General features: G+C 39.5%; 1 protein-coding gene across 1 annotated transcript; it reads right to left on the reverse strand.

Moving 5' to 3' along the window:
• Positions 1-16,632: 16,632 nt before the first annotated feature.
• On the reverse strand, positions 16,633-58,541 carry SLMAP (sarcolemma associated protein; the record flags this gene model as incomplete). The annotated part of the gene is made up of 21 exons (XM_009875161.1): positions 16,633-16,917; positions 21,441-21,566; positions 22,997-23,168; positions 24,272-24,389; positions 25,684-26,004; positions 29,014-29,076; positions 29,839-29,961; positions 36,061-36,120; positions 36,406-36,486; positions 39,702-39,758; positions 45,062-45,124; positions 49,135-49,185; positions 49,772-49,822; positions 49,908-50,076; positions 51,221-51,358; positions 52,837-52,977; positions 53,818-53,889; positions 54,180-54,275; positions 55,699-55,761; positions 57,298-57,334; positions 58,469-58,541. Coding segments are annotated over 21 exons (2,165 nt in total), but the record flags the coding sequence as incomplete, so codon positions are not given.
• Between the last annotated feature and the right edge of the window lie 1,871 nt (positions 58,542-60,412).

The raw sequence follows: 60,412 nt of genomic DNA on the forward strand, positions 1-60,412 counted from the left end.
TGCCGGGAGGGTCAAGGGCTCCCGCGAGGTCATTCCAGCCGAAAAAACCAAATAAATCTCAGATCCTGCCTGCATAACCGCCCTTACCAAGAAAGCCCCAAAACAACCCAAAAAGAAAAACCCCATGTCCTTCTCGATTTCATAATATATTTATATAAAACAGTTCTAATCTCTGGAGCAGACCAGCTGTGGCTCACTGAGTACACACAAATCAACCCTACACAACCACCTCGGAAACAAAAGGAACACAACGCTGGATTACACGTGGCCACACTGGCAGCGGTAGGGGCACTACGGTTTACAGTGTTTTCCAGAACAGACTAAGACTTGCGGGACAGGAACGGGTCCTGCCTGACTAATCTTGCTTTTCATCAGTGGAGGTACATCAACTCCTATCTCTGTCTGAAGTCTGGACGTGACGCACAACTGACAAAGGCAGTAAGCGCAATCTCAAATGCAAAACTTCTCTTCCAGAGAGGGCTATGTCTACGACTATAAAACATTTAAAGCCTAAGTAGGACTTTGGTGACTGTGTTACGGTCCCATTTGCTTAGCCTATCAGTCATCACTCTAGGCTCAGCTTAGGAGCAGCAACCAGTTCTCACACCACGGAAAGGAGGTTGTATCTTCCCTACAAGCAAGCAGAAGACCATTGCCTTTAACAACGGAAGCTTTGCCTGTGGAAAATATCATCATTTAAGTTTCCATACTGGTGGCATAACTGGAATTTCTAAGTAATTGTGTGAGTGCTTTCTTGGACTAGTTTTAAGGTTACTGCATAAAAGGAAGCACTTGGAAGTTCTGGCAAAACCAAGAACTGGAACTGGTGGCTTTATATCCTGCTGGGCCTTTAGAGCAGCAATTCAAGCTTTTCTCTTTTTTGCCAGAAATTTTCTGACATGGCTTAAGGGTTCTTCCTTAACATGACAGAAAAAGGAAGCAGCTCTCCCTCTTTTGCTCATGATTCGAAGATGGTGGCTTTACGTGATGCTCTGCAAATGCACGAGGATGGTCTGCAGGAGCACGTGTAGTCAGGGCCCGTACCTAAAAAGAAGCACACGCCAACAAACCTGGAAGCACTGCAGGCTTGAAGCGAGCCCATTGCTGTGGTCCACGTACAAGCAAGGACACCTTCCTGCCCTCTCCACCACGCAGGAATCTCCAGCCACAGGGAAGGTGTCCTGCAGACCTTGGCCAGGGAACATCTCTGAACCTCAGCCTGGGGTCTTTTGTTCTTGGAGGAAAACGGGTCACGATTCAAGGCAAGATCACCACACAGACCCTCCTAAACTTTCCTGATATAGCTGGCATTCTGTCAGACAACCTTAACTGCACACAGGATCAGTTCCTACCCGCCCTATCCTGCTGCCTCCACAAAGCACTTCGGACACACAGAGCTAACTTCATACACAAGTTATTTTGGCGAGTAAACAACAACTAGTGAACAAAACACACACACAAAAAAGGCAAAAAATTAAGAGTCTAAGAGCCTAGTATGGCACCGGTTAGCTCAGAATATTCTTTTTTGCTTTACCCTTCTTGCTTCAATTGGATCAGACCTTTTTAATATAATCTTTATCACATCTTACTGATGGAAGCATTACTTGATTCTGCTGTAGTAAAATAAGAGTGCATTGGAAAGTGTCATTTCCTAGAATTTCATACTTGTGGCACACTGTATTCCCGTTCTAGATGTGCAAACGGAGACGTGTTGAGTTTTGAAGGACGCAGAAGATGCTAGTAAACACCCACTAAATAGCCCTTCTTCAGAAAGTGCTACACGTAGATGTAAGGACCATTGAAATAATCCGGAAAACACAGACCCGTATCCTAAGGCAGTGATGCTTCAAACATGTGCTGAAGCCCATAAAAATAAGTTAAAGGCTGTGTTGACAGACAGGATGAAGGGAAAATCTGTTTCTGGGATTAGTACTTACAAAAGGTCTTCCAGATTCTAGAGTAATCACAGGATGAGATTTCCAGATGGCTAACCAGGATCTCACTAAGAGCACAGAAGAAACACACATAGATCAAGGGTATCTCAAGGGTATCTCAAGGGTACTCCTGAAGATTGTCACATGAAGGTGGCACTCAAAATCTCCAAATGAGGGCCAGCCCTGCCAAAACCACTCAAAATCTCCTCATCTTCCTGGAAGCAGGAAGAGTGAAAACTGCTTCAATGCCCTGCGCATCAGCCAGGACACCCAGCTGTAGCCCTGGTCAGACCCACGCCTGGGGGGCATGTTGAGCCCTTTGGGGAGGATTTGTCTGGGGAACGACAGACAATCCTGGACCCAGCAAAGAGCTGATGTATGCTTGTGAGATGCTCCAAAACATCTCACTTTTTGCCCCATGCCAGCTGGGCTCATCTGCTTTTATAAAAGCTGCTGGTTTGAGAGGAGGTTGAAGACTCAAAATAAGATATTAAGTACCATGAGGGTACTTAATGATATGGTCTTTCTCAGGTTTTGGTGTGAGACTTAGGCATTAAAGCAAGCAAAACAGGGCAGGAGCCATGAAAAGCAAATTGGCGTCCTCCAACCCACCTGATGGGTCAGTCCACGAGCTCTCCCCCTGCCCCGGCTGACAGCCTGGCAGCGCTGCAGGCGGCAATGGGAAAAGGCACCGACTGGATGAGAGAAGTCAGGAATTTGATGCAAAAGTTTGCTGAGCCAGCCCTGGCTTAAAGCCAGCGAGAAGCAGCAACAGCCGCTACACGAGAAAGGTTTGGGAAACACTTTTCTGCCCCTGGAATAATGCATTTACTGAGGAAGCAATTCAGAGAGGAGAGCAGGTACACAGGCTGAGCACACAGCCGGAGGACATTCGGACCAGGGCACCCCCCATTTGTGTGCCCGCACAGTGACGCTGCACAGCTCATCCAGCAGGCAGGGCTCCTGCTCCTCAGTAACAGCATCGAGCAAAGCCCTGTGTCAGGAGGGAAGGGCCTCCAGGCTGCTGGGCCAGGCAGAAGAGCTGTCTCCTAAGGAGAAAGGAAAAGGCAGGGGCTTAAGGATGAATAAGCCTCACTTCAGGCTCTCCTGGCTCTGTCCTCCCCAGGAGCCCTTTAACACTGACACAGTATGAGGTTACATTTGAAAACAAACTCACTGAAAACAATCACTAATGCTTGCTAAACACTTTTCCGTTTTGGGGTTTGTTTTTTTTAAAAAACAAACAAACAAACCCAGACAACTTTCAATCTTGCGTGGCGAGCACAGATGAAGTTGCTTACTGCAATCACATCCCTGCACAAAGTCAGGTGCTAGGAAACAGGGAGCACGTGTCTAATTTCCTCACGGCAATTCACAACAGGACCAATATTTTTTGGTAAATATGGCACGGAGAATCCAGGTGAGGAGAAAACAGGGGTTTCTCTGTCCAGCAGACGGATCAATGTGTCGCTGCCAAGTGGAGCCTGCCAGCCTGCGGCGTTCCCCTTCAGCGAGAGTTGTCTCCCACTCGGGTACAAAAGGAGAACCCAGCCAGCCCAGCGCTCTCGGCTGCTCACAGGACAGCTTTCAAAGCTGAATGACGAGCTGTAGAGCAGATGTTCACCCTTGGCAGCAACTACAGCCATACCGTGGTGTATCGTTTTGTTTTTTCAGCTCTGGCCAAAAAGGAGGCACATTTCCTCCACGCTGTGTTATGCAGAAGACACTGAACCTGAAAGTGGTGATATTTTCTATTCGACATCAGCAAACTCCTCCAGTAGGAAACCAAGCGCGTTCCTGGCAGCTCATCAGTGCCCTGAACACCACTGGTCAATGACTAACACATTGAATCCCAGAAATGAGACAGCGGTTACCGTTACTTTATGGCTCAGGCATCAGTTACAAAAGGCTCTTGGACGAGTGCAAAAGCAGATTTCTGGAGGAAGCTGGAAGAGGACAAAAGAGCTGCCTGTGCTTTGCCTAGCACTCGCCTGCAGGCTACAAGCACCAATTTTCACACAGCTTAAAAGAAGAAAGTAATTTTTGCTAATAAATTACAGCTGGAAATGCAGTAAAATCAGACACACAAAGCAGATTTGGCCCAGGATACAGCATCTTTCTTAAATATGAACACTTGAAGATGAATCATATACACCTCATAAGGACACTCTTCCTAAAATTTGCTCTCCCATAACCATTTAAGGGTCCCATTCTGCAATAAAAGATGGTATCAATTATTTATATTAATAAAGGTAATAGTGCTCAGATCAGATCTAGGAAACCTTCCCTCTAGGAACCTCTTCCCTCTTAAAGTTTAGTAAAGTTTAGGTCAGAGAGTGTGAGAACTGGCCAGGGTATAAATAGAAACACAGAAAGATGAAAAATGTGCAGAAGTGACCCCAAACACACACTTGACACGTTACTTCTGTTCTTAGAAAACTGGCTACGTTAAAAGTGATGTAGTTCTCATTGCTCTCACTCTGTCCATATTAGGGAGATTAAACTTGCTCACAGGAGAGCTGCAACCGAAAAATATTGCCATCACACTGCGCACAAACAGCTTTGTCTTGAACACCAAGCATGCACGTGGCCTCCCCTCTCCCCCCCAGCTTACATTTTGTGAGATTTTTGGACAGACGAAGAAAACTCTCCTTCCATATGTTCAGGATGTTAAGATTTCAACCTCCCTGCAGCAGGAAAATAGAGTCATCTTCTTTGTAATGGCACAGCACTGAGCACACACAGAGCACTTAAACAGGAAAGCATGAACTGATCTCTGCCATTGCTGAGAACTGCAGGGATCCCGTAGCAGGTCTTGTTCCTGTCATGTCTGCAGATGCTCTGTTAAGGACTCCAGGGACACAGAGCAATTACTAGGGTTTGTTTCTGCTTTCCAGGAGCAGTTCTGTTTAGGAGAGAATAGAAAGGGATTATTTTTACCTTATAGTTTGGACTTACAGGGTGTGAACTGAATTTTTCTTCCCACAGAGATACATCGGTGCAACAACCAAGTATTTTAGTGCCTTGTAAGAGGGAGGCTCCTCCCGAGCAGCGTACACAGCCCCAAGGGCTAAGGAGGACAAGGGGCAGGGCTCAGTGAGCAGCGCCATGGGGGCTGCCCAGCCCATAGGATTGCTGCTCTTGGGCCACACACTGAGGGTTGCCTACAGGTTTTGGGGTTTTTTCTTTCGTTTTGGGGGGCTGTGTTGGTTTGTGGGGTTTTTCGCTTTGAGTCTGCTATACTTGACATCTGCTTCTGGTAAAATTAACAAGCTCGTTTTATTTAACATCAAATGTAGATTGAAACAGTACTGTGAACTGCATTGTCTGAATCTGCGGGACTGTAGGAAGTATCTGCGAAGCATTTTCCACTTGCACGTGCGTAGACAACAAAACATTTAAGTGAAGATAATTTTTTCCATATCTATTATGTACATTATTATATACAACAGAGTGTTAGACAAAACAAAGCTAGAACAAAGATCCTTTGAAGTTTCAAGAGATCTTTGTCTGTCTCAGCCATAGGGATGGCTTAAGCAAAGCGCCACGGATGAGGCAACGAATGAGGCAACAGATGCGTCAAAGGCATCTCACTCGTAACACACGATTTAGCCAAAGCAGTACTAAGACCACGCAGAGGATGTGCTGACACCAACATGACTCTTCCTACTGCAGAAGAGGCCCACAGATCTCACCTTACCTCCTCCTGCCGCAGAGAGGCACAGGTCCCCCCTTCACCGTGCCCTACGCACGTCCTGGCACTCGGAGCAGCGGAGCTGCTGTTACCAGGGCTGTGCTCACACCTGCGACGGCACCGCGCCACCTCAGCACTTCACGCATCTCTGCTCTGCAAGGTGATCTCCACCAAATCTTGCCCCACGACGTTTCCTGCAGCAGTGTTTGCTGGGAGGTGCTGGCCTCACACGGGTGAGAGGAAGCCTCGGGTCACAGGGGTCCCACAGGTCAATGCCAGGAAGGGGCAAAGAATGGAGCAGGCTTCCCATGAGGCACATGGGAAGGAAGGCAGACACTGCCTCTAAGGCTCCTCTCTCGCACCTTCCACCTCGCGGCACTCAAAGCCATGCAAGGCCAGCTCCTCCCGACCCAGGGCAGCTGGAGGCTATCCCACCGCCACGCTGAGGCTGGGAGGCAGTAGACAGGAACAGAGAAGATGGGGATGCTCTCCCAAGGTCTGGAGAGTACATTTGTCCTCTAAAATAAAACCCCAGAACACCCCCATCCTCCCAAGATCTGCTCACTTTGCCCCTCCCTTCCCAATGCCTCTCCTTTGTATGGTGTGGGAACTTTCCCCAAAACACTTTTGCCCTCATTTCCTTCCTCTCGAGGCACCTGGAACTTCCTCCTGCAGGCTCCTGTTGTCCCCCAGGGTGACACAGGCCAAGCCACACTTCCCAGGGCAGCAGCTTATTGTCCGTGAAACCAAAACAATCACACACACAGCACAGTGCTACGGCTACAAGGGCTTTTACATACTAAAGATGACAAGTCACTTATTTCAGCAAATAGCTGGACATATGTGAGGAAAAACAGAAGCAGCACTCTCTCTCTCAAAGGCTGCAGGGGAAGGATTTACCATCCTGAAACGAGTCATGAAACGTATATGAAATCTGTGCTTTGACATCTCAAGGTGTTAGCTGAAGCTCCTTGCTTAAAGAAGTCAGTTTTGCATGCAGTGCAGCACAGAAACAAAGAAAAAAAGTCCTTTCCAGCTCCAATGTCAGTTTAAAAGTTAGTGGAAGGCAGACAATGTATTTGGGGAAGTTTTTTTAAACTCTCTCTTGCAAACTGAGAGATGCCCGAGCAGAATTCTGTGCACACAGCAAACATCACACAACTCCTACTTCACCCTTCCAACAAGCTGAATTTTAAAAGGTTGAAATAGTTTTATGTAAACCAACCCTACCAAACCCGTATTTAGAAGCACAAAGCTTCACCCCACCATGGCAGGCTGCATAGATAAATGCATTTTATGCAACGCTCTTCTACATTAACCTGTTTCTGCTGCAGTGTTGACTTGACTGGAGAAGCCATGCAAACACACGACGCAGCTGGCTCACGGAACGCGTACTGGTAAGACAGAAGTCGCATAAATACACTTAATGCAAATGCTGGTCTCCAGCTGAAAGCCAACCTCACAAAACAGACCAGAGGATACTGAGATGCAAGAGCAAGACAGCGCTTTTCACTGAAAGGCAAGCGTTCAAAGCGTGGTGACACAGGTCCTGCTAAATACTGGGGTCCAGCTCTCCCATGCTGGAGCAGCTGTTACTACGTTTAATGAAATCAACCCTAGATCCCACTTCTCCAAATCCACCAGAACCCACATCACAGCAAATGATCCCAGCCTGTGTGACTGCAGAAAAAAACAGAGTTAGAAGCTGGACACAAAAAAGGCCCCTGTGTCTGCCCGAGTCTGAAGAGAGCTGCCACTCAGCCATGGGGCAGCAAGAGCTGGAAGCCACGGGAAGCGATCCACAGGACTCCAAGAGCACAGACCTGAGCCTGAGCTGCTTTTGAACAGGTAAGCTACTAGTGTATGAGAACTGGATAGCCACAGATATACTTCATATTTCAAGGAAGGGTCTTCTTTTTACCTTCAGTAGTCAGAACCAGGAAGGGTGAAGCGGTGGTGTCCCTAATCAGCACTAGCTGGACGTGACTCTGCCCCGAGTCATCCTCCTCCTTCTCCTCCCCTGGAGATGGCTGCTTGCACCTGGATCACTGGGCACCTACGGTAACGTTCCTGAAGACAAACAGATGTCTTTCCAAGTTTAGTCTTCAGAGGGTGCAAGAAGCAACCTTCGCATTTAACAGTTGTAATTTTACAGTTTCACAGTATCTTCATGTCCAAAAGGACTGAAGACCTCCATGTGCCCAAAATCTAAAGAATGATATAGCAGTTTTCTGATGAAGTAACTGAGTCAGCAGGACCCAAGCAAAGCCCCACTTACAGTCCAAGTTAACTCACAGAGCTGCAGAATACGACTAAATATCCAATTACTGTTCTTTATTTTAGAATAAAAAAAACCCGACCAAACTTACCATATGTTGGAAGGTATTTACATTAAACGAACCAAATTGACACCACTGCTACATGAGTCCGTGTGCGTATGAGTGGAACTGAGGAGCCTCAGCTGGGAAAGATCTGTCAGTACAGCAGTCTCACCTTCCATCTTGACACAGGTTACATCAAGGGCTTCACCGAGGGATCTCCTCGCCCATCTCAGGGCAGTCAGCAGCAGAGCCGCCCAGCAGACCCACATTCCAAGTAGATGCAACATCCCACACATCTGACAAAGCAATTCAGTTCTCCCTAAATAAATATCCCAGAAGTACTTCACGCTGCTGGAATTATTCCAGTATTTGTTTCTTAATTACTGTGGGAAGCATCAGGTCAGGGCAAATAATTTTTTTGCCTCTCTAGACTTGAAACAAGAAACTCCATGTGAGTCACCAGAGATCTTTTTTGCTATTTGTCTACTAAGTTTCCCCCTGAGCAGGGGCATGGATTTGCTAAGGAACACCCTTGCTCACTGCAAAAGTAGTCTTACACATAAAGTAGTAGTGAGGGAGATTGTTAATAATTGGTTATTGTCTGGGATGTAATTAAAGGAATGTATATGCATGATACTACACTGCTGCAGGTGCGCCATGGCAGCAACTTCAAATTTACTGTCTGAACAGATGGATAACAGTCCTTCCAATCTGAAAGTATTGGAAATTAAGGAAGAATTAGAATTCAGAGAAGTCTGCAGAGGAAGGACACACAAACTGCTGCAACACGGAGTGCAGAGACACCAACGCCTGCACAATCCAACTCTGTAAGTGCAAATTAAAAAAATTACCGCGAAGTTGCTGCAGGCTACATTTTCACTTACATGCCACTACAATGACTATGAAGTGGAAACAATTGTGCAATAAATGTCTATTACAAGGCCCAGCTACAGCTGGATTACAGTCAAATTCTGCAACATAAAAACTGCCAATCGGCTGTGACTGCTACAACAGAAAAGCTGGACATCTTTAACATCCCACTTAATGAGCCTATAGTATTGATATCGAATCTTTAAAAATGAGCAAACCTTATAACCACTTTCCAGCTATAGTACTCCTCAAAAATCAACTAATTCAGTGTTTGTCTCCTTGGTCTAAGGAAGAGCCCTCTGCGCTGGTATTTAAGAGACACGAATGTGAGACGAAGTTACTGGTAGACGTCAAGTGCTACCCACAGCATCTCATGCAGAGCTGCTGGACACACAGATACAACACTTGTTTTAGGCTATCTTTTTTCCTCTCCTCCAAAAAACCACAAACATCTAATGCATCTGGTGGAACATTTTAATTGCAATTCTAACTTTTTAAACAGAGAAATAAAGAGAGGCAAGTTACCCAGCTCCTTCACCAGGACTTACTGCAGCCTGAATTGGAACCCTGCTTACTTAAAACTACACCCTGGGGCGGATCCAAACCACAGAAAATAGGGCGGAAACTTTTCCTTCCTCAAACTGCTCAGACTTGCTGAAAGCTAAGTGACTCCGTAAATGTCCTTGTCCTGAGTCAGCACCAAAGTAGAGCTCCAGAACTGCACCCGAGTGCTGCAGGTTAGAGACTGTGGGGCTGCTGGATTTCCTAAAGGATGATCCGTGAGTGACAGCCGGCGGGGGACGGGTCACTGCAACCCACGCTGGCAGCCTCTCCCCGGGTTTGCAGGCAGAGCTGCTGGCTGGAGCCCTGCTGTGCCGCCTCACACGCAGGAGGCAGGAGGAAAGGCCATGTGGCTGTGAACCCCATTTGTGCAAAGTAAACAGGTAAACTGATTCCAATTTTAAAATGTTTGAATTGATTTCATTCAATAGTAACTTGTCTTCTATTACTGTAAGGCAGAGGTGAGCACTGGGAAGTTGTGGAGTGCTGAAATTAGGAGTTAGGCTGAATGAAAGACTATGTACAATACAAGTCAGCTTTCTGTTGTGTTGGAAATTTATTCTCGTAATTTTAACCATTTATTCATCCCAAAAGACATACTGCATATTTGGAACAGTTTTAAATACGAGCCACTATATTATTCAAGACAAGTAGTTCTGTCACATCAAACCTGATGACATACCCCGTAGAAGTACTTTCCAGAGCAAGAACTCCTTATAAGAAATCTAAACAGAATATAAGCTTCATAAATGATCTAGCATGAAAAGATTAAAAGAGCAAATCCATTCCATACTGAAGGCAGTACTGTACCACTCATTGTATGTGTGTGGCATTTCTAAAAAAATTCAAAAATAATTTTAAAAAATCAATTTCCTAACAGAAGATACTGAAACAAATACAGGCTAGCTTTTGGAAAAAAACTTTATTCCAATAGAACAAAATGAATCGATCGCTTAACCCTTTTCTCTCAAGTTAGTGATTAATATGATCAGGCAAGAAAAAGTTACTTGTAGTCTAATCCAAGTTTTGGATTTGTCTTCATCAGATATGATGACGAAGAGGCGACATGCTAGGAAGCACATCTGCATTTTCAACGTATCACCTCACATAACAGAAGAACGACATCTCCATACTAACATCTCCATCCCCACAGTCGAAAATTATTTAAGTGAGAATCTCAATTACATCTCCATTCTCATGGTTGCTAAATGCAAGTACGCATGAGCTATTTCACCGCATGCAAGCGCAGTTTCAGGACAGCAATGTATACACATGCACACCCGCTCTCAGTGCGTTAGAACTGTTACATTTCCAGCATTGAGAATAATCCTGAGCCAAATTAAGCAGACTGAAAAATTTAAACAGAAGCACATCAATATTTCAGAATTAGAAATACCTTACAGAGGGAAGCAGCAGTAACGGGCAACAACACAATGAGGCTGAGGCGAGAGCCTAAAACATATGATCTTGGGAAAAGGACTGGGTTTGGTTCATGTTAAGATCCACACAAATCACAGAGTGATCTATGGGAAGCAATCAATACAAAATTCAAGGATGTAGAATAATACATGCCTTTCACAGCATTTAAAAATAAAACTGTTTAAAAAAACCCCTTACTTTTATTTGCTTTATTAAACCAAGACCTCTGTGAATCATTTGACAAGCCAATAAAAATGCTCACAATGCTACTATCACTGTAACTAATATTCCAGATTAAAACCCATCTGATTATAAATACTAAATGGAGGAATTATTCTGTGAATGTTTTCCCTACTGTCCTGCAGGGGTCCGGTTTTGGCTCACTACTATTCAACATGACCACTAATCTAAAAAAGCTTCAGCAGTCAACCCTGTGAAAATCCAAAGGGGGAAAAAACTCAACCATCGACCAAGTGCTGAAGAGTACTGGGAACAGGCTGTTGCCTCGGAGTGCTTGCCTGCAGTGGTTCTTACTGAACACTATTGCAAAGTCAGATACCGCAGGGCTGGTATGATGCAAGGAATGCACAGATTTGATGCACAAGATGTAAATCCAGATGCTAGAAGCCAGCGAATCCCAAAAAGGGTTCTGGTAGACAGCCAAATAAGAATACCAGAGCAGGATATAAAGCTTATTATCTATTTATATGATGTTAGCATGGTAATTCCTGTAAGGACATTTTCTGTTCTGGCATTTACTCTTCAAAAAAAGAACATTCAGAAAATTAAAAATAGTTTAAAAAGCTGGCAACAAAAACTAGAGGGATGAAGGAAAAAAATAGGAAATTCAATCCATTCATATAAAGTAAGACTGGAAGGTATTCTGATCATGCTATGTCAAATCCCTGGATCAGGACAACATTTGCAGTAGAACATCATCCAAGAGAGATACATTGAAATGCTGCAGCTGAGAGCCAAAGCAAGATGAACTCAAACACAGGGCTGGGGTTTGGTTTGGTTGGTTGGTTTGAGTTGCTTTTTTCTGAGAGGACAGTAGTTGCTCAAGTAACTTACCTACAGAGGTGACTGATTCTTTTTCAGAAGTTCTTAAAGCAAGATTTTTTTTTTCTCTAAAACGTATGCTTAACCTCTTGACATTAGGCTTCTGATGAATCAGTCAGTGAAGTTTTTATGACTGATATCCAGAAGACATTGAGGTGCAGGAGTGGGTCCAGAGAAGAGCAACAAAGCTGGTGAAGGGTCTAGGGAACAGGTCTTATGAGGAACAGCTGAGGGAGCTGGGATTGTTTAGTCTGTAGGAGGCTGAGAAGAGACCTCATTGCTCTCTACAACTGCTTGAAAGGAGGTTGTACTGAGGTGGGTGTTGGTCTCTTCTCTCAAGTTACTAATGATAGAACAGGAGGAAACGGCCTCCAGTTGCACGAGGGGAGCTTTAGATTAGATATCAGGAAACATTTCTTTACCAAATGAGCAGGGAGGCACTGGAAGAGGCTGCCCAGGGAAGTGGTGGAGTCTCCACTCCTGGAAGATTCAAAACACACACAGATGTGGCACTTTGGGACACGGTTTAGTGGTCTTAGTAGCGTTGGGCAGACGGTTGGACTACACGATCTTAGATCTCTTTTTCACTCTAATGATTCTAAGAGTGATCACATATGACTTTACCAACAAATGGGAATTTGAGCCTGTAATGGCCATTACCAATGAAACCTTTGCCTCAGCTGCTGATTTGCCTTCTATTTTGGGAGCCTTTAGTCAAATACTGGCAGTACCCACTGTTTTAAAACAGCAGTAGGTGCAAACCTCTCTCAAGCAGAAGAACTTGGCTCTGCGGGCAAACTTTTGCTCACTAATTTGAACTAATTGGCACAATCTAAAAAACCCAGAAAGGCAGGAAGAACTGGGAGACTCATACTACAGCCCAATTCCCTACCAGAAAAGAAAGGAATTCTGTGTCCAGAAGCACATGCAAAGAGGGACTGGGATGAATAAATCAGCTGGATCTGGGGAATTCAATGCAGCTGTTTTCTGGAAGTAATCACCCTTCAAACAAATCCAGAGGCGTACACAAGAGAGAGAGAGTGAGAATATGGCTTTAATTCATTTGCCTGATAATTTCTATATTAATGGATACTAAAAAATCTTGATATAGTTGCCAACGAAATACTAACGGTGGATGAAAAGCCAGAGGGGGAAAAAGATCCTGCTGGAAACCAGCCGGCCCCACTTGCAGAGTTAGTGCAAACTACAGTGGCTTCCCAAAAGCCATTGTGGTGACCTGGTTTTAAAGCACTCAGATGCTGCTGGTGGAATGAATCTCAGCAGTGGATTTGTCATGGAGAAGATTCAAGCTGAAGAAATGATTCCGACAAGTGGTAGAACCCTACAGATTAAGGCAGGAGACATTCAAAATCTTATGTAAAGCACATAAAGTTCAAACAGTTAACATACTTCAGAAGACTTGATTGGAAAAAGGAAAATAACTTCAGAATATACCTTCAAAACACATGCACAGATGATCACCTTTGCTTTAGCCATCAGTCTTTTGATACTAAGTCTCAGACTGTTTTACGAGAAAACTTTGCCAAATATTGTGCAGGTTCACAATTCTCCATTTAGCACCAAAAAAATACAGAGACGTTGCAAAAAGGATCAGGCTAAGACTCTGGAAGAATGCATCTAAATCAGCTATACGGAACAGGAAAATTACACTACATATTTTTAATACTGTTTATTTATACTTTTAAATAAAAAGCTTGCTGATTTAGTCTCTACATAGGGAGAATTCTTTTAGAATTTTACGAAGGTGCCTCAGTCAAGACACCAGGACAAAACTGACTGAGTGTTCAGATACTTTACTGTATTAAATCTTGCAAATTGACAATACAACTCACTAGTATGAGAAACCTTTTCAAAACTTCAAACTTCAGTGAAAGCTCAGAGCACTTATTTTACAAGTAGAGCATCTTACACATTTGTCAATAGCTGCTCGTTACAGTAACTCCAAGGCTTAGCTAAGCAAGCCTTACAACTACACAGAAAGAACCTGAATATGTAAAAGAGCACACACGTTTACCATAAACAAATACAACCAGAAAACAGAAAGGTTTGTGCAGAGTGCTTGCAAAATAACTCCTGATTTAGTACCAAAGCACTGAAGAACAGCAGCTTCCCAGTTACCCAAACCTCCAACAAGAAAGTGAACTGTGCATTTTAGTTCATTCCTAATAATTTTGAACATGCAAATGCCAAGAACTCCTGGGAGAGGCATTGTATTAGGGAACCACAGGTATACTCGTAAGCACAAACCCTCATGCAGTGTGTACTGTGCACCTGCGTAGAGAATACAAATATCCACACATGCACGTAATTAAGAATCTTTCTCCTTCAATTCAACCACACTGGGTTTCAAATTTCAGCTCTCTGATGCTCTAAAGATTTCTGAAAAAACAGCCCTTGTCGTTAATACAGGAATGACCTCAGGTCCCTGGGGCATGGACTGGCAGTGCCCACCGCCCGCAGCTGGTCCCGGGGAACTCGGCACCTTCCCCGTCGCTGCCAGCCAGGAGGGACCACTGCTACCCCCAGCTCCGCTCCACCTCCTCACACCACGGCTACGTGCTACTGGCAGGGGGGGGGGGATCCACTGGGAAAGAAAAAGGAGCTGGAAGAGGGAGAGGGGGGGAGAAAATCCACTGGAAAAGAAACAGGAGCTGAAAGAGGGACAAACAGGGAGTTCAAGAGGCTGAAGAGAGGAGGCAGCATCAGGCTCCCTTGCCCCACGACGGGCTTTCCGCTACGGCCCCACTATCTGCAGCCCCTGCTCCGCCAGGCTCACAACCCCCTGCGCCACAGGCACATCCACCCTTCAGCTGTGAACACCTTGGCTTTTCCCCCATGGCAAGAGCTCCCAAGCCTTCCGTGGCGCTCTTCTCCCCTCCTTCTCTCTGAAAACCATAGACAGGAGACGTATCAGCTAGACAAAAATCTTATACCAGTGCACATGTGAAATACAAGGTAAAGAAAGAAAAAAAAAAGTCTTTTGCTATTACTGGACATGCTGCAGACATTGTGCCTAGTAACTGTGGCAACATCTAGAGCAAAAGAAACTTAGCATGAATCTTTTTTTCAAATGACATTCAACTCAAACATGCATAGGGAGAGTAAAGTTATTTTATTAAATCATGCACATCACGTGTGTTAGTGCAAATAGTTTAATCTGTACTCCAGAAATTCTACTGTATTTTTATATCTTTACAAAATAGATTTAAAACAATTATTTACTTTAAAAAATGTAATTCTGAAGTTAAGCATTTCAGAACAATATTTGCAATAACCTATATACAAGAGGTACTAAGTACCACTGGCATACGAGCGTTCTGTGGTTGGTTGCGTGGCTTCCTGCAACTGAAAAGGATGAAATAAATGAACTAAATGACAGAATGTATTTTCTACAAGTCACTTGTGGACTATTTCTTCCAACTAATAATCCTCCCATTAGCAAATCCCACGTAACTTAAGACAGAACCTTTAATTAAAGGACAATGACCCTTAAAAACTTACAAAGTAAATTATACGCTAAATTTCTATTTAAATATTTCAACTATCTGTCGATTGCCGTAACATTCTTTAAAGCCAATTCAATTGCTGAGATGATCTCCCTATTTTGAAGTTTCCTTTAGTGGAGCCATTTTACTTTACCATTCTTTAGCATATTATTTAAGTCTTGATAAACTTTTTTGACAGAACTGTTGAGCTGAACAAGACAACTACAGTCTACATTTAATTCAGCTCTAATTACAACGATTCCCACCAAAAATCAGCAAATAGCACTTAGACAAGGAAAATAAACTTTGTAATGGGGACCACTGCATCATACTTACAGCAATGTGATGAGGATGCATAAAATTTTACTACCAAATTAAAATCATCTTCACCTGACAATACTTCATCAGGTATATGATTCCAATTTTGTAGTATTTTATGTATCGTAGATATTTTTTTCAGCTAATCACAGACATACTGTAGCAGTTCTCTTAACAAAGTTACATCAACAAAAGCTTATCTAAAGAGCTTCTCCAGGTCAAGTCGGAAAGTATCAAATGACTGAAAAAATAAATTGATAATAATGTGATATGTGAGAAAGTATTCATACTTTTAAAGAATGTATCTCTTTAAATATATGAAATTTAATAAATTACATTCAAACTAAAGTTAATGTAAGTTGAATCACTGCACTATATCCATCAAATGACCAAGTACTTGCTCCCAGAAACACCTTAGTTCACTCAAGAACACACACATGCTTACACTCGCACACGCACACACCATATATTTTAGACTGGTCTTCACCATCAATAGCTCTATCTCTTTAAGGCTGGACATGAATTGTGTTTATTCCCAAAGATCAGTAATAAAGCAATCCTTATTAAAGAAAAATACGTTTCCTTCAAAAGGCATGGCGAGAGAAATTTTCTTATGTCTTGTTCCCAACAGCTCAGTGACTAACAGCAAGTAAAATGGTATACTAGTTTAAAAAAAAAAAAAAGTTATACTGAAAGGCACTGAGCACACTGTATCTGTTTTCCAAGTATCTGCAGGGTTACTTGGCTTGGGTGTCCAAATCAGAAATTGGTTTTTCCTTTTAAATCTGGCAATCAGATTCTAAAGTAAGTGTCCACAACCCCAGCCATTAGAAATAATTTGGTACCAAGAAGCCTACTTTAGGCCACCATTATAGTATTCAGAATCCCAACAGGCTAATTTTAAAACTTGCATGAAATTGTAAGCAAAAATATTGCTCACAGTATGGTGAATCACAATTTTATTCCCTCTTTATAGACAGATACATTTTATACAGTTTAAAGCAAATGACCCTACTGCTGTTCTCACGCAGAGCTGTGCTGTATTAAGAGGTAAAAAGGAAGAGAATTAATCTGTTTTCCCTCAGTATATGAATGTTGCCAGCTTCTAAAGGGAGGACGGTGTATGGATTCAACAACAGTTCTCATGGAGAAGCTCTGGTTAGGCCTGAGTACAGCACCACGGCTGTTACAGCAACCAAAGCTGCCATCACAGGCATCCAAGGCCATTGTCTCTGTGTGGAGAGAAAACAAAGAATCAATATCGTATTTGTTCTAATTCATACTAATCCGTTTACCCCGTGGTTCCTGAAAGTCCTGAGCACCTCTTGATAGGCATCACTAAAATGCTACCCATGAGCGGTACTGCAGGCTAGTCCCGACTCAGAGCATCCCAGCAAACCCTGTTTCTCTAGCAATGGGAACTCCACAACTCTTCGTGACTGAGGATCATCAGGAGAACTTTTGGCAGTTCCATACTTCCAGCTTCATTACTGTGTGCACCTCAAAGAATTCTGCTGTTAAACACGTGAGTGAGGGCTTAAGATGTTTAAAACATCGTTTGTGCCAAGGAATCGCTAGACACAGGTTTACGCAGTACTGGTATCTTTAACTCAGCTTTTGAACGTTTAAATCACGATCTATGAAGTTAGTTCGTATCAATCTTAACAACATAATTTCTAACAAACTGTCACATCATTTCATGACAATAGCATTTTAAGAGGACACACTGAGAGACGTTAGAGAAAATGCAAGCTGAGAGTTCAGAATACAAACCAACCACCTATTTCTCATCTTGTCTTTTTTTCCATCTTCTTCATATCAATAGTGAGGAAAATTGAAGTGTTTAGAGCCAGAGAGGAATTTCTTAGTCCATAAATAGGAACCAAAGCTTGTCGGTTTTTATTATTAGAGGCAAACTCTTCCTTTTTCATCGTTAATTAAGCAATTAAGTTTTCTTACAGGCCCTAGCATCACAGCATTGTGCAGAAGGTAGCCCATTTGCTAAAGACCAACTGAGACCGAGTTAGCAAAGGCACAGTTAGAACAGAACTGGTTGTTAGAAGTAAAGAAATCACACAGATGTGAAATGATCAGCTGATTGCTCAGCTCGTCAGTGTCAACAGAACGGCGTATCAAATGAAGGGTTTGCTTCAGGTAAAGAAGTACCTGTGAGCATTTCACCATGCACTATTTTATACAGAAATGGCACAAACAGGTGAGAGGGACAAACATACATTGACTGAACAGTAGTGCTTGTACCTTTCGCTACCACAATGGGCCGTAACACCAATACAGGAAAGCCAGGATTAGGCCGATGACTACGGCTGGGACGGGTTGTAATATGGAAGGCTAAAGAAGGGAAGGGATATTAAAAATCACTTTGTGCTACAAATCAATCAGGTAAAGATGATTTAGAGAGGGGAAAATAAGGCAGTGAGTTTTGTTTAATTGAAATGGATTAAAGACATCTAACACAATACAGCATTATCTAACGTGGTATACGAAGTTAGTACACCATTCTACTCAAATGAAAAGGGATGTTTAAAAATAACGGGAAGTAAGCAGAAAATGTTCTAAGACACCTCTTGTCACAACTTGGAATTCAGCACTTAAAATCAATCCAAATCTCAATGGATTTGCCTGTATCTTATTTAGAGTTGGGTTTAGTCCTTCTGAGTGACAGGAAATCCCACCAGGATTTCTTGAAGGAGAAAGACTCACACCAGATATTGAATTTTTCAGCTACTGCTTTATTCCTTCCTAGTTGGCTTTTCCCATTTTCCATCACCAGCTTCCAAGAAAAACAAGAATCTTCCTCCATTACTGAATCAATTATGTTCACAGGCAAACCCAGTAGTTCAGACACTTCTGTGAGATTGTAGCATGACCGTACAATCCACACCAAGGTACTGTAACACAGGGCAGCACACTGCAGTAAGAGATACCGTGAAGATCGGCATCTCTGGCAGGTCAGCAGCCTTGTGACCAAATGCCAATTCCAAACACTGATCAAACACTGCAGCTGCGCAAAACCACCAGCTGGCAAGATTGCAGGATTTCTTTAGCTTATGGTCTCCTTAGAACCATCTAAGCATTTTCTCAGCTACATTCAATTGGCTGTAAATGACCTTACTTGACATTCTGGATGGACAGCATCTATCCCTGGTATAATTAATTAAATGCAGAAATGGACCTAAATTCTTTTTAAGCTGTCCTGGCAAGACATCAGCTTTCTCTGTATCCCAGCTTATATATTCGTGCACACACAAAGACACACAGAGGTTAAATTCAAACCATGCTAAATGTTTTAACAACTTTTTTCTGTGCTGAAGCCACCTTGATTTTGTTCAGTCAAATAAATCAATAAATTATATTTGAAGACTTTCTCAAACATTGTGATTCATAAATAAAATCTCATCCTGTTATGAATTTATAGAAGTCACTTAATCACAGAACCTCCAGCATAGCTCGAAACACAGGAATCTTGGAAGGTATTCTAGTCTTTGCCATTCAATTCAAATTTGCTTTAATCAAGGTCAACATTTAATAGAAAAAACGTGTGTAACTAATGATGTCACTATCATGCAGGATTATTTTTGCATCATTGGTGCCACAAATCAGAGTGCCACCTTCCCACAGAAAGCATATTGGCAGAAATAAGTCACAGCAGTGTTCAAAAGAGCGCCAGAAGCTTGAGTCAACCAGAGCAGCTAATGTTCTCAATCCATTCACATCAATAGATCTGTCATATAAAGTGCATCAGGAAATAAACCAGTGACTACAAGCATGCAAGCACAAGTAGTGCACCTCACTGCTAAGCATTTCAGAACATAACACTGCAGGTTTTTTAGAATTAAACTTAAGTATAAAACCTTAATATTTAAATCTCCCAAACAAAGCACAGAGGCCTTGCCTTTTCTAACATTTGTTAGTTCAATGACAATTCTATGGATTTTTTTAAAAATTATTTTTTAAAGTTATACGCATTCATGGCTGTTGCATCTTGGCAAAGGAAACGAATGATAAACATCCATGAGATGAAATGAAATTGCCTCCAAACGATTAAACTGTCCCCTTCACAAACTTATCAAGGTGCAACAAATCTCTTTCTTGTCAAGGAGCATTTAAGTACTTTTTCAAAACGTGTATCTTGTATTAGAATGTGGAGATATAGAAATGCAGATACAGATGGGCTGCAAAAAGAACCCAGTCCCACAGTGAGTCACTTTCTGGGTGACGCTGCCCTCAGAAATGAAGTAGCAGCTAATGATTGCGGCCTAAAGGGACAATGGGGCTTGAAATACTCGACCTTGGAACTTAGCCCAGTATCCGTGATGCTTCAAATAATCCACAGAACAGACGTGTTTTACATTACTGATTGTGAAAAAAGCTTGCTTGAACAGCAAGCTTGTCCTGCAACTCCTGATATAGCTGGATGCTCTTCATCACAGCCTGACCTCCAGGTTCCAACTGTCTTAACTGACGACTACTCTAGAAGCAGATTTTGGCAACTGTTGTGGTTCTTTATTTTACTAAAATACTCACCTCAAATTCTTCCTAAAATTTTCCTTACATTGCAAGCTTTTCCACCTTCATCAGGTATTCCGATTCCCTTCACAGTATTTCTTCCCTCTACTATCTCCCCTTTTTCCACTGATTATTTTAATCCTGAGGTTAATGGTTTTAACAGAGAAAAAACCCCTCACATTCACATCTATATATTCAGTGCGATCTCTTCTATAGAACAGGATCTTTCTGGTTCTCTTTGAATTCTGCCTACTTTAGTAACTCAATATTTTATGAGCATTGAAAAAGAATTCTAAGCAGGAAGCAGGTTCCAAAAGATTATAATGTCATATTCCTGAAAATACGGCTGAACAAAGTAAGAAGGGCCTTGAGTTCTTCAACAGCTCTACTATGTTAAAGGTTTACATTCAATAACTGGCTCCGGCAAGAACATTCACACAAACTGTGGGCATCCAGTAGCCAGTTCATTTTGGAGGATGGGACATGGAACATTTGTAAGTTAGAGAAACAGTTTTCTAAAAGGCTATTACAGAGCATCCATTATTCTCCTGTTTTGTACCGTCCACTACAGGAGTTGTTCAGCCTGCACTGGCCGTAGAGGCAGCAGTACATCAGGTTATGACCTCCTTGAAACATGTCTGCAGCACCGTGAACGTTTGGCGGATTTCAGAAGTCTCAGTTAAAAAATAAAAATAAAAAATTGTCCCGTTGTCCCTAGTTGTCAAGTCAATTTTAAGGATATTTCTCAAATTAATTGGAATGGAAAAGAGTATTTTCATTAGTAAACAGAAAGGACAGTTTAACTGCACTGTTTAAAGCATGAGCCTATCAGGGACAACCACTGTTAAGAAGCATGAGCAAGAGTAAAGAGGGAACATCCATTGTAATAAATACTAATAAAACAAATGCATCCTGAAAAAGATTGCTTAATTCATTTGGATACAGATTCCTCAAGCTTTTAGTCACGTATCATTGTCTGAAATGAAGTTTTACTTAGTTTTGATTCACTAGCATTTAAGCCAGACGTTTTTAAAAGAGCAGGTATCTAAGGCCATACTAAAAACTGTCACACAACTGCAAATTTAAATGGCCTGCATAACAGTGTAATGGCCTGCAAATACTACCAGGATGGAATTTTGCATACACTATGGGACACTTACATATTCCCTCAATCAACAGAATTGCCAGTGTCATAACCCGACTTCCCCACTACTTTGTGTAGACTTACATTGTTTCCTTTCTCTTGTAGCAGCTTCAGGTTCTCCTTACACTGTTGGAGCTCTTCTGTGAGCGACTGGTTTTCTTGCTCAAACTTCGCCTTCAGCTCTGAGAGCACAGTCTGTGTTCGTTCGTACTACAGACAAAGAGAAAAGAGTCTGCAGACCCTGGAGACCCAACACATGCTGACAGTTGCTTAGTGCACAGCTTCCCTTACCGTCATCTGCCCAGAGTAACCCTCCTTGCATCGGTACACTCTCTTTTCATAAAAGCAGGGTAGGAAAAAAACAACTTAGTTTAGACTTTCTTTTTCTCTAAATGAAGATTTTGTCCCTGACTTTGATGGGCTAGGATTTCTAAAACCAGGGCAATATAAAGCAAATGCAAGGTCTTAGTTAGACACCTCTCATACAAACCAATTCCTCTTCTCATATTGGAAAGGGCTGTACATTCTATGAAGACAAAGCAACAAACAGAAGAACTCAGAATCATTTATGTTTAAATAGTGGACTTACCTCTAGACTGTAATTTAAATAGCTACACCACATAGGTGCAAACCCCAACATTCTCTATGAAGTAAATTAATCCCTCTTCCCTCACAGCAGAATCAAGCATAAGATTTAGGCAGGCATTAAAAAACTATTGTGCCTCATTACTACCACGTCACAACCCTCAGCGTGTCAAATCAAACAAAAAACAGTTGGGGAATGTGCCTTGTTCCTACATTATGGACAATTTCTTCTTCTAACTCACACTCAATTTTTTCAATACATCACAAGCTTTCCAGCGTCCTCATGAGAAGGATAAGTAAGGACAGAACCAATGACTTTCAGGCATCTTTAAAGACACATGTGATTACAAAACCAGACTAACAAGACTGGGTTTTTCAAGTTCTGAAAACAGCAAGTAATATAACATGGACGGAATAATGACAAAACAAAGGACTGCAAAAGAAACCAAAAGCAGTGACTGGGGGAAACCTCACTCAAAATGCCCCTAAGAGAAAGCAAGTAATTGTTGGAGTCTATCGCCTTCTTCCAGACAATGTTTAGAGGCTCGGCAGATGAAACATGTGCTTCAAACGCCAGCTTTTCCTTAGGCACTTGCGAATCATCTTCAGCAGCCCAGGCATTCGGTAAGATCAAAGCAGACCTTTGTCAAGAATGTGCAGTCCCACTGTCAAATAGAAGAGCTTAAATCTAACTAAAAAGATCATACTGACTGAAAACAATTACTTTTGACTCGTAACAGCAAAGGAAACTCTATACACCACGATGTTCAGGACAACTCTGTACAAGGGTTCCCCTGGCTGAACAGTAAATTCACAGGCAAATTACTAGAAGTAAATTCACTAAAGATAATGCACAAAAGTAAACTTGACAAAGTTCCCAAAAGTCATTCACCGAAAATCTTCCCTTTTAGATTTAACGCCCTGTTTATATAGTTAGCAACCATAAAAGTACAAAGAAGTTCCATTACTAGAAATCTTTTCCTTCTCTTTTAGCTTAAAAGTCAAAATCACTGGGCATTGTACTCTCTCAAAACAGAAATTATGTTTCATGTTACCTCCTTCTGAATATCTTTTGCTTGATTTTCAGCTTCACTGAGTTGGCTTTTTAGACTAGCGGCATCCCGCTGATGTTTTTCTCTCAAAGATCCGATCTGATTTTCGAGTTCCTTTCGAGACGTTTCAAGAACACTTATATCGCTGGTTAGCGCTAAACTCTGTTTCTGAGAGCTGAAAGGAAAAAATCCAATTGATTCCTCACATGTTTTAAATTTCAAGAAATGAGATTTTTAAAAAAAAAACGTTCAATCCTCCAAAAACTTCAAACATGACTTATTTAATATGCAAATAGCAGCTTAGAGCAATCACCGAAGTACAGATCACGTCCCTACGCCAAGTACTGTCACAAAAGGCTGGCCATAGTCTTGCTTTTAAATGTATGTACACAGCTTAGTGTGTATAATTAATTACAATCTATAAGTAAAATAAACTAAATATTATGAATGATAACTTATTATTTTTCTCTATTATTTCCTAAGTATCTGTTAGATAGTCCAAGGTATTTTGAAACAGATTAGTAACAAGAAGTCTATCCAAGGCTACTAGAAGTATTTCACTCATTTGCAAACGTTTCTGCTTACTCCAGTTGCATAAGCTAGTAGCTAGCGCATATTCCCCAAGTGTTTAGTACAATCATGTAATTGCACAAATCAAGCTATTATGAGCTTCACCGCAGTAACCACGTGCTATTACTTTTTGCCTGCGCAACACCAAGAAAAATAAGAGAGAGATTTTGCATATTAAGAAATACAGGAAATACAACACTCCTGCACTCTCAGATCCCTCCCAGAAGATACTGTGGGACTTGCGGTAAAAAGAATATTGTTTCTGCACATCTTTACTATTTATAATGTCACAGGCCTTCAGGAGACACCAGCTGAGCATCATTTTTCAACCCTGAAGGCCGAGAAAATTTTAGGTTAGGAAATATATGTAGTTTACTATCTTTTAATTGCAAAGACAACTGTTAGGACTAAATACTTCGACAAGCAATAGCTTCCGAGTCCCTGTTAAAAGCAGCAAAACAGGTCACGTTACCTTCTAACGATAAACATGACAAGCAATACAGAAGCGTTTCCAAAACAGAATCAAAACCGAGCTTGGTATAACAATTTGACAGGAAAGCATTTTCAGCCCAGTAGTATGATAGAAATATAATTTCAATACATTTATTGAAACACCATCAGACACTTAGTACCACTTCTGGCAAAAAAAACCAAACCCCCTCTTCAGCCCTCACGACACCTTCCTAGACAAATCCATCGTGCCCTTACCTAGAAAGCTCCTTCTCTTGTCGCTGAAATTCAGATTTCAGCAAAGTGTTTTCTTTGCTTAGCGTAACACGTTCAGCTTCCAGAGCACTCCATTCTGCCTTCAACTTTTCAACTTCACCTGCAGCAAATAAAATTTAACTGAACTGAGTAAAATTAGTTCATGATTTCTTCAAGTATCACCAGCTAATAAACAGAGGAAAAGCTGGTATCCATCAAAAATCTCAAATATATTTGATTATAATCATGTCACATGAATTCTCTCACAAGCACCTATAAAGCATTACAATATCTTCTACTGTCATTAGGTTTATGAACCATAAAACAAGATATTGTTTTTGAAGTAAGCACTTAGTAAGGCACAAAGGAGTAGAAAATGGTCTGCTTTTGAGTCTACTCTAGTATTTTAGAAACAGTGACAGAAAAGTATATTTGAAGAAAATAATTCCCAGACTTCAATATAGCAAACAACTAAATCCCTCGGTACTGTGACTCTGCTACAAGGAACAGAATTGTTTAAAGCAATAACTACAGAGTGAAAAGGAGATTTCTGAAATAAATCTGTTCCTGGTAAAATAGATAAAAATCAATGTTATGCATGTCTTAGGAATAAAATGACACAGACTGGGGTCTGAGCTGGAAAACAGCTTCTCTGACAACTTCACAGAGATTAACTGATTCAGAATTTAAAGCATATTTTACATGTGCCAGTTTCTCTGTGGCATGTACAAAGTTTCAGTGTGAGCTTTTGAAAGCTTTTGGCACATTCTCCAAGAGCTGAAGCTATAGGCGTGGAGCAGTGGCTCCCAACCAGCCCTCATGAGGTGTGGGTGCATTACAGGTCAAGTGGAACAAAGGAGCCTAACAGCAGCCCCGCGCTGGGTCACCACAACATATTTGTACACCTCTACATCGTGTATCCAGAACAAAGCCTTAAAATTAAATTTTTAGTTTAAAAATGAGATGGTATCACTTAAGCCATGAAACACAGCTATTTTTCTCGGCGAAGCTTCGCTAGAAAAATTAAAGGGTCAGAAGCTACCCATTTAATGGGCTTAAAGTACACAGAAGTTACACAAATCCTTTTGCAAATCTGTGGCTGTACCAATCTCTCCAACAGGGTGAGATTTCCATCTTCTCCAAGTGGAACTATACTTGATCTATTCTTGATATCAAAGGGCACCTAAGCTAATTTAACAGATTTGACAACTAATATTTAGTGAAGTATACAAAACAGCTTTTGTAACACTCCAAGCTTTCATACACATGTGTAAGTACATAGATGCATGTATAGAGAGAGAGACATTGTAAAAGGCTACAGAGACACAGATACGTAGTGATGTGAACAGCTGACACGCATCACGCTGAGAAGGATGCTACTGGCACTTGTCTGTGACATCCTTCTAAACAAGTACCTTTTAAGCGAGTAGCCTCTTCCTTCTGCTGCTCCTCCCACTGCTGGTATCTGAGGTGAAAACTGGTTTGCAGACTGACAATTTCTTTTTCATAATCGGAGGCATCTTTCCGGCACCGTTCGAGTTCTGCTCGCACCGTTTGCAGCTCATCTTGCAATGCAGAAATAGCTGCATCTCGTTCTGACGCTGTCTTTTCTGCTACTTTTTGAAGTGACAGAATCTCATTTTGAGCTCTGACTAGCTCATTTCGAGTGCTTGAAATTTCATTCTCCTTTTCTTCACGAAGATTCTCAATATCTTCTTGTAACCCTCGCAACTGAGCTGGAAAGTATAGTTCAATGTTAGTATTTTTTTAAGGCTGTTCTTACAGAAAATTTAAAAAAACATAACTGCCTTTCTCAACTTGTTTAATAGGACTGAAGAATTCTAATGCAATGGAAGAATACAAACCTTTAGACACATGTACGTGGGATCACGTATTATCAAACAAGAATTATGTTTGGATACAGTTTTCTTAGGCAGGGTTGTGGTATGTGTGTGATACTAAAAGCAACTCTCCAAAATGTAAACCCAAGATTTAGATCCAGTTTTGTTGTAAGCAAAACAAGTATTACAAGACAAGGACACGGGAGGGGTTCAGGAACAAGAGGACAAGCAAGAAGGCTTCTGTGACAAGCCAAACACTTGCAAAGCTATATTGGAAACATTTGCCTGTTCAGCAGTTAACTTGTGACACCCGCATTTGCGACACACAGTCTAATTTCTACTCCAGTCTCAACATGTAGTAAAGGAAACAAAAATTACTACTCTGCAAAAAGCATTTTGCAAAGTGCTAAATGAATTTTGAATAGAAAGGTGCGGTTGAACTGAATATGTTGAACTATAGGAAGTCCCTCAGCACGTAAGAGTTTACTGTAAAAAACAACAAAATTGCAGTTAAAATCCTCAGTGATGGAAGCAGTGTTTAATTTGCTTAGCGCTTTTGTCTTGCTTTTTGAAGAAGACATATCTGTTCACATGTATTTCATTGATTTTAACATGGGGAAAAAACAATTACTAAATTAATGAAGAATTGCTCTGAGAAGTGCAAAGTTCCTAACATCACTTGAAAACCTAACATAAGACACTGCAGAGGATCGGAATTACACATTTAAAGCTGTATGTTCCAGAAGCAAAGAGCAAAATGAGGGCAGTGGATAGCACAGGGAAGACAACCTTCCTTTAGAAGCCCTGAACCTAACAAACCACTGTGCTAGGAAACCACATTTCTACACCACCAGAAAATAGGACTTGCTAACACAGCAGGTGCCTACTAACGAGCAAAGGAATGATACTTTCAAACCATATGTTCCTGGTATTTTCTTAGCAAGCCAAGTGAAATTCCTGCTCCTTGGTGTTCGAAAGAAATTCCCGCTTCTTAGTGTTTGAAAGAAATTTGGTTTTTACTTGCTGTCTGCATTGTTCATGAACAGCTCTCCCTTGAAACGCTCAGGTGTGAAAACAAGCATGGTATGATTGAAAATCTAACACATATCCAAGCATTTCTAAAGTTTGGGAGAGCTGCAGAAATAACTTACACAGAAAAACTACTACCAAGAATACTGGAACGGTTTCTGAAGCACTGGATACAATTTGAAAGGGCAATTGAAAAGTGAACTTCCATTACGTCTCTTATTTACGTAAGCCATTACCTCCTCTAAACTGAATCTTTTGCCTTTTTTTTTTTAATAAGCAATGACAAGGTACTTTAATTTCTTTGTTTTACCTATCTCTTTATCTAAAGAACTTGACATGTAGAGACAGGATCTCAGTTGTTTCTGTGGCACCTTCTAGTCCCCGTGACAATGTTTAAAGCCATGCAGCACTGGCTGGCCTAAAACAGTGACTCCATGAAAACATTTCAGGAAATACTACTGAAGTTGCTGGGATTTTTTTCTCCACTGCAGTTCGTGAAGGCTGCCTAGAAGGTTCCTGACTTTTCCCAAGGTGTGAGGTGTGTCACACCCTAAAAGTCTGAGAAGTAGCAAGTGTACAACGAACATCAGAACACTCTGGACTTCAACAGAGAGAGGAGGAAACATCAGTAAGACCTCACTTGAGGAGGGATCAGGAAAAAAAAAAGGTACTGAACTGGCAAGAGGCATCCTGCACTTAAGTTTAGCTCTGCCAAGCTTCTACTTGATACTACTCCTCGGAGAGAAAAAAGTTTTCTTTTTGCTGCATAGGAATAGCTACTGAATTATATTTCTAACTTTCGCTGCAGCATTTTTTACTTGGAGAATTTTCATTATTTGCAGGATAAGATTCAAAATTAAATTGCTCCTCTTGTCCTGAAGACAAGTACTCTTTAAGCTGCTCTTTCCTACAGGAGCAATGGCAGAAAACGTAATTATTCTTTGCTGACATTCCTATAAAAGAGACGTATTACATAAGCTTCTCAGTGTAAGTGGCGTAGGACAAGGATCACATTCCACAACAAACTTCTGCCCATAAGGGAATTTGCTAAAGCTGGTTTTATTTCCTAAGTGAGAACCAGCAGTCCATCTGTGCGTCTGCTCATCCGCCTTCCAACCGTTTTCGGGTGCAACTCAATTGATAGGCTGACAAAGATCCCAAGGTATGAAACTCCTACAAATTTTTTAACAATCAATGGCTGAGTAGACGTTCAAAGCAATGCTTGCTCTAAGGAAGTCCTAACGCAACCCTCACTGCTTTCCAGGCTAGTCAGCCTCTTCACCACCGAGCTCGCTCACGTGGACAGGCTGACGAACTAACGTGACACAGAAGTTAGGTAAAAACCGCAATTCCTTTCTGCTAGAATTATTTGGGGCTGATAAGGGCATGACTGGTCACGCTGTTTTCTCAGAAAGTATAGACAGCGCCTCTGTTGCTGAAATTTCACTGCATGCTCCAAGGTTGGATGTAGATCTGGATTAAAAATTGCTTTAAGAGGACCATGAGTGAAGAGACTGAGTAGCACAAAAAAGAATAAACCTTCTAAGAGCTCTGAAGATAAAACAGCCACAGGAAGAATCCCGGGATCAGTCAAAGCTGAGAAAGACTGAAGACAGAGGAAAGAGAAGAGGTATCTGTTACAGAGTACATCTTTTGCATTTCGATTATGATTATTTTGATTATGATTTTGGTTATGATTCGAACCATAGGAACTCACAGGACACATTTCACAATAAAATTCAAAGATATGGTGAAAGAAACCAGATTTAAAACATACATTTAACTAACAGTTTCCTTTGTAAGTGTTTACAATGCCACAGAAACAGTCAAAGCTAGGTATTTTAGCTAAGGAGTGGAGTGGAAAAAAAATCCTACCTTGCAGAACATCTTTTTGCTTGTTAGATTCTTCAAGTTGCACTCGAAATGCTTCCACCAGCGCTATAAATGAAAGTGAAAACGCGCCCAAAAAGTTTTTCAGTTGTAAGTATATCAGCTTTACCATTAATTTTAGTCACAACTTTTCCTTTAAGATCAAAATGTTCATGTTATTTCAGTAAGTTATCAAAGCTAGTAACTCTGCAAGTAGTTTAATAAAAAGTTAATATTACAAGACACCATTCCATTATTGTGGTAGTATTACATTAATGTCAAATTAATATAATCTGTTGCCTGAGCCAAAAACTCCATGTGTGCTAAATGCAGACTGGTGTGGGAGGAAAAAAGAAAAGCTCTAAATACACCCCATAAAGAAGACAGAACAATAAGCAATTAAACTGGACTATAAGATTTCCTGTCAGAAACAACCCACATTTTTTCTGAGGATAACGATACAGGTACCTGTCTGAGAGGATCATCTAAACAAAGAACTACAACTGAAGACATTATATCCTGTACATTATTTGAAATACAGATTAATTACTACCTGCACATGAATATATTTTATAAGGATCAGTTCAAGTGTGTACTCAATAGTATGAAAAGATGTTGTTTTATCCTCAACCGGCATGTCAGGGCTCAGTCAGACTATATATAGCGTTTAGAAACAAAGCAGAAGTTTGTGACATTCTGTGCAGGAGACATGAATGCTATGAAACAAATTTACCTAACAAAGAGTCAGAAAAACTGGACCCCTTTTAAAGACTACTTGATAAATATGATTTTAATGGATACCCTACACAACCACGTTGATCAGGGTCTCACCTTCATGGTCAAAGCATTTTTGTGTACTTGTCCTAGTTAGCTCTTGGGCTTCAATGAACAACTTGTCCAGCTCCTGAATCTCTTGCTTTGCCTCAGTCTCTGACTGTGCACCCTGCAGTTCATCTGATAAAAGAACATTTTCTTTAAATCATAAATTTGTACAACAGTTTAATTTGCACTGACACACGATGACTGGTGACCTTTCACCGAAATCACCCGAAGTTAGTTGAAGAAAACTCAACAGTGGATTAGGTAAATATCAGCAAAAATATTAATATACTTTTTAAAAGAGAAAAACATAGGCAGACTTTGAGACATTCATTATATATAAACATGCAGCACACCCCAAAAGCAACAGACACGAATTACAGATATTTTTTTTAAAATGCTGTATAGATTAGTGAAGATTCCTAGATCAACAAAAATGAAGGAGCGACAAGACAGTCCTGGACCGTATTTACAACCTGCCTACTTTTAAAAGGAAGCTACCGTGCCCTCGACCCCAGCGCCCCCTTACCCGAAAGGACCAGCACCCCCAGGCCACCCGCCACGCCCTGCCCCAGCACACGGACCAGCCCCGGGGGGCAGCATCCCAGCGCCCCGCCAGACCCGCTGCACTGAGGCTGCCTAAGGCCAGTCAGCTGCAAGGGATCTGCTACTACATAACAGCAGGGACCTGCTCTGACACGGGTGCTCCTGCCAACCCTCCGCTTGCTACGGCCTCCCCCTCGCCCGCTGTGGACTGGAGCTACAGGGAAATGGAAAATTGAGGGACATTTTCTAAAGCAAAATTTTAAAAAATAAAACTGAAGAAGAGCCCACCTTCCTCTGATTTCATTCACTGGCCTAGTGAATACTAAACTCACATTTGCCCTCACGCTTTTTTCACCATGCCTCAGAATATGAGGTATATCTTTAACGTTCTCAGATATCCACGCATGTTATTTAAACTCCAGATAGCAAAAACTCTTGCTCTCCTCCACACGTATGCATTAGCTGAAATGCCTGTTAAATACCTCTTGGGCCTATACAAGATGACTTGCAAATTAAATACTTCTAAAGCTGAAGTTTCAGGGGAATTTGAAAGGAGAAGTAAGCGTTTGTGATCAACAGCAGTGTCCCTTAACGGGCACCCAGTAGAAACGAGGCGCAGGAAAGAGGAGGGAAGACACCGCTGTAGCCTGCCGGCGTCTGCAACGCCAGGATACGCTCAGTCACTAAATTTTCCGTGTGTGGTGTCTGTGGAAACGTATTTCAACAGGCTCGAACAGCACCAATAAAGTGTACAGGGCGAGAGCTGAAACTTCACAAAAAGCCTGTCAGCTGAGAACGGTGAAGGAGGGACATGAGCCACAGAAGCGTAGCTCTGCTTCACGGCAGAGAGCACAAAAAGGCAGATGTGGTACACAGCTAACTGCTTAACATACGACTAATGCTACACACAGAGAGATTTAAGATAAAGGCACGCTGCTTAGACCAAGAACTCCAAGAGACAAATCGCTATGTTTGCCTGGTCCTCTCAATAACAGAAAAAAAAGAAGCCATAGTTCATCATTATCCTTTTGACACTCCTATTTGACCGTATCTCACCCATAAAGCAGCTATATTTTTTTTTGCTGTCTTCATTAAAAATACTGTTTATCAAATCATGCTAAACTATTCATGGTGGTATCCCTCTAAGAAAAAAGGCTATGTTTTTCCTATTCTCACAGTAATGAATTGGTGGGATTGAGCAGAGCTGAGGACACACATGTGCTTTTACACTTTTGCAGAACAAAATTATGAGAGCAGAAAGGACAAAGAGGACTGCATATTTCATCCAAATACTTTCTTCTATAGTTTATTAGAGTTACAAATCCAAGTTACTCTTTACTGAACATGTTTTGTTCTTAGCCCCTCATGGATAAAGACCTGGGGCAATTAGACTTTCAACCCTCCTTAATGAGACTGTTCAGAAGAAATAGATGGGGAAGTGGGTAAATTATGCTCAAATCATGCCTGATAAAGAAGCAGTGTCCCAAATCCAACAACAGACACCCTAAATGAACTTTCTGGTGGACATGATTTTCCAATCAACGAAAGCACACATCATAAAAGATAATACTGCTTCAAAGAAGATAAGAAGCTCAACTTGCAGGACAACATAATCGGTTTAGCAAAGGCACAGTCAAGGTAGAAACTCTTTCTTACTCAAATGCAAAAGGGGAATTTCCATATGGCTGACGGACTTCTAAATCAAACCCCATGAAATATAAACTCAAGAAAATCACAGCTTTTCAGTTATATCTGACACACTAAACATGTCTTTGTCGTCTTCTAGTTCAAAGCAAATATTTTTCTGCTAACTCTAGTTTTCAAAGCTCCTAGGTAAGATCACTCTATTTATAAATAACGAAACAACTAAATATAATCAGGTTTAGAATTAGTTGTCCTCAAAAGCAAATTCACATTAAAAAAAAGTTTGACAACCAACTTTTAAAGGCTGTAATTACAAAAACAGTGTTTGAGCAATTCTCAGAAGTATTCAGCACTGGACTAACTGTTCTCAGACAAGTCTAAGGACTTTTATCATTAATTACAACAAGGTGCCAGGGGAAAAAAAAGTCAAATACAAAAGCTTGAAAATCCCCATCCATTTATTTTAGCTCATGGAAAATTTTAATCTGTGATCAGATTGTTTGCCATGTTACAAGAGATGTTCTTAATTAGCACCACTTTGTTTCCCACAAGCACACAACGAGGTTGCCCTTAACATCAACTCTACTGGTAGAATTGAAGCTGTTACAAAAATTAATGTGGTCTGTAATAAATCATTCCCAAAGCACAAGAAAATTTCTTCTCCTTCGACCTGGCTCAAGAAAAGGAGTCAAGTCCTTGGGCCAGTTTTGGGGAAAAATGACTATTTCCAAATCACTACAGAATATGACGGTGTGCAATGGAATATTCTGCAAGTTTAGGATCTATAAATTAAGTTTCAATAAAACAAAAAAAAACACCAAAGCTCAGAATAATATTTATGAACATAAAGATATTAACAGAACTCTGCTTCTATGGTTTGCCTTCACACTTGTATTTTTCTAAGTGCGATGACATAGATCCTCACGGAGGCTGTGGTCATAATTGATCCCTTCTCTGCATGTGCCTGGGAGCAGAACATCTCCCTTCTGAGGAAAGGTTGAGGGAGCTGGGTCCCTTTAGCTTGGAGGAGACTGAGGAGTGACCTCATCAATGTTTATAAATATGCGAAGGGCAAATGTGAGGAGGACAGAGCCAGGCTCTTTTCAGTCATGTCCAATGACAGGACAAGGGGCAATGGGTGCAGGCTGGAGCACAGGAGGTTCCACGCAAATATTAGGAAAAACTTTTTTTCACTGTGAGGGTGACAGAGCCCTGACACAGGCTGCCCAGGGGCTTGTGGAGTCTCCTTCTCTGGAGACATTCAGAACCCGCCTGGACGCGTTCCTGTGTGACCTACTCTGGGTGATCCTGCTCTGGCAGGAGGGTTGGACGAGACGATCTTTCGAGGTCCCTTCCACCCTCTGCCATTCTGTGATTCTGTGAAAATAAACCATCTAGCTACTGCAACATAAAACAATGGTTCCCAAACTTTCTGAATCAACACACCATTGCTAATTTTCAAAACTCCTGACGTAAACTGTCACTATTCAAACCCTCAACTGAAAACAATTAAGATTCCATGTATCAGTCTTGTACTTAGCATGAAAATACAAGGCAGTTGATAAGAACAAGATTACTAACTTCCAACGACTTCTTTCCACCTGTTTAATATTAACCTGTTTCTTACTTTGCAATAAATAGTCCCAAACAGCCTATCTAAACAGAAGTGTCCAGGGAACTGTTAGTAATGGCTAATAAAGTCATTTACCTTGGTGGAGGGGGAAAGCAGCTGTACGAATCTGTGACAGCTTTCCCCCTTCCCTTCTTTGCCAGATTCTGACTTGTAGAAAGTTGAAACCAGTCCTGAATGTACTCAAAATTTATTGATGGAAGATACACTCGGAGGAAACTACAGCAATTAAAAGTCTCATAATTTTCTTGTTCCATTAATTTGTTTTCTAAATTCCAACAGTTAAACAAAAAAGGAACGCTGCCTTGTCCCGCAGCAGCCGTTTCCGCATTCCAAACAGCTGCCAGATGAGAAATGTTCTCACTCTGCCTTAATTAAACGTCTCCATAACAAGCCCACTTGAAAGTCTTTCTGTGGCAAATAAGATCCTTTTTAGGGCAAAGGCAGGCGTATGAAGTAGCTCTCTGACAAAACCCCAAACAAAACTGTGGGTTTGTAGGCTCTTCCCAAAAATTACTTCGGGCAAATCATTCATTGTACAGATACTTCTTAAATGGTTTCATGAGAGAAAAATAGGAATGCCCCTAAATAGCCCCAAGAGAAAGAGTTATTCCAGTTTTTTAGTTAATCATAATACGCAACTCAACAGCAAAATGGCCTATGCAAACAGGTGGGGTTTTCCTCCTTACTTAAAAGTTCAGAAGTGGCTACTCAGTTGCAGATTTAAACCTTAAAGACAGAGGAAGCAACGAAAGCATTCACATGAGCAAAAGGCTGCTTCCATATAAAACTTGATTTTAGAGTTCAGTTTAATCTACCCCGGACAGAAAACGTGTAGTGACGTGTGACCCTTGCCGTGACACACAAGTGTCCTAACCCAGGCAGCAGCATGCCCACAGCAGCCTCCCCTCGGTCCTGGGCTGCTAAATGAACCTTCCTCACAGAACTGGGCAAGACTTCCCTTGTATATAAGGAGAAGTCGGGCATCAGTGGTTTTTCAGCCTGAGGGGTCCATGGACTACTTTTAACATGCCTGCAGAAGATAACTAAGAAATCCAGCCAGTTACAAGTAGTCCTCAGCTGACTATCTTAAAACTAAGGATTATAATTCAAATTATTTTGACATGAGCTGAATTCAGCTTCTCTATTGTACTGTGTACACACACAGAGGATTGTTCCAGCTGTGAGTCTGCGCATGGGACAATGCTCACAGGAAATACATGTATCACGTTCTGGACTTAAAAATTCTAATACTTAACAAACATCATGCTTTCCAACCTTTTTTTTCTTTTCCCCCCAAATACAACTTGCTGCCAAACCCAAATTTATTACCAGAAATAAGACTATCAGTCTCTACAAACATTACCAGACTCTACCTTCTAACATGGGAATCACTGAATACACTTGGGAATTGCTGACAGCAGAGTAAAATCCAAATGGAATATGCTCATTACTTCTTACATTCCTTTTTAAACTGCTTTGCTGACTATATCCACTACAAAATATCAAACCTGATTTTACTTTGGCTGTTTGGAAACATATGCAATACGTGCAATTTTTTAAAGTCCTGTCACAAAGTTAGAGAACTGTAAACAATTACAGAAAAAGCTCTTTTACAGGTCTCCCGAATTCATTATTGTTTCCTGTCTTTTGAAACCATGAAGAACTGTGACATTCTTTTTACTCGTGATACCAACATAAGCATCATTTTACACACCTTATCAAACGTCTAACTGTACAAAAAGCATAAAATTAATTTCACTAGTTAGCATCCCACAAAGATTTTCAGTTCATGAATATATGAATATTAGCTTGCTAATCAAGTTTTAAGTACATGCCTTTGGTGCAAAGAGCAGTTAAAATATTTGTAGCTATGAATCTCCAATGTAAGGCTCAGTAATCATCCTAAATACAGTTACAACAGGAAATTCCAATCTTGACTGTGTTAGCCAGAAAGAGACTCTAGATTTTCTTTTTAAGCCACAGGTGCAAACTAACAAAAGCATTTCTGACCATGATAGAAACTATATGAATAAAATTTGTCAATGCTTAAAACGTGTCTATAATGGAAGAATCTTTCTTCCTTCACAGCTACTGGCCCTAACTTAACCATATGTTGAAACCATGTCTCAACTCTACTTGAAAATCTAGCACGCAAATTTCTACAACAGTGTTGGTGAGTGCAGAAGCCAGCTTCACACATAAATTATTTATATATTAATACTCAAAGTAGGCTTTTCTATTATATCACACACAAGAATTGCTCTTGTATTTAAATGCAACTCTTCTTACCACCATGATTAAAACATCTGAATTTCAGCACTCTACTTCAATGTACATTTGATTAAAAAAAAAGGTAGACAAAATACATATACACAGATTATGCATCCAAAGTTACTAAAAAAATTATTTACCTTTTAGAAGGGCTACTTTAGCAATAGGTTCATTTAGATCCTGGTCATCCATTTGGGCATCTGAAAAAACAACCAAAACAAACCAAAACTAAAAGCAAACCACTCCCTTTCAGAGAGCAGGCAGACTGCAGACAGTTTTATACGTAATCTTTAAGCAAAGAGTTGATGTGTTCTTCTCACATTACAATAGTTAACTGTGATGTCGCAAAAGAGGCAATACTGCTCTAAGCTTGTATTTGGCTTTGATTAACACACACCCCCTCCACTACTTCAGAAAATACTAAGTAGTTAAGTGATTGAATTAAAACTAATCAGATGTTACAGAAACCTCAGTTAAATGCTTACCTGTAGTGTCGTCACTGCTTTTTTCCTTGCTTGGGCTAAGAGTGTCTGACAAATCCGATTCTTTGACTCTTGCTTGATTCTCTGTAAGAGACAAGGAAAAATCAATTACAGTCTGTAAATGCTTCCTTCAGTCTTGCAATTATAATTTCTTCTATACATTTATTTAACTATTGCTAAATGTAAATAGAAAGCTTAGTTGAAGAAACACTTTAAAAATCTGGTGGTTGCTTATTTCTTTGTAAGTCTAGGCTACAACAAACTCAGCATCACTGAAGTCACTAATCTAGCCCAGCATCTAACAGAGGATGCAACTGCCTCACACACAGTTTGAACTTTCGTTAAAGCTGTATTCTTGCCAGCTGGAATACTGTGCAAAAGCTGATTCAGTCAGAGAACAAATAAGAAAAGAAAACTACAACAATGCAGATACTGTAACAAGTCAGAAAGAAATTGCTGTTAAGAATAAAACTGCACTTCAGTATTTCGGACAAATAAAACAATAGCAACACATCTTGTATACACTGCAATGTTAAAAAGGGCGTTCTGAAGCAGTAAAAAAAAAATCAGAACAATATAGATTAATACGGGAATTTCTAGAAAAAGCTGTCAGTTCAAATTGCATTAAGAGAAGGCAGTCTATGTCCTTTCCTCCAAAAAAGGAAACACCTGTTCATATACACAGTTCTAGATTTTTAATGGAGACCAGACACTTTCAGAAGGTGAAAGGACTGAATTACACTAGTGCATCCTTTTCCCACGCAGAATTATCCCTGACTCAAGAGTCTAAATAATTTATGAGACTTTAATACTTATTTTTTTAATTTTTAAATTATCATTCCAGTTTAGTTCTGCTGGTCCGTTAAAGCAAAGCACATTATCTCTGGTGGGAGTAAACCCCATCAGTCAACCAAGGTGACACCAACATGCAGGTGACGTTACACATAAAGTCCTTCTTGCCTGTTCAGAGCCTTGGTTTGACAGCATCACTGCCCACCCACAGATTATTATATTAAAGGTTTCTTCTGAGTCTCCAATTCCAGGTAGATAAACAGAGAGATATAAAAAGGCATAATTACAACATTCCAGTATAAAGACTTTACTTCTACCATATTCTACCATTTACATGCTCTGTTGCTACACCTGTGCACTTCCTTGTAGCTTCTCTGTGCACACCACTAACCAAATAGCGAGAGGAGAAGAGACAGAAGGTGGGAAAAAAATAACAAACAAAAAAACCTGAAGAATTGTGAGAAAAAAAAAGCATCATTACAACATACTCTACCATGCATGCAAAAAAGCACAGTGAACGTAAATAATTCCTTCACATATAGATACTGCAGATGCAACAAAAAAATACCAGGACAAAGGAAGAAAGATGCACAGCAAAAGAGTGTGTTATACCAGTAAGGTTAGTATATGAAAATATTTTAAAAACTAAGGAGTAGTGACAAGACTTATGTGCATTTTTTTTTTTTCAAATAACAAGAGAACAAACAGAACACCCCCAAAATGAAAAATGGAAGCTGAAGACAACCCCTGCACCTACATGGGGAAATTAGCAAGATGACAACACACAGACAGGTTAATAAGAAAGTTTTCTTGATCTAACATGAAACGTTTTCTATTTGTGTGCCAGAATAACATCCACTGGTATACATGAACAAGAAAGCAAGAACAAACAAAGCAGCGAATCAAGAGCCAGATTATTTCTAGTCTAATGCAACTGGAATCACTGGAGAGGAATAAGGGGCGGACACTTAAAGCACATTAGGGGTTCAGACCTGGCAGCTATTCCAAACATCTCTCTCATGACTTCAGCAGGCTTCAACACTCACAGTGACTCGAGTAGTTAAAAACTTCATGTCTGGGGGTAGTTCTTTGCTAAAACAAAGTGGGTACTTCCCTATTTTTAGGAATAAGATTTTTAACTAAAGATAGAATCACAGAATCATTGAGGTTGGACAGAACCTTGAAGATCGAGTCCAGCCACTGGATGTTATGATACAAAGCTATCTCTTCAGCAAAGAACTTCAGCATTAATACACAAGTCCCTGTGCCCAGAGCAACCCGAAGCTGGTGCAACCGGCGTTCTTCACCTGGCGGCTGACGTATTTCCTAGCTTACAAACCAAGCCACCATTCTCGGGGTTTTAAGAACACTGGCAATAAGAACGCATCATTTAAGAACACTGGCATTAGTGTATTTCAAAGCCAACAAAAAATAGCTCATTCCAGCATTCGTGTGTATATTTAGACAATAAATAGAAAATTGGATGCTGATGTTGCTGAACCACATCGAATCATACTTGCTCGATGAGTTAGGATGTATTAACAAACGCTAAGAATAGCTCACTGCTTGGCAAGATAACCAGCATGCAAGTGTTACATTACAGTTATTGTATGCATTCTTTTGCCAAATATGGCATGTTGTCTATAGCTTACTCACATACAGAAACAATTTAAAGGTGCAGTCTCCTACATTATGGTAAGAGAAGACCAACTGAAAAGTCTCTAAAATACCACAACTTTCAACAAGTTAACATTTATTCAATATAGTAACACTTTGCAGAAGGACAGGGAGTAAAGAAATGAGTTAACGAGCCTCGACATTAATAAAAAGCTACAAAAGTGGAGTCTGCCTTCAAGTCCAAACAATGTTACATTATTAGACACATAGGAGATATGAATCTACACACTTTGTAGTGTTCCTGCTTTTAGCACTGCAAGATAAGGATGACTGTTCCTGGATAAGACAATTTTTTTTCCTAATTAGCTCCTCATATTATCCTTCTTTTATAGAGAAAAGAGTTAGAGACGCACAGATATATTTTACTAAGGAAAGGCATATTTAGGAGGTTAATTGTTACAGTAAAGTTATGAGGGTGCAAGTTAGAAAAAAGTCAAATTAAAAAACTCTATTGAAAACATAAATGAGACAAAACATTATTTCTACTTAGTCCTATAACAAAAGCAAAAAACTATATGAAATTCATGCAGGCACTAAAAACATAAATCCATTCACTTTTTTTTTTTTTTAATGCACATTCAGTTACAAACTCAGTCAAAAACTGAGACTAGCACTTCACACCCTCAACCTTCAAAAATTGATTTCTCTTAGATCTTTTTACCCTGCAATAGTACTTGGAGCAGAGTTCAGTAAACAATATACCTCCCCTTTGGTTTTTCTTTCTTGAGTGAGTATCCAACAAAACTCAAACTGCTAGTTTAAGACAGAACATGCACTGAAATGACATAAAAACATGCTTCAAAAACAGTTAAGCAATCCAGAAGTCTAACCTTTTAAAAGCTTTGTTTCTTCCACTTTGGTTAGATGTCCTTCATCTATGATCTTGTCTGCCAAACAAAGTAACTGTTACTTTCCAAGCTCAAACTAAGCAAGCTTTTCCCTGCACACATCTACGCAGACTACATTCCATGACCAAATTAAAAGCTGATAATATTACTTCCTACTCAGACTTGAACAAAAACTTTATTCTAGCATGGAATAATGAAACAGAGCACACAAGCCTACTGGAACTTTGTGATAAAGTGCATAATTGTTTCTTCTCAATTTACTAGCTTACATTATTAATGCTTCAGTTCACTAATGAGAAGTTAGGAAAATTTTTATGAGCTCTTTTTAAAATCTAACTGGGAAAAATAAATAATTAATACACTTCTCATGTTACAGTTTTTAAAAAAGGATTTCTAAGAGTTGGTTGCCTGAAGTAGATGCCACCCGATACAGCAGTAATCTAGAAATTCACCACAGTCAAAGAGAAATTCAGAAGGCACCTCCATATCACAACTGCTTTAACGGTGTCTGTTAAAAAGTCACAGAAACAGCCTTTCCTAGCTTAGAAATTCCAGAGAGCTGCACAAAATTCAAGAAATGGTGCATGCATCACATTCAAATTCACATAAACTGAGTTTACATATAGCATTGATAGAGAAACTTCGTGTATGTCAGGACATGAAGGCAAACCAGAAACCCAAGGGAAGAACAGAGTGGGACTAATCAGACACTAAAAGAATTGTTGAACCAATAATCCATTTCTTTGTCAGAGGAGATTTCATTATTTCAAACTCCTTGAGAACCAGCTATGGATGCTAACATGCAACGTTATCAAGGGTCACGTATCTTACAGATCTGTGCAGCAGATCTTGCAATTTAAACCACGTTGAAAGCTGTTAACATCCACCAAAACACCAGGCTCAAAGCTGCCTCTGCTCCGCGCTCTCCCTGCCTGACCCCCGACAACCAGGGACAGAACTGAGCTTCCTGGTTACCCCGTGTGCTGTCAACACGGAACTGAGATGCAGAGAAGACTGGATGAACTGCACATACAGGAGAGATCAGATTAAGGAAGCTGGATGACAGTAAATCCTTTTCAATAGTCAATTAAAAACAAAAAAACAGTGAGCTTTTGTCAGCATTTCCAGCTTCAAGTAATTCTGAAGCTTAAGAAGTCTCTTATGCTCCTCTGAGGGTTGCTGTAACCATGACAATTTAAAGGACAGGGGCAGGACAAGATTCGAAGGGAGAGAGCTTTTTCAATCATAAACAGCAGACGAGTTCTCAGAGAATAAAAAAACAAAACCAAAACCCCCAACAAATTCTGAGGTCTGAAGAAGGGTTTGCATGATCAAAAGCTTGGTCTGCTCCCCTCTCTCTCCCACAGGCAGACCAACCAGTCTAAAAGAGACATCCTCTCCATCCACTTTCATCAACAAATACTGTCATGCATTCCTGTCACATCTGACAAATACTGCTCCAGAAATAGCCTGAACAGCGCATTGGATTTTCAGGATTAGCTTCAGGTCTCAAGCAACTGCAGGAGATCACTCATCATCCAAGTCCAGGACAGCCTCGAGTTGGTCAGAGCGCGCTGCCTGTGCCCGGCCTGGGGAAGGCACCGCGCAGGGAATCGAGTTACTGCAGCCACATGCAAAGAGTTACTGAGCCGTACCATGAGTCCTCTGCCATTTAAAAATAAAATAAATAAAATCTAATCAAAAGTCTTCATACGGGATTATTCCAGGAAGAAATGCAACAAGAAAGCGGCTGAAGAATTGTGCCCATGTCTGAAAAACTCAGCTGAATGCAAAACCCACAGACTCCACGTAGCTATCAACTGCTTGATCTGAAGAGCTCGTCTAGGCTGGACTGTTGGGTTAAAAGAGGCTTCTATAATCAGCTTACAGAAGAAAACGTATCATTATAAACTGATGGATCTTGGATTCTTCACAACTCAGTAACTGTTAAAAGCAGAATAATTACAGTGCAAAACAAAGAAACCAGTCTTCTTGACTCAAATGTGTTTCCAAACCTTTGCAGCAGCTCTTTATGCTTTGTCAGTTTCTATGACTAAAAATACCTCCAGACTTCAAACACTTTTTTTTTCTTTTCCATGGTGGCTTACTGCTTTCTAAAGTTCATTATGAATTTCAACATCCCTACAAAAGTTTTCTTCTCGGTGCTATCTCTTCAGCAAAGAACTTCAGCATTAATACACAAGTCCCTGTGCCCAGAGCAACCCGAAGCTGGTGCAACCGGCGTTCTTCACCTGGCGGCTGACGTATTTCCTAGCTTACAAACCATCTTTCATGCTATCCAGTCCCTACTTAACAGAAAGCAAAGATTTAATGATACACATTATAAATAATAATTTCTACTGAAAGAATTAGGTTTAAAGATGCCTTCAATCTATCTTTAAGATAGTTCATGTCTCTCTTGGCTGATGAATGCAGTTCAAAGGCAGCTTTCCTGTAGGTTTTCAGACATTTCTTATCTTTTCAATTGAAGAACTCCCTTTCAGATTTAGGTTGCCTACCACTATATGTAATGTGATAGTTAAGATCTGTTACTATTACAATGATTTACTTAAGTAAAAGGCCCTCAATACATTCATGGGTTTTTATCAGATTTGTCTTTGAAGGTGGGCAGTTTTGAAGATCAATGAAAGGAAACACAAATTTCAAACCATCTAAAAAAAGCAGGACGATGCAAGCCTTTTGCAGGTCATAAATTCACGGAAAAGTTGAAAATAGCCTTTCAGTCCATCCAGCTACTCCATTTTAGATATATTAGTTTATTTTTTTAAAAAGAAAAAAAAACTAGTAAAAAAGCAAATAATCGAATTTTATTTAAAATAATAAATGCAAAAATCACAAAATGGAGAAAAATTACGGACACAAAGATGACTTGTACTGAAGGGAAAGATAAGTTGCTAACAGGGCACCAAATCTCTCTTGTCTAAACATCATCACCATTTTTTATAATAACTCTTAGTGTACCAATCAAAAAGAAGCATTTGTGACTTTTGCTGTTGATGTTGCTGGTTTTCACCAGTGGTTACTGAAAAAAAAAGTAACAATGAGCAACAAGCGAACTGGATGTAATGATCAGAAAGAAACAGACTTCCCAGATCATTCAGAGCAACATTTCATAACATTCTACACATGTTGTAGATGAGGACAGGTTGCTGGATGATATCACAAGCCATATTCAGCTTAAAACATTGAAAAGAAAAAATAACTTCAGAAACCTACAGCAGCTGGTTTTTACAAATATCACCAGCCGAGTTTAGGATTCAAGCTCCACTGCAGCTCAGATTTTAGTGTCCTGTGTTTCTCTCCCTCCAAAAAAATTCTAGCTTTAATACCTTGAGAGGTCTTGATTGCTCTCAGCTAATAAGCATCTTCAACTGCCTTACAGCAACTGTTTTTAGCCAATACTAGAACGTATAATCATCTTGTTTTCCTTCTTGCACTATCTTAGATACTCCTGACTGAAGCTAGTGCTTTCCCACTTCCATAGAATCCTAGAACGTGCTGGGCTGGAAAGGACCTTGCAGGCTCAGCTACTCCGACGCCCCGCAGGGAGCGGGGACATCTTTAACAGATCGGGTTGCCCCGAGCTCCCTCAAGCCTGACCTCGAACGACTCCAGGGACAGAGCCTCCACCACCGCTCTGGGCACCCTGTGCCAGCATTTCACCACCCTCACAGTGAAGAACTTTTTCTTGATACCTCACCTAAATGTAGTCTGCTCCAGTTTAAAACCGTTGCCCCATTTTCTGTCGCTTCACCCTGTGCTTCTTCCCCAGAACCACGGAGATGGGCAATTTCCCAGCTGCACCAGCACAAGTCAGAACCTTCTCTTCTAGACAGATGGTACGATCGCCTCAATCTTCCTTTCTTTTTAAGATTTCTCTGTGGTTTGCAGATCTTATAGCTTAATTCCTCTGCTTCTATCACAAAACAGCAAACCCTACCTAACTTCGAGAAGCAACTTCTATTTCTAGACTAGGGGAGGCAGAAGTATATCAATCTCTGTTTTACTTTCTTATTCCTACATCAACATCAGTTGCATGTTAGAATCTTTGATGGTCACTTTGGCTCCTCAGTAATGACAGGATTGGTCACAGCTAATTCCCAGTGGTGATACTAATAGAAGTTTTGCTAAAATAGGTTAAGCAAACATCCAAACACTGAAAACAAGCAACCAATTTGTACTGAACATCATTCAGTGTGCTCTTCATTTTCGCTCTAGACAAAAAAGATAATTTTACTTCAGTTCATTTTTATGCACTGAATAAAGAGGACTCACACAAGATCCTCACAAACTTTAAAATTATTTTACATTTCAGCCTGACAGAAGGCAGAGCCATTCACTTTTGAGAATAAACATTTTTCAAATAAAGTTTAATTTTTCTTAGACAAACACTAGCAGTATCCTGTCATGCAGTTCACAGCACTGCAATCCATATCACAAGGCATAAGGTCCAACACGTCTGTTACATTTGCGTACTGAAATTTAAAAGGGAAGAGTCCAATGGGCATAATGTCAAAAAAAAAAGATACTTATTTCTGCTTATAAATAATTTCTCTCTGCTCAACTTTAGGTACATAATTCCTTAAATGAAGAAATAATTCTTTATGTGCAAAGAAATTTTCTTTGAAGTTTAATAGCATTTTTCTCTCATCTCAGTGATTTTTTTCCAGCTTAAGTTTTATTTGAATTACAGATGTGCAGACTGTGCTGTTTCATCACTCATTTTCAAAAATCATTTGTTCTGAAAGATATGTTTCTCATTCCAGAGTAATGTATCTTCTTAAAAACTAGCATTGCATACTCATGATCTATTTTTCTTAAGAGAATCTCTTAAATTTCCACATAAAAATTACAGTTTCATTTCCCTTTTTGTTCTTTGTAATGACTAACTGGAAGAATGTTTAAGGTCTTTAATTATCCGATAAATTGCATATATGTGAGATGAAGAAAAGGCATCATTACATGTTCTACTGCTTCCTGTAATGTTTGCTTAAACGGACAGTGTTAGGCTTTCAACTTTTTGATTTGTAACAGGTGAAAAATAACACTCAGTTTTTAAGCATGATGTGGCAACATTATCACCCTTTTATTGTTTAGAGGACAATAAAAGATTAACTGCTCAGAAGAGATAATGTGATCATTGCTTTTTCAAGAGCAAAGCTATCCTCTTTCTGCTGCTACAGGCACCTGCTTAGTACCACAATGCCACAGTTCCACACTCAGAAAATTTCTCCTACTACAGAAATACGAAACAGTAGTGATAAATTTTCTGGGGTTTCTGTTGTTTTCAAAGCAAATGTGATGAACACTATTGTACTCACTCTGACATTCTATGAAATGATGAATAAAAGTGCAGTCCCCTCCACTCTTTGAAAGAAAGTGCTCTAGTAAAAAAAGAAACACTCAAGTTTACATCTTCTTATCATTTTCATATTGATGCAACAAAAAATTTGAAAGGTATATCAACAATATTTGGCACTGTGTATTTACAGTGAAATTTTGAAACCTGCTTTAATATGCAAGCAGACAAGACATATCTGGAATGACGTCTCAGTGATATTAGAAAACTCATTATGCTTTTGAACTGATCAGAAGGAAGTATTTGAACTGCATTTCCAAAGGGCACTTTTAAGTATTAAAACCTATTAGCAGTTCTTAACATAATAAACAGCTCTTCACCTCAATAGAAGCTTTTTAAAAAACAAAACCAAAACAACTTCAACAAAATTTAGTAAGAATCAATTATTACCGGACCAAGCATTCTGTATTTGACATTTGCTGTATTGCTCTTTCAGGGTAGGTGGTGACAAATGATTTCCACTAAACATCCACTGACAACTTCACATTTTTGGCACACAGATTAACAAACATGGGTGATACTTAAATCACAATAAATTTAGAATACATAAGATGATGCACTACTGAAATATGCAACTCCATAGCCCTGATTCCTCTAGTTCCTCCCATTTGTTAATTCACAATCACACATGGGTAACTGCAAATAGCAAAACCAAGTGTTGAAGAAAAAAGAAACCTGTATTTAACTTATATTCTTTAGCAATTTTTATTAGCTTTAAAAGGGCATTTAAGAAGTTTTCCTTAGGCTTCATGTTTATCCTTCCTGTCTAATACTCTCCTGAAATGAAAAACATTTATTCTAAAAGTGCTGCTGCTTGTTTTTAAACAAAGTTTCACTGCACAGCAACAACAATTTCTGAAGAGACAGTTCTAGAATGGAGAACCTAAAAAATGGGCTCAATTCCCAGGTTTACCCAAGTCCTTCTACATGACCTCAGTTCAGCTCCCTACTCCACCAGAACACTGCATCACTGCAAGTAAAAAGGTGCTAATGCTTCCTTTGTCAAGAATCTCAAAACCCCTTTGACTTCAAGAGCCTAGCAACCTGATAAGGCTGCTTTTCAGTACCCGTCTACTGACATTTATTTTCCATATTTAAACTTTTTTTTTTTAAGGCATTTTACTTGCTCTCCTAAGTGACTGTACAGATTTCTTGTATCTATCTTTATACAACACATGGCTCACAAATACGAAAGCCAGATGTGGTGCAACTCACGGAGACACGTGCCACTTACCGAAATAACTCGGTTCGACGTGACCTTTCTCAGCGCCTTGATGCATACGCAAGTTACTGTCTTCTGCACCAAAATTTCCATATGCGCGGTGAGAGAAAAGGAGAGCCTAACCATCGGCATCTTAATAGGCTCTGTTATAAAAAGCCTCTTGAGAGTCTATAACCTGAGTTCCTAGTTGCTCTGCTCAGAAGTACAGCTCCTGGAATGTTATGGACAGCCACAGAAAAAAAGTAATGTCTCATCCTTACTCTTGCGATGGCTAGGTAGTACACCTCTAAACATACCTTGAGGACTTGACCTGAAGTTTCGAGAGATAGAGAGACCAGAAGAATCTTAAAAGCCTACGTATTTCACATGGGTTTACCACTTCCCTCTGATGGTGGGGGGAAAAAAGACACGTGTATCTTTGTAGCCAGATAGAGGAAAAGGTTTTTTTATTCCCTTACAAGCTATTTAGTACACACAAAAATCTGACTTCTGCCTTCAGTTGTGAAGGCAAAATATCTACCACCTCTTTCACTGTCACAGTTGCTGAGTCTCCATCATAAACCCTAAATTATTGGCTCTTCTAAAATAAGCAAGTCTACTCACAGGAGAAAAAAAATAAAATAAAAAAGTAACTGCCTCCTGCCGCTTTCAAGAGAACAAAATCCAAAATCTGGCAGATAAAACGACTGCCCATCTGTTGTTATGTGAGGACTGGAGAAAAGGACAGGACGATACAGAAAGGCACAGACTGTCACAAAGAGAACACAGGCCAGCAAGCTGTGAAGCGCCAGAGAAATGTGGATGGACCAGGTGTAGCAGAGATGCAGAAGAAGGTGGTACAGCTGAGTAATGAAAAAACTACACTAAAATATAGAATGATAAAATAGCATGGTAGGTACATGACAGAAGAAGGTGATAGACTGTATAAACAGACAACTTGAAAGAGAAGTTATATGTTGTCTGTGTTTGTAAAGGAAATGGCAGGCAGCTTCTAGGTTTAAGCACAAGTTGTATTGTTACTCATTGGATGGAGGAAGTTGTATTTCCATGTATCCATCCAGACCATACTTGGACTCTGATGCAAAAGTCAAAAAAAACAGTCAAAAAGGGATTGCTTCTTTAACTGTAACAAAAAGGTATCCGTGATACAATATTTGTTATAAAGACATAATAATGAATTCAAATTTTGAAACATTTCAGACAATTTTTAAACTCAGAATGATAAAAGGTAGTATTAAAAAAAACTAACATGACATTCTTACTAACAATTTTAAAACAAAGTGCTTATTAAAATAAAAATCAGTGTGATGTTAGCAGTTATTTCTCCATCAAACTATGGATTTCCACTCAAAGCTTGAAACCTTTTACTAAATGTTTCAATTTAGCTCTAGGATACTTTTGTTCACAGTATTGCCCGATTTTCTAATAACTTCCAAGGACTTACCTTTCAAAGCCTTTGTACAATTTATCTGATTAGAACAAAGAATCACAAACCCCTCAGTTTTGCTTTCTAAAGAAATTAACTAATTATTTTGTAGGGTGGAAGATTTTTTTAAAAAAAGGAAAACCAAATTTAATTCTTAACCTTTGTGTGAATCATTAAAAAGTAGTACCAACGTAAAATCATGCACCAGCAAAGTGGATCAATCCAGAGAATTGGGAACGGCCATTAAGTCTCCTGCTTGCCGAGCTCAGCATGCATCACAGCTAAATGCCTAAACTGCTAAGACATTAAGCGATAACTAGTACTTAGATTAAGGGGAGTTTTTCTGGACAGTTCCTGTCAGTGTTTAACAGATCTATCCTACAGCTCCAAAGTAGACATGAGGTTATGCAATGATTAACTACTTTTATTTTGCTGTTGGTCTCCCTAGTTAAGAAGCTCTTCATTAGAGCACAGAGAGGTTTCAAATCTTGTTTCAAAAATGTATACAGTAATCCTTAAACGCTCTGAATATTAATGAAAAACACATTTTCTCTATACAGGTACCTCAACCTTCCAACTAATACTACCACCATTCCTCAGAGCTTTTGCTATCCGGCAAGACACAGCAAATGCTGAAGAAAGCTACGTGAAGGAAAAGATTTTAAATTAACATAAGATAACAAACGTATCTTACCCAATGGAACAATTGAGTGGATTTAGAATTGTAACTGAAATAATTTTTGCTATACGTGATATTGGGCATATTCTTATCAGACAATTTGATCTAAGAATCATGAAGCATATGTTAAGACAGATTAGCTAAAATACTCAGCTTAAACTAATTGGTTTTTAAAAAAACCCACCCGTTAGTTCAATCTGTATTCACGCCTGTTTTACATAAAGACACTCCTGAGTTTTTAAAAGCTAGCTTCCACTATTGATGTACTTCACAGTCACATTTTTCAAATGTTATATGTAGAAGAAAATATGCTTTGCTGACTTTACTTACCTTACCCAACTGACTAGAAAAACGGCGTATGTTTGTGTTGCAAGGCACAATAAAATTAAGAGGGAAGAAGTCAACAGTTTTTATGTTTTCTTGTTTCACAAACTTGACACCACCCAGTGGACTCCTACTGATTCCAGTGAAAGTCCACCAAAATTATTTAAAAATATGACTTCCAAGCTGGTTCGTTACTTTATACAGAACTTCCTAAAAACACCTAGACTGAAAGTCTAAGCAAAAAAATGCTGGTCAGAGGAGCGGACAAATTAATTTTCATTTTTTAAGAGAACATTATTCAAAGTAAAACTTTGGAGAACATTTTGAATTTGTTCAACTTCAAACATCAACCATAAGACAAAAGGTAGCCTTAAGATACACTACCTTTCTCTGTGCTCCCATTAATTTCAGGTATGAAGTCATCAACTTGTATGCCTAGGATTAAGAAAGGGTATTATTTCTGGAACCAAGCAAAAAATTTCAGGTTTGTTTCTTTATAAATACAGCATTGTGAAATGCATCTGGCTTCTCAGTCTACCTCCTTAAGTACCTAATCAAACAAAACAGGCAAAATTTAATGCATTTTCCTGCGCCGCAGATCATGTTCCTGTTTGTTCGTATACAGAAGAGGTTATAATCATCTAAAGTATTACTGCCTATAACACAGACACACACATATATAAAATCCTTACATATGTGTGGGTGTATATATATATATATACATGTGTATGCCCGCGTGTATGTGTATAAAATCTTCAAAATCTTGCAGGCGAGGAGGGACAGGGTGCTCTCCACTGAGCAACGACCCAGAAGCCTGAACACTCGCTCACACCAGCAGTGCCCTCTACTGGCATTCTGCTGGGGCCACATGTCTTCCCATCTTCCCCAGTGACGGCAAGAACACACCACTGGGACAAACTCCAACACGTGACTCTTTTGCCAGACACCTAGACTACAAGATCCTTACAATCAAAGTAATTGAACAGAAACCAGCTTGAAACAAGAAACTGATCACACCTACCTAAGCTGTTGTGTTCTTTAAGAGTTTTCTCTTGCAGATGTTCTAACCGTACTGTAAACAGAAGTCCAAGAAAAAGATATTTCACAGATTAAAAGAAAAACAAATAATCAAAGCTTCCTCCTCACTAGTGACTAACCTTGTAGAGCAGTCAGCCGCTCGTTGGTGAAGTCATTATCAGCTTGCAAGGCTTCTATTTTTGCTTGAAGCTCTTGCTCTCTCTCTTCCATTTCATCTATTTTATGCTGCAATTCCTTTTTCTCAGCCAGGCCTTTCTGTTGGATTTCTTCTTGTCTTCCTTCCGCTACCTGCTCAAAAAAAAAAGATTTTAAAAATCCCCCCAAAACCAAAATTAACATGTAAAGGAACAGATTTCCTTGGGGCCTGTATAACTACAGGCACGTAAGTAACTTTCTTTGCTAGTCAGATAAAGAAAAGGGAAAAAACACAAAATTTTTCTACTGTTAGTTTTCTTGAAATGAATTTATAGAAAAAAACAACAGTCAAGATATTCTGTGGTTCTTTCTATCTTTTTACCTGAGGAGCCTAAATTTTACAGGAACATTACCATTAGCTCACATCAGTTAAAACCTGGGTGGCCTTCTGAACTGAATGTGCATTGCACAGATCAGCTTGATGAAGAGCCACATCTTTTCTTTGCTGGATTTCATGAGAGTAAGTTTCAGTTCTAATTCTTCTGCATATACTCATCAGTGACTAAATCACAACTGGGAAACAAATTGCCTCAAGACCAGCAATTTCACATTTTGATTTGGAAAGAAAAATCTTCTGTCTGAAGTGCTGAACTAGGACTCGAAGAACCGAAGTTTGAATTCCAGCACTCATCCAAGACAAATGCAACAACTGTCTCAGGTCTAGACAGAGAACACTACTGCCTTCCTCCACATCATCTGCTTCATCTGGATTGGAGACTCTTTGGGAACAGGCTTTTATCATACTGTGATTATTTTCTTCTCCAGCATAAAGGACCTTTAAATATTAAGATATTAGCTAAATAACAAAGCTAGCAGCACACTCCTGCCTCAGAAACTGAGCCATTTTATTACTATGTGGCAGGCTAACTATGTGCGTAACTCCACAAGATGCAACTCAAAATGCAAAATTATTTATAGTTTTTGTTCCTGTTCTGTCTATATAAAGCAGCTGAAGAGAAACGTTTATACCATATTTTTATATTAAAATATATTCCCGCTTTAAAAATACAAACTTTCAAACTGAACAAAGAAATCTTTTTAGCAATTTACTTAATTGATGTCAGTTCCAAGTACTTGAAATTTAAACTGAAAGAATATGTAAAAAATAGGAATCTTTTTCACTAACCTGCTGTTTAAGTGTTCTTTGACCTTTGATTACTACATTAGAAATTAAAGTTTGTTTATTTTTTCCATGCATTATAGTATCATTATGAGTCAGATGAAGTTCTGTTACTACCTTTAGCTTGTCAGAAAGATCTTTAATTTCATTTACAGCTCCATTGTACTTATTAGCTAATTCTCTTAATTCTTCCTGAGTCCGCTCATTCATTTCTTTCAGGTGAGTACATTCATCTTCTGTATTACTTAAACTCCGCTGTAAAATAAAATTATTGTGCAATAAATAATAAAGATACTATTAATATAGTAAACACTGAAGTTGATCTATTTCTTCCAAATGGGATGTGTAACTAGTCATAGTCAACTGCTTTGTTCCTAATCACTAAGGTTAAACAAACAGATCAAGTCCTGACAAAAGTACTATCTATACAAACCTTTGTAATGTTTTTAGATCGGATTATGTGGAAATACATTGGCTTTATCCATGTGTAAAAAAACCCAAACATCCTACAGTAGGTTATATAATTAATTGTGATTGACAGGAATGAAGAACTGAAATGTGATCTATCTCTCCCATTCTCTTCTGATTTAAGGTAACTGAAAGTTTTATAAAATTCTGTAATTCAGTGGAACCAACAGATTTCACCATACCTTTCACTCAATAAAGACAGACCTAACATATTATAAAAGCCAAAAGGTTCCAGGGAAGTGTTCCAAATTTTTTTTCAGTACTCCATAACATGGAAAGGCATCTAAACTAAAGTCCCTTTACCTCAAGAGGCAGCTGGATCTTCTTCACCACTGAAACAGATCCAAACATCTTCAAATAAAAGAACATTCAAAACTGTATTATCTAATAATTATTAAAGGACAACTTTTAATCAGGAGATAATGATCCTTCTGTGTGGAGGGAAAAGTATGTGGCAGGAAGCACTCAAGCAAACCTCTTACTGAAGTTACATTAATATTTCTGCCTCAAGAGACAAAGTGAAGAGGAAAAAGTAGAATAAATAGGTCAGAAAATTCTTCTCTTAGAAGAGGACTGGAGAGGAGAGGAAAGCTAGAAGTAAACATAAAACTCCAACCATTAACAAGTCTGTCAAGAACTACTGCCATATAAAAAGGTGTGCTGAATTAAAATCTCACAAGGTTATTTATTACAGCACTATATGCATTGCATTCTCTAAAAAGCATTAAGAGAGTAGAGACTGTGCACTAATTTTAAATTTTAAGATATTTCTTGACCTAAAGAAACAAAGCAAGTAATGGTAACGGAAAGAGAAAAAAAAGGGAAATAGAGTAATGAGAGATATAGAGGCAGAAATCTTATTTGAAGGAAGTGTCCAACACACTGTAATCTTAAAAGCTGATTCTTAAGTGTAATTTGTATGAGCAATTAAGCTTCTATTTCCACGTTTTACAGTTTAAACAAGGTCTAACAGCATTTTTATTATGTCATTTTCCCCTCACTTATTACCACACATATTAACTTCTGTAAAACAGTTTCATAAACTTGCTAGATTTCAAAATTTAAGGAATAGCTTCCCACTAACTTTAACAATCTAAGTATTGTCCAATAGGAGAAATAAGTACTCCTACTTAATACACTCCAAATGACAAAATAAAACAAATACTATAGGTAACAAATATTACAGGTAACAAAACAGGGATCCAAGTAGCAGCAGTTATAGCTATTTCAGGATTTCCAGAAGACTCGGCAAGAAACTTCAATACCTCCACTTCAGACAGTTTTCTGACTACTTCAATTTTCTCCTGAAGGACCCGCCTCAGGGACTCTTTGGCTGTTGTCTCATAATTGTGTTTGTCTTCTTGTAATGCTATAAGCTCTTTTCGTATACTGTCTTCTGTTTGATTCTGTACGTATAAGATAATTCAGATTGAAAGACGGAATATGAATTAGTATTGTGCTGATAGAATACATTACATGCTGACAAGACCTGTTCTATTCCAAAATGTTTAGAAATTGCTAACAGATGGAAAACATTATGGACAAATCAGTTAATAAGATTCCCGGCACGATTTGGTGTAAATCAGTTATTTTTTGAAGTGTACGTATGGCAGCACACACTCGGCCATCAGCTTGGATTACAGGAGAAATATAAGGTTTTTTTGGACACTGCTAAGACAATGTCAAGCCTAGGAAACCTACATTTTGACAATTCAGAAACCTATGAGGTGCCACCTGGAAGACCTCAAACAAGGCCTGCAAAAAGATTTCTCACAGTTTAGGTAATTGAGAGGACTTAAAAATAAAATAAAAATTTAAGGTAGGCAAACAATCAAGGCAGGGTACACTTGTTACTCTGTCTCTGAATATCAGATAGCACATCAATAATGCCTTTTTTCAAATCCTTATTTGGAAAGAGTCATCCACAGGGAACAGGGCAGAATGGTTACTTCTCACCAATGACAAACTCCTTTCTTGCATTTCACTGCATACATCTTTATGTGCATATACCAAAGAAACTAATTTGGGTTTAAAAAATGCTGAGAAAAAAGCCATTTACCTAGATTTGAAGTGATTCCACAAAATACAGATCAAATCTACAGTTTTCATACTATACAGGTTATCAGAATTGCACAGTCTCATTTCAGAAAGTTTGTTTCAACTGCTTTTCTACAACTAAGCTCAGAATATTTGAGAAGAGTTATCTTTCAGTGTTCCTAGCATTTAGCTTTAAGTGAGCTACTTACCTTTGAGCACGCCTGTAACTGATTTCCCATAACCTCTAATCTTGATAGCAGCCTGTCTTCATCTATTAAAGCCTAGCAAAAAAAAAAAAAAAGTATCACGTCGGCATCAGCACGTGCTTCCTGTAGAGTTGTGCTTCCAGTAGAGCTGTCCTTCAAAGACTGGAGTGTTGCTGGAGTACTTACTACTAAGTTATTTCAAACTGGTATATTACCACTAAATTTATTAAACATTACACAATTTAAAAGAACTGTCATAAGCTTTTTATTCTTTCTGCTGCTTTTCCACCCCTTGTATATTAACAGCTAAAATTTATATGCCACTGCATATTTCAGTCCCTAAAGGAAAGGATGCCTGCGGATACCTGCCAACTAGTATCGGAAGCCTCTTGCGTGACAGCAAGTAGTCGCTGAAGGGTTGCCAGCTTCTGTTCCAACATTTGTTCCCGATGTAAGGCTTCCTATGAAGAGAGCAGAACACCAATCGGTTCAGCTAGAACAAGTCAGAAAAACAGAAGCAATAGGAGAGATACTAAAATAAGAAGAAAAGTGAATAGCAAACATTGTCACATATTCCATGCTAAAATAAGTGCACCACATTTTATCCATCCACACATTTGTCATATTTTAATTAGAAAATGTTACCCTGTTACCTCAGGTTTCTGAAAATCTTGGTTTTTCAGGAATATGTTGCACATGCTGAGTACACGTTGTAACAAGCTACTCTTTCCAAGACTTATAGCCACTTAGACTTTTGTCAGTCATTTAAACAACAAAACTGTAAACATCAAAAGGCAGACTTGGCAGCTCCCATGCTATGAGCTGTTTATCTTCAAATCAGGTCACGAAAGAAAAATGTCAGGCACGAACTACTATTTTTTGGTTTATTTTAGTTTTATGGCAGCAAGATAGAAAAGCATCTTTGTTAACAATTGCAGGATACAGAGAGTGAACAGATTGGTGAGTGAGCAGGTATTTGGCCTTCCAAGAAAGTGCATCTGCCTGGGCTGCTCCCTGCTACTTCAGTAAATGCATACAAATGCCTCAAAAGCCTCATCATGAATGTGAATAAACAAGAATTGCCCTTACCAAACAGGCAAAATAAATCAGTAGAACTATACATAAATTAAACCTAGATACAATTTACCAGTAAGAATATTTTCATCTTTTCCAGAAAGCTGATCTTAAAATCCTTTCTGAAGAGTATGTTTATATTTCCACACACTTGAACATGTTGCCATTTTGCAGCCTCACCCTTTGCGACATGACATCTCAGGGAAACACACACCTACTAAAACAAGAGCAGGCACAGAAAGGCTGGCGACGCAGTGATGCCAATGAGGAAGAAGAACCGCAAAGCACTGTCCCCTCCTTTACGCTTTCCAGTAGATACAGGGACGAAAATATTCACACTAAGAAATTATATTCACAGAAACAAACTAGTTCTTGACACACAAAATAAACTATTGTTTTGAGTTTCTTTTTCTCCTGCCAAAACTTTAATACATATACATAGTACACCCAACAGCAATGGATGATGGTAAAAATATTGGGAGCAAAACTGGAGACAGTGAGACAGGAGAGGATAAAGGCCAGGAAAGGCAGGTATATTGCATTCAAGGGAGCCTTCTATAAAAAAGGGAGCTTTCATGTTTCTTTTACAAGTCACAGGCTATACTGCTCATGCAAAACCACAAGACTTCACCTAGAATTATACTACATCCAATTACCACATCTTACACTATTTCACTACAGAAAAGGTAGCTGAAGTGCTTATGTTTCCATCTACAAAATGCAGACCAAAGACATACAGAGCAGAACATCTGTGCTTTGAGCAAAGATTCAATGTTCAGCCAAACTAAATGACGTCAGGAGAGAACCTACCTGTAGATACTGTGAAAGCTGAAACAATTCCTGAGAATACATACTGGGAGTGTTAGCAGCAACCTGAAAAATAAAGAGAATTTAAGAAATAAAATTGTTTGGGATTTTTCGTTAAACACAAATAATGCGAAACTCAACAATTAAAGCTAATCATGAAGATAAATTTAAGGTCATAATAATGGCATTTTCAATCATTTATTGTTCTTTTACTATTTATTCTTTGTTGTATCATAGAACTTCCCAACCCCAGACTGAAGCCCTGCTGTGTTAATACATTTGCAAATTCTTGAATCACCAACACACCAAAGAATTTTAGGCTTTTGTTTCAACTGAGATTAAACTGACAAGAAAGAAACAAGGTGCACAAAGGTGAAGTCATTTAACCCAAGGACAAAGAGAAATCAGGGGCTTCCAGAACCGAACACCACACACAGATATTTCAATCACGTTTCCTCTTGACCTCCTAGTCATCATCTTCATCATTTCCCTTTATAAGTATCTATTTCAGATTTGGAGAATGTCTGTATTATCTTTAATCATGATTGAAACTGTTCTGGACTCGGGGGGATGAAAGGGCTTGTTTTGTCATTTTTTTTGGGGGGGTAAGTTTATTTATTTACTAATTCTTGTACGCTAAAATGACATAATTTTGAAGTTGCTCTGCATACAGTGATACCTGCAGTCCCTCCTCAGAATTTCTGCCCTTGCCCTGGGATTCAAGCTACACACGCCGTTTTGAAACCTCAACTCAAACACAAAGTCTATGAACTGCTCAGGCTGCTGCTTCACAAATAAGCTTCCCTAGTTTCTCAACATTTTGTTCTTCACATTTAAACTGACTCAAACCTATTCAAGCTAATCCTTCCAGTCACAGGCTAAAGAGACAATCAATTCCTGATCATCTGTGTCAAGGGTGTATCTGTTAACAGCTTTTCTACAAGTTCCCCACATTATGAAAACTACACTACACACTCCTTACTCCATGACACTACAGTGAGCAACTCTGGCTACACAAGGGTAGCAGAGGACTGGTCTCAGACTTCTTTGGAACACGCCAGAGCACTTTCTAGCCTCTGCAGAGCTGATTCTTCTCCACAAAAAAAAAAAAAAAAAAAAACCAACAACAAAAAAAACCCAACAAACACAGACCTCATCTGAACTTCAAACCATGAGCTACTCTCAGGTCCCGAAGAACAGATCATAGAATCACAGAATGGTCTGGGCTGGAAGGGATCTTCGAGATCATTTAATCCAACCTCCCTGCCATGGGCAGGGACACCACCTCTCGACTAGATTAGACCTGTTAATCTGTCAACCTGTACCTGAACATTTAATCATCTTGAAACATCAACAGGTTTTTTCCAAAGCCATATTTCAGACGCTGCACTCTAAGAAATGAAGCTCTCAGAAAATACACTGTGATACTCCATTACGTTCTCTACCTGACTTAACTGTCACTCAAAATATTAAATTAGGTGAAAACAGGCAGTGGAAAATATATCTAATGTAGAGTGGATTTCACCACTTGTTGATCTTTATAACAAGTCAGAAAACAGCATGTGGCTGAATGAGGCAGAAAACAGTGAATTACTGAATTACCTTGTCAACAGGACTTGGTAATGGAGCATGGATAACACTAAAAAATAAAACAAAACCCCAACAGTTAAATGTTACGTTGAGCAACATTTTCAAAGTTACAGAGTTATTTTCAAATTATAAATTCAAGTTCTATTCTAAAAACTCCCTTTGCCAACTTCTATTTCAGTAGTTACAAAATATTTTATTCTTTTAAAAATAATTTATTAAGAATTAAACCACTTTACATGCATAAAATAATAGATATGAAAAGCCAGTGGATATAAGACTCGTTTAAAAATCCAAATTAAGTAAAATATTATTTGGTAACTTACAGAATTGTATACCCTTTCACTAAAGCAAATGCCGAAGTTGCACATTCTCATCAGAACAAAAAATCTAACACTTGACATTTCCACTATTTCTTATTAGGACATGCAATTACATGGAAAATGTCCCATAATGACTTATTTTGACTTATCTTCCCAGAAGCAAAGGCACCCTAAAACTTCATGCAAATATTTCTGCATACCAATGATAACAAGAAATTTAAATAAGCAATTAAAAACGTATAATTGCTGAGAACAAAATCGGATTAAAATTATATAATTTGTCATTTTGTTTCTACTACTCTGAGATTTTCTCCAGAACATGCACATTCGTACAGAAAACCGTCTCAATATTCATCTGAGTTTGCAAACGTTATTCTGTCCAACATATTATATGATTATTTGTTTTCCCTCTCATGCCAGGCAGTTTTCATTGTGACACCAAACAGCTGCACCACAACACGAGGTAACTGTATGACTCGTTCAAAGAACATCAACAGTGTTACACGTACATGTGCACACACACACAGACACCATTAGCTCCACTTCAGCAGAGCAAAAATAAGCCCAAATGGAAAAAGAGGGAAGGAGAACTTGCCCCCCCATATTTTTCTGTTTATAACACCCATTCCAGTCCACTAAACCATAGCGTGTCAGAAACATCCAACTTGATGAGAACATTTTTATTCTTTCATAGTTTCTAAAAGCAACAAGCTAATGAGATTTCTTTTTCATAATGCAACATAAAGTTGTATGTTCTCAGTTACTTTCACTGCACAATCACCAGAAAATAAACATAACATACATCAAATCCTCATAATACAGTAGTTGAAACTTGCTACACGTGAATAGTTATTTAGTCTTACTCTGATCGCAATCGAGCTTCCATTCCATCTGGAAGAAACAGTTTGATTGTGGAGACTATACATCCATGGGTAACTGAAAAGAAACAAATACCAAGTCACCATGATTTCCTATTACTAAATTTTAAGTTCAATGGTTAATGTTACTGTAACCAAGCTAACTCATAAGAAATTCTGAGGCAGGTAAACAAGAAGAGGCATAAATGCCTTCAGGCACCAGGTCTCTCTTCTCGGACTTCCTCTCGGAGACAGGAAACTTAATCACTAGAAACTCAAAGAGGTTAGGCTGTGTACTTCGTCCTGGCTGTGAAGCAGTTCCAATTCTTCCACATGCAGCAACGCCTCCAAGTTGTCTTTGCTGCAGGCAGTTAAAAACATTAACTGTATGTTCTGATCATAAAATGAAGGAAAAGGAACACTGTTTACCCGCCCTAAGTAGTGGGAATGCAAAAGTATAAACAAAATAGCAAGCTACCTTTTTGACAGGATTCCTATGACAATATCCAAGGGACTGAAAAGATAACACATCCAATTTGTGTCCCTGCTTCAACATCTGGAACTTGCCAAATGATTGTTATTGACAAAGGAAAGGATCCAAAAGGGAATGAAAAGGGAGAGGATAGGAACCACCAAGAAGCACATCGTCCTGAGCACTGGGAGCAGCACCGCTGGAGACAACACATCCCTGCCTTGGTGTGCCTGTACGCACCTCGGGTGCGTCTGATGCACAGCCCTGCACAAGCGGCCTCAATTCAGGAGAAGGTTTGCTTCTCCAGGACTAAATTCAAGATGCTTTGAACTCAAGAAAGACCCTAACAAATAAGAGAAATGCAATATTTGATTCTTACATCAAGTTCAACCTTTCTCCACAATGTTACCCAAAAATCTTACTGATAACATTTTCAATGATGCTGCAAACCACCAAATCACACCTGGCTTTATGGTGGTGGTTTTTCATTGGGGGTTTTGTTTTGTTTTGTTTGGGAGGTGAGGTTGGTTGGGGTTTTTTTGTTGTCTTTTTTGTACAGTTCTAAGAGTTAGAAAGCAAAAATTCTTTCTAGTTACATGAAAGGTAGACACTACTCCCAAAATACAAGTGCAAGCTAGATACAAGTAAGTCACCTACCACTATACCTAAAGCACCCATCAACATAAAAAGGCAAATAACTGCTCTACTTTCACAGTTATTAATATCAGCAAAACAGTTAACTTTGCATTGGGAAAAAAAAGAAAAAAAAAAAGAGGGGCAATGGGTGTTTTAGGACATGGGTTATACTCCAGGGAAATGAGACAAGTCTTTGAGGAAGCTACCTCAATAGAATCTAAAAATACAGGAGAAATTATCCAGCTTAACAGGGCTGTTTTAACCTTTACTCAGTGCTAAAAGCTAATGCTTTAGAGAATCATCCTCTTGGCTACAGTACCTTGTTTTTTCAAGCTGACCTGGTAAAGCACTGAATTTCCATGCCAGGTAGTAACAGCCAGGACCTCAGTCTCAAATCAGATTAACCCAGGCATCCTGGGGCTTTTTCAGCTTCAGACCTAGGGCCCCAGAATTCACAAATCTGTTCTTGGGGAAACATTAAAAAAATTCCCATAGCAATATTAGCTAATGTGATACACAGCCTTCGTAACGAACAATATTTCCTTTAAGGCATAAAGAGGAAACCTGTGACTTGAATAAAAACGCACCGGGGTATGAGAAAGAGAGGAGGAGCAGCAGCTTCACCCGTGGGTCACACCTTAAGACTGAAAAAAACCCAACATCACCCAAAAGCCCAAGGCAGAGGTAACGCAACGCACAGCACATCACCCCAGCCGGACGGGCAGGACGGTAACAGCTGTTTCAATTCGAGTCCGTGTTTTTCCTCCCGGCAATGAAGTAAAACGAACGAAAAGCGGCAACGGAGCGGCCGGACCAGGACGGGACCGTCCCACCCCCCGCTT

This window comes from Apaloderma vittatum, unplaced genomic scaffold, assembly GCF_000703405.1.
Source record: "Apaloderma vittatum isolate BGI_N311 unplaced genomic scaffold, ASM70340v1 scaffold16438, whole genome shotgun sequence".
Taxonomy (NCBI): Eukaryota; Metazoa; Chordata; class Aves; order Trogoniformes; family Trogonidae; genus Apaloderma; species Apaloderma vittatum.